The sequence below is a fragment of the Lissotriton vulgaris genome, chromosome 2_1 (assembly GCF_964263255.1).
Source record: "Lissotriton vulgaris chromosome 2_1, aLisVul1.2, whole genome shotgun sequence".
In the NCBI taxonomy this organism is placed as follows: domain Eukaryota; kingdom Metazoa; phylum Chordata; class Amphibia; order Caudata; family Salamandridae; genus Lissotriton; species Lissotriton vulgaris.
In genome coordinates, this window is record NC_141687.1 from 1,686,260,739 (window position 1) to 1,686,332,827 (window position 72,089).

The following is a 72,089-nucleotide window of genomic DNA, read 5'->3' on the forward strand; positions in this document are numbered from 1 at the left end:
GGAAAAGGCGCGCCCCGGCTACGCCGCTTCGGGCATACCAGCCGAGACACGCCCCCCGCCCAAAATGGTTTCCCGGGGGGATCCGGGCCCCCTACCATACGTTCGGGGGGACCGAGTGGTCGCCCCTTTCCACTCTGCCCCCTTTTAATTATATCCCCCTTTCTTTTTTCACCTCTTGTGTCCCGATTCTACCGAGACACAAGATGGCAGACTCTCCGGACTTTTTAGAATGTTGACAGACACCCGACAGCCAATCAGCTTTCCGCTCGCGCACTCCCGTAGCGCGCCGTGTGCGCTCCTCGGTACGCGCACCGGAGAGCGCCCGCAGCGCGCCTATTGATATATATGTGTTTTTGAAGTTAATTTTCATAAAAACCACTGGAGCAATGTTTACCAAACATAGCAAAGGCACATCTGCGTATCAGTCCCTGCAATTTTGCCAAGTTTGGCGTAATTCCGTTCAGCGGTTCGGGCTGTAGACTTGTCAGACCGTCCTATGGAAATTAACATGGAGAAAACATGTTTTGGGACCCCCTTTTTTCTCAGCCCCCACTTCACGAATCCCCCCGAAACTTTCAGGGAAGTAGCGGAGAGCAGCAAGACCATTTTAAGGAAAATTACAGGCAGACCCCTCAATCGGCGACAAAGTTATTCCCAATAGAATGTTCGGAGATTCCTATGGTAGCCAATCCTAACTATAACTACCTACTGGCGACCGCCAGTAGGTAATATATATATATATATATATATATATATATATATATATATATATATATATATATATATATATATATATATATATATATATATATATATATATATATATATATATATATATATATATATATATAGGCAGACTGTCGAGCCTCTGAGGAAAGTGCTAAAGGCACTGAAACGCGTCCGGCTATTCGACGACAAAAAGCTGGAATTACGCATTGGTGTGCTGTTGCTGTTCTCTACCAATAAATGGCTCACTGTTACCTGGTGTGGAGTGCTTCTATGCCTTGGGGGCAAACTTGGAGCTTTAATATTTACGCGGCAGCCCAGCCGCGATAGAGGCACCACCCTGCCAAAGTGGGGGCCACGAGCTTCACATGATACGGAGCCGCCAGGTGGGACATCGGGTATGGAATTATGGACAGAACAGCATGCTGAGGCTCATCTGAGGGTTTTGTATTTTTCCCGCCAGCAAGTAAATAAGGCGCCCATTCGGGAGTTTAAATTTGGACTACATGACCCATAAGGCCACGAAGCTTAATGAAGCAGCCCATTGGAGGGCGTGAACTGTGTACTTTAGGGAGGTGGTTCAGCTGTGCCTGCAAAGACTGTCGAGCCTCTGAGGAAAGTGCTAAAGGCACTGAAACGCGTAAGGCTATTCGACGACAAAAAGCTGAAATTACGCATTGGTGTGCTGTTGCTGTTCTCTACCAATAAATGGCTCACTGTTACCTGGTGTGGAGTGCTTCTATGCCTTGGGGGCAAACTTGGAGCTTTAATATATATATATATATATATATATATACATATTACCTACTGGCTATCGCCAGTAGGTATATATAGTTAGGATTAATTCCCTATGGGATTTCTGAAAATTCTATGTCTAATAACTTTGGCGTTTGTGGACGGAATCGGCTGAAATTTTCAGGAAAATGGCACATTTTGTTTCTGAGCAGCCCCTGAAAATTTGGTGGGGTTTCGTCAAGGGGGGGCTGAGAAAAAAGGGGGGTCCCAAAACGCGTTTTTTACATTGAGTTTTCCATAGGGCGGTTGGACTCACTTTTAGCTCGAACGGCTGAATGGATTTGCACGAAACTTGGCAAAATTGTAGGGACTGTTAGCCCGATGTGCCTTTGCTAGGTCTCAATATATGTGCTTCAGTGGATTTTGAGAAATTAACGTTTAAATCAAGATATATATCTGTAACAGCGCTCCGGGCAGCGATCCGGTCCGCTTACTTTTCGCGTTTCGGAACTTTGCGCGCAGAAAGCTGATTGGCTCTCCGGTGTCTGTCAACATTCTAAACAGTCCGGAGCGGCCGCCTTCTTGTCTCTCGGTAGGATCGAGAGAGAAGAAGAGGTGAAAAACGAAAGGGGAATTTAATGAAAGGGGGCAAGGTATCCCCCTCTTGACCCCCTAGGAATGTTGTTGGGGTTATTAAAGGGTCCCGTGGGGAAAAGAAAAAAAAAATGATTTTTCACGGTAGAAGCGCTTCACGGGCCGCGAACTGGGCCGCAAACTGGTAGCGAAACGGGAATTCGCCATTTTGTGCTTCGTTAATTAAATTACTAGGTATAAGGGGGTGCGGGAGACGTATCCTAATCCCCTATGTTTCCTGAGGGTGGCTGAGGAGGCTGATATATGTTGATACATCTCTTCCAGCGGCTGTGCGTGAGCTTTTTTTTTTTTTGCTGCGTGACAGTCCGGAGCGGCCGCCATCTTGTCTCTCGGTAGGATCGAGAGAGAAGAAGAGGTGAAAAACTAAGGGGGAATTTAATGAAAGGGGGCAAGGTATCCCCCTCTTGACCCCCTAGGAATGTTGTTGGGGTTATTAAAGGGTCCCGTGGGGAAAAGAAAAAAAAAATGATTTTTCACGGTAGAAGCGCTTCACGGGCCGCGAACTGGGCCGCAAACTGGTAGCGAAACGGGAATTCGCCATTTTGTGCTTCGTTAATTAAATTACTAGGTATAAGGGGGTGCGGGAGACGTATCCTAATCCCCTATGTTTCCTGAGGGTGGCTGAGGAGGCTGATATATGTTGATACATCTCTTCCAGCGGCTGCGCCATCTTGCCTTTTTTCCAATGCCACAATTTTGTCGTGCACGGCAGCCATTTTAGATGCCAGGCTGGTCCCAGGCTATCACCTACCCCTGCGGATGTAGTTTATGGCCCCAGCTGTAGAGAATTCAGACATGCCAACCCTCCCGATTCAGGCGTGTGACTACTGATTTCAGTGCTAGTCTCCCGCCTCCCGATTTCTGCAAGCAAAAACCCAGGGGCATATTACGAACAACTAGCGATAATTTTTGTCTCTAACTTGTTTAGAGACAAAAATTATCGCCGCACATCGGCGATTTTTATCGCAGATAAACCTTGCTATTATCGCAGAAAAGTCAGCGATATTCATGTATTATCGAGCAAATGCTCTTAGCCATGTTATCCACCTCCCATTGGATAACATGGCTAAGAACTGCTCAGGGCAGGTGTTAGATTTTGGAGATATTCGCGCTTAGCGCGAATATCTCCAAAAGTTGGTAATAGAAGATAGCGATGTTAGGGACTGTTTCCAGTCGCTAACATCTTGGCACGCCACTTTGCATGTCATTAGTGATAAGTATCACTGACATGCAAAGCGGGGCCAGAGATGGTCGCTATCTCCTTTTAGCTGTCACTAACTGGTGTTAGCGACAGCTTGGTAATAGGGAGATAATTTTATCTCCGCTTTCATGGCTTTTAAAGCCAAAAAAGCGGAGATAAACCCCCTTGATAATATGCCCCACGATTCCTTGGGGGTTTCAGCTGACAGGGCTTGGTATTGTGTTACATGGTAATTTTTCCAGGAAACGTCAGAGGGTCGATGCAGGGGTTCTAGAAGAGGTGATAAACCATTTAAGCCTCATGAACAAGCGCATGGTCTTTTAAAGATTTGTGAAGTACTCGGGGCGGCGGTGTGTGTGTGCCCTCTTTCAGGAGCGGGCGGGGGGGCACTGCCAGCAACTTGCCAGGTCAGGTAGTGTTCAACACGTGCATCACCCTTTCTCTGCCTGCTATTGCGCTCCATGCTTCGGAAAGGTAAGAAAAAGAACGTGCATTTGAGTTTGAAATGTCCGATCCTGCAGCAGCACACTTCCAAAGCCCACACATGACAATAACCCGATTCAAGGCCCCATTCACCCGTTTTTAAAAAAATAGATAACACTCCAACAAAGTAAGATTATAAAACTTTATTAACTATTAACTATAACGAACGGAACAAAAACTAAAAACATTTAAACATTTTTCAACACAAAAAGCAACAATGGTTAGAAGCTGTCTTTTGTGCGAATAGTCCCAAGGCAGCACAACGTGCAGAGTTCTGGACGGCACCCAGGTGATGTCGCCTGGGTGCCGCACTGGTTTTGGGATCCTACAATGCAGCACAGAAAAACAGCGTGGGGCGTCCCGGGTGGTGCGGGGGGAGGCCTCGTCAGTAGCGGTCTGTTGTGCGAATAGTCCCAAGGCAGCAGAACGCGTTGAGATGTTGATGGGACTGTGTCCAGTGTCACATGGCTGACACAACATGTACGACAGGCACCCAGGTGATGTCCAGTAAACTGCCGCACTGGTTTTGGTATCCTACAATGCTGCTCCGAAAATTGGCGTGCGGCGGCCCGGGGGTGGGGGAGGCGGCGTGAACGGGCCTCCCCAGGTGGCGGCCATCTAGCTGAGTTGCGCCCGCTCTTGCGGCTACAGCGTCTCGCTCACCATGTTGTTGAGTTGCTCCCACTCTTACAGTGCAGCGATAGGCGGCTGCCACATGGCTCTTAAAATGGTGGACGGCTCCTCGGTTTTGGGCCTGGTCCACTGAAATGGCCCTGGGACACCTTGGAACTCGGACGCTTGCCTGCTAGGGCTTGGGCTCCATTCTCGAAAAGCGTCCCCTCAGCCGTGAAGATTCTACAAAAGTCTTGGGGGCCCCCGACTCCCACAGGCTTCCGGTGGGGAGCGGCTGCCATGATTGCTCGCGGAATGACCACGACGGAGCCACGAGATGGTGGTGCTCTCATGCTGACGCCAGCTTCAGTCTGAATGATCCAGAAACAAGGTGGGGCTTTCATCGTTTGGGAAAAAAAAATGTTCTAAACCAATGAAAAGTGTTATTTTTAGGTCATATGACCAAGCCTTCCATCTTTAAGAAACCAAAAGTAAAATGAACCAATGAAAAGTTTTATAAACAAGTCACATGACCTGTTATGCGGCATAGGGCTACAAAAAGCGTAGAAAATCCGTTGGCACGTGAGGCGGCGTCAGTAGCGGACCGATGTGCGAATAGGCCGAAGGCAGCACAACGGGCCGAGATCCGGATGGTACCGAGGTGGTGTCCAGCAAATTGCCGCACTGGTGTGGCCATCCTACAATGCTGCGCCGAAAGACGGCGTGTCCAGCTGAGTTGGGGTCACTGTTGCGGTACAGTGACTCGAACGCGCCGAGATCCGGATGGCACCGAGGTGGTGTCCAGCAAATTGCCGCACTGGTGTGGCCATCCTACAATGCTGCGCCGAAAGACGGCGTGTCCAGCTGAATTGCGGTCACTGTTGCGGTACAGTGACTCGAACGCGCCGAGATCCGGATGGCACCGAGGTGGTGTCCAGCAAATTGCCGCACTGGTGTGGCCATCCTACAATGCTGCGCCGAAAGACGGCGTGTCCAGCTGAGTTGCGGTCACTGTTGCGGTACAGTGAGTCGAACGCGCCGAGATCTGGATGGCCCCAATGTTGTGTCCAGCAAGTTGCCGCACTGGTGTGGCCATCCTACAATGCTGCGCCGAAAGTCGGCGTGGGGTGCCCCGTTGGCTTATGAGGTGATGTCAGTAGTGGACCGATGTGTGAATAGGTCGGAACCAGCACAAGGCGCCAAGATCCGAATGGCAAGTCCTGGATGTTGAGTGCCTCAGTTGAGAGTTCTGAGCAGTGCTTGTAAGACTGTCTGAAGCTTATTTGCACCTGCTGCAGCTTCACTATTGCCCTGGTGTGGCCAAAGGTCGCACATGACATGGGCGGCCGGCTCCCGAGGTCCGGCGGAACTTTTTTCCTTTTCCTTTCTGCTTCTTTTCCTACAATCCGTTTCATCTGAAGACACGACCAGGTCCCTAAATGTGTGCAGGGGGACGCTATTGATTGAATGAAAATGGTGGCTTGACACAAAGCTGACTCAAGCGTTACTGTTGATGCTATACAGACAAAAATTGGTTTTCAGTTTGTACATTCTTCAGGTTTTTTTTGTAGAAAAATGGCTTCAGATTTTCCACATACTACTCTTCAACATTCTTCCTAAATGTAACAATGTGAAACTCACTAGGAGAACGGCTGTTTCTGTTTCCTTTCAAAATGCTGCCAACAATATTTTCTGAATGGAAGACACCATCTTGTAGCATAAAGGGCCGAAAGGGGTTCTGGTCTGGCCGATGGTTGGTGGAGACATTTTGACTATATCTTGGACCTGCCCGGCCTCGCCCAAAATGGCGCCGGTATAAATGGGACTCGTAACTCCTTGCCCGCAAATGTATATCTAGAAAATGTTATTGTAAGTGGCCCTGTCCTATTTTAATTACAAAATGTATGTCCACCGATTCCGCAACTGTTAGACACCTTAGTTCTTGCAACCTAATGGCCCGCTCGTTACGTTCCTCTACAGTGTAAATGTCTCCTCATCATATACGATTTCAGTTTGCTCCGTGGCCGGCCCACGTGGTTATAGGCCCATATTTGTATACTGACATTTTCACAATAAAGGTTTTTAAAACAAAACACGGTAGTAGTATTTACATTGGTAAAGTTTTTACTTTTAGTCACTGTTTTCGAATCAGTAAAAGGCAAGTGAAATAAAGCAGTCCAATTACATGACGGATAAAAGGTATAATATGTAGGAACGCAGTAAAGATAAATGGTCAAGGGCAGTTGTGTTTTTCATGTCTGCAACATAAAGTGATCGATAAGAATCTGATAATCAGGCGTATCGGCGACTAAGACAGCAGGCCGAATCTCTTTTACTCAACGGCTCCGTCATGGAAGGAAGAAACGCCCTTTTTCTCGAAAAAGGAATATATTTTACTTGCAAGACAGTTGTAAATTTTCCGGGAAAGTACATTAGCCTGGAATATTATAACATATGTTTGAAAAAAAAATATTGTTCGAAAACAATAAAAAGCGTAATTTTTAGGTCATATGACCAAGCTTTTCATCATTAAATTAACAAAAGTAAAATGAACCAATGAAAAGTTTTATTAACAAGTCACATGACCTGTTATGCTTACGTTACGCGCTGCGCGCCGCGCCTCGGATCACTTCCGGGTGCGCTAACGCGGCGTGTCATATAACGCATTACGCGACAACGTAGGTCAAGAATATAGTCAAAATGTCTCCACCAACCAGCGTTCAGAACACAACCCCTTTCAGCAGTCCAAAAAGTTCTGTTAAATGACAACAGAGGGGACAGGCAACAAGAACCATCAGTCAAAGAGGGGAGGGCAAGTTCTTCTCTTCCGGGTCATGTTGGGGCGCTACCGGAACTGATCGAATTGGTAGTCTACAGTGTTTCTGGATGTTTCAGACTAAAGCTGGCGTCAGCATGAGACCACTACCATCTCGTAGCTCCGTCGTGGCCATTCCACGAGCAATCATGGCAGCCGCTCCCCACCAGAAGCCTGCGGGAGTCGGAGGCCCCCAAGACTTTTGTAGAATCTTCACGGCTGAGGGGACGCTTTTCGAGAATGGGACCCAAGCCCTATCAGGGAAGCGTCCGAGTTCCAAGGTGTCCCAGGGCCATTTTAGTGGACCAGGCCCAAAACCGAAGAGCCGGCCGCCATTTTGAGAGTCCTGTGGCAGCCGCCTATCGCTGCATCGCAAGAGCGGGAGCAACTCAACTACATGATGAGCGAGACGCTGTAGTCGCAAGAGCGGGCGGTAAACAGCTGAATGGCGGAAGAGGCACAGTGTAGCAAAAGCGGGCGGAATGGCAACTAAAACGGTAAAGGGGCGCCCCACTACAGCTTGTCTTCAGGTCAAACGGATTGTGGGACAAGGTCCAGAATTGAAGAGTCATCAAAAGGCAAAAAGTTCCGCCGGGAGCCGGCCGCCTATGTCGGGGGCGATCTCAGGCTACACCAGTGCTATAAGACTTGGGGAGGGTGTCGGAGCCAAGCGTCTTCTCCGAGTCCATGGCCATCACACCGCCCCTCAGGGGCCTCCGTCAAGCTGTTTAGGAAGCTAACATATCACATTGTTTTCTAATGCAGTCAGGTCCACAAACGACACTCACTTACTTTGAGAATAGTGAAGCTGCAGTAGGTGGAAATAAGCTTCAGACAGTGTTACAAGCACTGCTCAGAACTCTTAACTATGGCACCCAACATCCAGAACTTATGCTATTTGAGAATGGCAGTGACATCGAAGCATCTCAGGGACCAAAACCATTAACGTACTTTCACGTATGAAAATCTTACTTGGGGAGGGGGCAGGAGCGAAGCGCCCCCTCCCAGTCAGCGCCACCACACCGTATGTTGAAAATTTGAAGCCATCGTTCTACAAAGTCAACCAAACTTGGATTGAAAAATCTAGAAAAATGTACAAACTGAAAACCAGTTTTGGTCTGCATAGCATCAGTAGCAACGCTTGAGTCAGCTTTGTGTCAAGCCGCCATTTTGATTCAACAAAGCACAGGCATTGAAAAAGGCTCAAATTCAGAACTCTAAACTATGGCACCCAACATCCAGGAGCTTGCCATCCGGATCTTGGAGCCTTGTGCTGCTTTCGATCTATTCACACATCGGTCCACTACTGACATCATCTTATAAACCAACGTTATGTAAATAGTTTTTTAATAAAATGTTTTACCCTGTTTCTTTGCTGGTGTGTTGTCTATATTTTTAATATTTGCATAGGGTTTGTCGTTATTTTGTGCGGGATGGGTGATGGAGCCGAGCTGTCTTGCAGCCCTCATGGTGTGGAGCTCAGTTCATCTCACTATTTTCGTATTTCTCATGAAGGGTTGTTCCTAATATTTCTATTTTAGCGAGGTCAAAAAGAGATCCAATTAGTGGCCTACTGATTTTGCTCGATTACTTTTATTTTTTTTACACGATTTTTCACTATCTGCAAAGACTAAACAGAGTATTGCGACTTTGTGCTTGTTTGTAAATAGAGAATGATCCAAAGAGAACCAATTCTAAAACAGTAAATGCTTGGACAACAATCAATCAAATGGAGAGACAAGCAGGCACGACGGATTACAACGGGGGCAAAGGCTTGCGTTAACTACCGTTCACTATCTGCAAAGAGAGAGTACTACTAAGACAAAAGAGGGGAGGGGGGGTGCAGCGTTCAAAGCACATCAGCGTGCATAAATACGAAAATGTTTTTATCTATCACGTACTTGACATTTTAAAGCTTTTCATATTTGCTATTAAAAAACCAATGAAATTCACAGAAAAAACCATAGGTTATAGTGGATATATAGTTAGGAATTTGCATTTACAAAACCTTGAAAATTCAATGAAAAAACCATTGGTTTTAGGCCATATATAGTTAGGGATTTGCATTTACAAAACCTTATTTTACTCGCATAAAACCATTGAAATTCCATATATAGTTATAAGCGCTAACTATATATCGCGCACCCGCAATCCACTGCTGATGATGTCACATATTACATCATTCATGACATGGTTAGTGACATCACTGATGACATCACTGATGACATCTCAAATGACATCACTGATGACATCACTGAAAACATCTCATTTGACATGACTGATAACATCACTGATGATATCATTCATGTGATAATACGATGAACCTCTTCAGACTCTAATATAACCTTAGATACAATCAGTGTAAACAGACACTCACAGACTGTCACTCATCCATGGAGTTACTCACACACCTAGTCAGTCATGCAAAAAATCAATCACACCTCCATTTCCTCAACTATACAGTTATACAAACTTTACTTATTCAAACATATACTAACACATATTTACTCTATTATACAATCCCTGATACAAGTTCACAATGATCCATACAGCCACTCACACATTCACTGGCTCTTATGCACAGTTATTTATATATGTCAACTCTCACATGTACTGTGTTTTACATATGTACTTACTTTGACATGTAGCACTGAGATATCCATTCACTCACCAATGCACTCATGCACACAGTCAACCGCCCATACAGCTGTTTCCACATGCACTTTTGAAACCATACATCTAGTGAATCAACTGCTCACACATCTATGCACAGAGTCATACACCTCCCAGCCACCTACACACACACTCAGTATCCCATACAAATACTTGGGCAACCAATCAATAACCCATATAGTTACTCATATAGCTACTTATCAACACATGCAACAGTTTACAGAACAACAGACATAATGATGCACAAATTAAGACAGTTTAGTCACTAACCCATGCACTCAGTGAGACACATTTAATCACTCACTCATACAGTCAGTCATGCACCTACTAAATCCTTCATCCAGACACTTATATATCCACTCATTCTTCAATATGTAAGAGATATTTTAACTTTACAGAAACATACAGTCACTGCATGTTGTCATCAGTGATGTCATCAGTGATGTCATTTGAGATGTCATCAGTGATGTCATCAGTGATGTCACTAACCATGTCATGAATGATGTAATATGTGACATCATCAGCAGTGGATTGCGGGTGCGCGATATATAGTTAGCGCTTATAACTATATATGGAATTTCAATGGTTTTATGCGAGTAAAATAAGGTTTTGTAAATGCAAATCCCTAACTATATATGGCCTAAAACCAATGGTTTTTTCATTGAATATATATATATATATATATATATATATATATATATATATATATATATATATATATATATATATATATATATATATATATATATATATATTCACTGAAAAAACCATAGGTTTCACACACGTTATAGTTAGGAATTAGCATTTTAAAAAACCCATGTATTCACTAAGATACAATTAATCAGTCAGTAATACAATCAATTTTAAAAAAAGTCATCCATTTAGAGACTTACTTGCCCATTTATTCTTCCATCAACCTTTAGATATACATATATAAAAAATATTTATTTTTCAGAAAGACACACATCCACTGGATGATGTCATCAGTGATGACACTCAGTGATGTCATTTGAGATGTCATGAGTGATGTCATGAGTGATTTCACTGTCCATGTCATGAGTGATGGAGTATGTGACGTCATCAGCAGTGCATTGCGGGGGCGCGAGTTATAGTTTGCTGAACTAATTATAACGGGGGAATTTCAAAGGTTTTGTATGAGTAAAATGACCAGCTAACTATAACTGGTGCGAAACCTATGGTTTTTTCAGTGAATTTCAAAGGTTTTTAAAATGATAATTCCTAACTATAACGTGTGTGAAACCTATCTTTTTTCAGTGAATTTGCAAGGTGTTTTAAATGCTAATTCCTAACTATGACATGGCTGAAACCTATGTTTCTTTCAGTGAATTTCAAAGGTTTTTTAAATGGTAATTCCTAACTATAACGTGACTGAAACCTATGGTTTTATTCAGTGAATTTCAATGGTTTTGTAAATGATAATTTTTAAATGTAATAATTGTTATGTTTTTTATACTGATTTACTACATTATTATAAATTATTTATTTTTAGATATATTATTTTTTAAATTACATTACATATTTTTAATATAAATTGAAAAAAAAAAGTTTTAACACCTCTCTGCAACGCAGCCATCTGGTGTGTTTGCAGAGGGGGAACTAATTCCCCTTGCATACTGGGGGTTGCTCGGGGCCAACTAGCCCACCTGGAACCTCCAGTATGCGCCAGGGGGCTGCATTGCAGTGAGGATGAGGCCACAACCTTTTTTACACCTTCTTGCAATGCAGCCCCGGGCGCGTTTGCAGAGGGGGAACTAATTTCCCTTGCATACTGGGGGTCCCTGTGTGCCAACTAGCCCACCTGGAACCTCCAGTATGCGTCAGTGGGCTGCATTGCAGAGATGTGTAATGAGGCCCCACCCTTTTTTACACTTCTCTGCAACGCAGCCCCTGGGCGTGTTTGCAGAGGGGGAACTAATTCCCCTTGCATACTGGGGGTCCCTGTTGGCCAACTAGCCCACCTGGAACCTCCAGTTTGCACCAGTGGGCTGCATTGCAGAGAGGTGTGATGAGGTCACACCCTTTTTTACACTTCTCTGCAAAGCAGCCCCGGGTGCGTTTACAGAGGGGGAACTAATTCCCCTTGCATACTAGGGGTCCCTGGGGGCCAACTGGCCCACCAGGAGCCTCCAGTATGCGCCAGGGGGCTGCGTTGCTTTGCCCCGGGGCGACGGTCACTGGGGCAGTGTGGGGGGGATTGGGCACCCCCACACTTCTTTATCACTATGCCCCTGCGATTTGGTCCCCCTGAGGGGTAACTTGAAAAAAAACATACCAGGTTTAAAAAAAAAGAAATTTGGGCCTTGTGGGTCCTTTGGGACCACCTGGCCAGGCCTAGGAGGTCAGGGTGTTTCTACCCTACCCCCTTTTTGTGTTCTACACGTTTGTTTTTCTGCTTTCTTGTGCCTCGATCTACTGAGCACAAGATGGCTGCCAACAATTTCTGTTTTGGAGTGTTGACAGACATTGGCAGCCAATCGGCATGCAGCTCGCGCACGCGAAGGTCCATGCACGTACGTGTACGTTGCGCGCTTATAGATATATATATTTTTTCTTTTGATTTTCTCAGGAACTACTGGAGGTATTTACACCATTTAAGCAAAAGGGTAATCTGCGAACCGAACTCTACCTCTCTGACAAATTTGGTGTAATTCGGTTCAGCCGTTCGGGCTGTAGCCATGTCTAATAGTCCTATGAAAAATAACATGGGGAAAACACATTTTGGGACCCCCCTTTTTTCTCAGCCCCCACTTGATGAATCCCCCCAAAACTTGCAGGGAAGGTGCGGAGCGGAGCGGGCCATCTTCTTTGAGAAATTCGCGAAGATTCATCAACCAGCGCCAAAGTTATTCCCAAAAGAATGTTGCGGATTTCCTATGGAAACTACGTCCTAACTATAACTACCGTAGGTAATATATACATAATTTCATTGTATGGTTATCAAACAAAAAAAGATATTATTCAAACAGCAGCACTCCCGCCCAAGTGGGCATAACTAAAGTATGTACACGCGATTCCTCTTAAGAATTATTGGATTCAGAGGAAATTATGTATGCTTATAAACTTGCAATGAATGCTTTTGAATCATCAAAGTAATGTTAATTCATTCTCCCATGTAACAGATTTGCTAAGGAATATGGTGTTAATATACTATGAAGGACGACTACTATGAGCTTATGAAATTGACTAGCTTAAAATGTCTGCCACATACCTTCTTGTGGTTAAAAAAAAATATATATATATATATATATATATATATATATATATATATATATATATATATATATATATATATCACGCTCCTTGCTTGTTCCAGTTATTGAAAGGCACACGAACACACACAAGGCTTCAAGCATAAGCCTTTAATCACTGGTACAGAAGCGTCTGGCTGCCCACCTTTCACAGTCAGAGTCCCACTGCCTGACGCGTTTCGAAATAACTTCTTCCTCAGAGGCTTGTGTGGAAAATGAAAAGAGCACCAGCTGGTTCAAACACTCCCTTTTTCTTCTGCATGATAGCACGCCCCCTGATTGGGCTGTTCTGAATGAATCCTGCGCTGTGCATTGAGGGAAATGTAGTGCCATGTTATTAAGGTGCTCTGTGCAAAAATGTTCTGTTGGCTAAAAGACCTTCAGATAGGTCCCGGCAGCTGGCGCTTCCTTATCCAAGGTGAAGTGCCCCACATGTGAGGACCGGCTGATGACAACCCCCGTGGCCCCCAGGTTCTCGGGGTGGTGCACTTTCGACGGCCCAGCAGCCGCCTATAAATCACGCTCCTTGCTTGTTCCAGTTATTGAAAGGCACACGAACACACACAAGGCTTCAAGCATAAGCCTTTAATCACTGGTACAGAAGCGTCTGGCTGCCCACCTTTCACAGTCAGAGTCCCACTGCCTGACGCGTTTCGAAATAACTTCTTCCTCAGAGGCTTGTGTGGAAAATGAAAAGAGCACCAGCTGGTTCAAACACTCCCTTTTTCTTCTGCATGATAGCACGCCCCCTGATTGGGCTGTTCTGAATGAATCCTGCGCTGTGCATTGAGGGAAATGTAGTGCCATGTTATTAAGGTGCTCTGTGCAAAAATGTTCTGTTGGCTAAAAGACCTTCAGATAGGTCCCGGCAGCTGGCGCTTCCTTATCCAAGGTGAAGTGCCCCACATGTGAGGACCGGCTGATGACAACCCCCGTGGCCCCCAGGTTCTCGGGGTGGTGCACTTTCGACGGCCCAGCAGCCGCCTATAAATCACGCTCCTTGCTTGTTCCAGTTATTGAAAGGCACACGAACACACACAAGGCTTCAAGCATAAGCCTTTAATCACTGGTACAGAAGCGTCTGGCTGCCCACCTTTCACAGTCAGAGTCCCACTGCCTGACGCGTTTCGAAATAACTTCTTCCTCAGAGGCTTGTGTGGAAAATGAAAAGAGCACCAGCTGGTTCAAACACTCCCTTTTTCTTCTGCATGATAGCACGCCCCCTGATTGGGCTGTTCTGAATGAATCCTGCGCTGTGCATTGAGGGAAATGTAGTGCCATGTTATTAAGGTGCTCTGTGCAAAAATGTTCTGTTGGCTAAAAGACCTTCAGATAGGTCCCGGCAGCTGGCGCTTCCTTATCCAAGGTGAAGTGCCCCACATGTGAGGACCGGCTGATGACAACCCCCGTGGCCCCCAGGTTCTCGGGGTGGTGCACTTTCGACGGCCCAGCAGCCGCCTATAAATCACGCTCCTTGCTTGTTCCAGTTATTGAAAGGCACACGAACACACACAAGGCTTCAAGCATAAGCCTTTAATCACTGGTACAGAAGCGTCTGGCTGCCCACCTTTCACAGTCAGAGTCCCACTGCCTGACGCGTTTCGAAATAACTTCTTCCTCAGAGGCTTGTGTGGAAAATGAAAAGAGCACCAGCTGGTTCAAACACTCCCTTTTTCTTCTGCATGATAGCACGCCCCCTGATTGGGCTGTTCTGAATGAATCCTGCGCTGTGCATTGAGGGAAATGTAGTGCCATGTTATTAAGGTGCTCTGTGCAAAAATGTTCTGTTGGCTAAAAGACCTTCAGATAGGTCCCGGCAGCTGGCGCTTCCTTATCCAAGGTGAAGTGCCCCACATGTGAGGACCGGCTGATGACAACCCCCGTGGCCCCCAGGTTCTCGGGGTGGTGCACTTTCGACGGCCCAGCAGCCGCCTATAAATCACGCTCCTTGCTTGTTCCAGTTATTGAAAGGCACACGAACACACACAAGGCTTCAAGCATAAGCCTTTAATCACTGGTACAGAAGCGTCTGGCTGCCCACCTTTCACAGTCAGAGTCCCACTGCCTGACGCGTTTCGAAATAACTTCTTCCTCAGAGGCTTGTGTGGAAAATGAAAAGAGCACCAGCTGGTTCAAACACTCCCTTTTTCTTCTGCATGATAGCACGCCCCCTGATTGGGCTGTTCTGAATGAATCCTGCGCTGTGCATTGAGGGAAATGTAGTGCCATGTTATTAAGGTGCTCTGTGCAAAAATGTTCTGTTGGCTAAAAGACCTTCAGATAGGTCCCGGCAGCTGGCGCTTCCTTATCCAAGGTGAAGTGCCCCACATGTGAGGACCGGCTGATGACAACCCCCGTGGCCCCCAGGTTCTCGGGGTGGTGCACTTTCGACGGCCCAGCAGCCGCCTATAAATCACGCTCCTTGCTTGTTCCAGTTATTGAAAGGCACACGAACACACACAAGGCTTCAAGCATAAGCCTTTAATCACTGGTACAGAAGCGTCTGGCTGCCCACCTTTCACAGTCAGAGTCCCACTGCCTGACGCGTTTCGAAATAACTTCTTCCTCAGAGGCTTGTGTGGAAAATGAAAAGAGCACCAGCTGGTTCAAACACTCCCTTTTTCTTCTGCATGATAGCACGCCCCCTGATTGGGCTGTTCTGAATGAATCCTGCGCTGTGCATTGAGGGAAATGTAGTGCCATGTTATTAAGGTGCTCTGTGCAAAAATGTTCTGTTGGCTAAAAGACCTTCAGATAGGTCCCGGCAGCTGGCGCTTCCTTATCCAAGGTGAAGTGCCCCACATGTGAGGACCGGCTGATGACAACCCCCGTGGCCCCCAGGTTCTCGGGGTGGTGCACTTTCGACGGCCCAGCAGCCGCCTATAAATCACGCTCCTTGCTTGTTCCAGTTATTGAAAGGCACACGAACACACACAAGGCTTCAAGCATAAGCCTTTAATCACTGGTACAGAAGCGTCTGGCTGCCCACCTTTCACAGTCAGAGTCCCACTGCCTGACGCGTTTCGAAATAACTTCTTCCTCAGAGGCTTGTGTGGAAAATGAAAAGAGCACCAGCTGGTTCAAACACTCCCTTTTTCTTCTGCATGATAGCACGCCCCCTGATTGGGCTGTTCTGAATGAATCCTGCGCTGTGCATTGAGGGAAATGTAGTGCCATGTTATTAAGGTGCTCTGTGCAAAAATGTTCTGTTGGCTAAAAGACCTTCAGATAGGTCCCGGCAGCTGGCGCTTCCTTATCCAAGGTGAAGTGCCCCACATGTGAGGACCGGCTGATGACAACCCCCGTGGCCCCCAGGTTCTCGGGGTGGTGCACTTTCGACGGCCCAGCAGCCGCCTATAAATCACGCTCCTTGCTTGTTCCAGTTATTGAAAGGCACACGAACACACACAAGGCTTCAAGCATAAGCCTTTAATCACTGGTACAGAAGCGTCTGGCTGCCCACCTTTCACAGTCAGAGTCCCACTGCCTGACGCGTTTCGAAATAACTTCTTCCTCAGAGGCTTGTGTGGAAAATGAAAAGAGCACCAGCTGGTTCAAACACTCCCTTTTTCTTCTGCATGATAGCACGCCCCCTGATTGGGCTGTTCTGAATGAATCCTGCGCTGTGCATTGAGGGAAATGTAGTGCCATGTTATTAAGGTGCTCTGTGCAAAAATGTTCTGTTGGCTAAAAGACCTTCAGATAGGTCCCGGCAGCTGGCGCTTCCTTATCCAAGGTGAAGTGCCCCACATGTGAGGACCGGCTGATGACAACCCCCGTGGCCCCCAGGTTCTCGGGGTGGTGCACTTTCGACGGCCCAGCAGCCGCCTATAAATCACGCTCCTTGCTTGTTCCAGTTATTGAAAGGCACACGAACACACACAAGGCTTCAAGCATAAGCCTTTAATCACTGGTACAGAAGCGTCTGGCTGCCCACCTTTCACAGTCAGAGTCCCACTGCCTGACGCGTTTCGAAATAACTTCTTCCTCAGAGGCTTGTGTGGAAAATGAAAAGAGCACCAGCTGGTTCAAACACTCCCTTTTTCTTCTGCATGATAGCACGCCCCCTGATTGGGCTGTTCTGAATGAATCCTGCGCTGTGCATTGAGGGAAATGTAGTGCCATGTTATTAAGGTGCTCTGTGCAAAAATGTTCTGTTGGCTAAAAGACCTTCAGATAGGTCCCGGCAGCTGGTGCTTCCTTATCCAAGGTGAAGTGCCCCACATGTGAGGACCGGCTGATGACAACCCCCGTGGCCCCCAGGTTCTCGGGGTGGTGCACTTTCGACGGCCCAGCAGCCGCCTATAAATCACGCTCCTTGCTTGTTCCAGTTATTGAAAGGCACACGAACACACACAAGGCTTCAAGCATAAGCCTTTAATCACTGGTACAGAAGCGTCTGGCTGCCCACCTTTCACAGTCAGAGTCCCACTGCCTGACGCGTTTCGAAATAACTTCTTCCTCAGAGGCTTGTGTGGAAAATGAAAAGAGCACCAGCTGGTTCAAACACTCCCTTTTTCTTCTGCATGATAGCACGCCCCCTGATTGGGCTGTTCTGAATGAATCCTGCGCTGTGCATTGAGGGAAATGTAGTGCCATGTTATTAAGGTGCTCTGTGCAAAAATGTTCTGTTGGCTAAAAGACCTTCAGATAGGTCCCGGCAGCTGGCGCTTCCTTATCCAAGGTGAAGTGCCCCACATGTGAGGACCGGCTGATGACAACCCCCGTGGCCCCCAGGTTCTCGGGGTGGTGCACTTTCGACGGCCCAGCAGCCGCCTATAAATCACGCTCCTTGCTTGTTCCAGTTATTGAAAGGCACACGAACACACACAAGGCTTCAAGCATAAGCCTTTAATCACTGGTACAGAAGCGTCTGGCTGCCCACCTTTCACAGTCAGAGTCCCACTGCCTGACGCGTTTCGAAATAACTTCTTCCTCAGAGGCTTGTGTGGAAAATGAAAAGAGCACCAGCTGGTTCAAACACTCCCTTTTTCTTCTGCATGATAGCACGCCCCCTGATTGGGCTGTTCTGAATGAATCCTGCGCTGTGCATTGAGGGAAATGTAGTGCCATGTTATTAAGGTGCTCTGTGCAAAAATGTTCTGTTGGCTAAAAGACCTTCAGATAGGTCCCGGCAGCTGGCGCTTCCTTATCCAAGGTGAAGTGCCCCACATGTGAGGACCGGCTGATGACAACCCCCGTGGCCCCCAGGTTCTCGGGGTGGTGCACTTTCGACGGCCCAGCAGCCGCCTATAAATCACGCTCCTTGCTTGTTCCAGTTATTGAAAGGCACACGAACACACACAAGGCTTCAAGCATAAGCCTTTAATCACTGGTACAGAAGCGTCTGGCTGCCCACCTTTCACAGTCAGAGTCCCACTGCCTGACGCGTTTCGAAATAACTTCTTCCTCAGAGGCTTGTGTGGAAAATGAAAAGAGCACCAGCTGGTTCAAACACTCCCTTTTTCTTCTGCATGATAGCACGCCCCCTGATTGGGCTGTTCTGAATGAATCCTGCGCTGTGCATTGAGGGAAATGTAGTGCCATGTTATTAAGGTGCTCTGTGCAAAAATGTTCTGTTGGCTAAAAGACCTTCAGATAGGTCCCGGCAGCTGGCGCTTCCTTATCCAAGGTGAAGTGCCCCACATGTGAGGACCGGCTGATGACAACCCCCGTGGCCCCCAGGTTCTCGGGGTGGTGCACTTTCGACGGCCCAGCAGCCGCCTATAAATCACGCTCCTTGCTTGTTCCAGTTATTGAAAGGCACACGAACACACACAAGGCTTCAAGCATAAGCCTTTAATCACTGGTACAGAAGCGTCTGGCTGCCCACCTTTCACAGTCAGAGTCCCACTGCCTGACGCGTTTCGAAATAACTTCTTCCTCAGAGGCTTGTGTGGAAAATGAAAAGAGCACCAGCTGGTCAGGCAGTGGGACTCTGACTGTGAAAGGTGGGCAGCCAGACGCTTCTGTAACAGTGATTAAAGGCTTATGCTTGAAGCCTTGTGTGTGTTCGTGTGCCTTTCAATAACTGGAACAAGCAAGGAGCGTGATTTATAGGCGGCTGCTGGGCCGTCGAAAGTGCACCACCCCGAGAACCTGGGGGCCACGGGGGTTGTCATCAGCCGGTCCTCACATGTGGGGCACTTCACCTTGGATAAGGAAGCGCCAGCTGCCGGGACCTATCTGAAGGTCTTTTAGCCAACAGAACATTTTTGCACAGAGCACCTTAATAACATGGCACTACATTTCCCTCAATGCACAGCGCAGGATTCATTCAGAACAGCCCAATCAGGGGGCGTGCTATCATGCAGAAGAAAAAGGGAGTGTTTGAACCAGCTGGTGCTCTTTTCATTTTCCACACAAGCCTCTGAGGAAGAAGTTATTTCGAAACGCGTCAGGCAGTGGGACTCTGACTGTGAAAGGTGGGCAGCCAGACGCTTCTGTACCAGTGATTAAAGGCTTATGCTTGAAGCCTTGTGTGTGTTCGTGTGCCTTTCAATAACTGGAACAAGCAAGGAGCGTGATTTATAGGCGGCTGCTGGGCCGTCGAAAGTGCACCACCCCGAGAACCTGGGGGCCACGGGGGTTGTCATCAGCCGGTCCTCACATGTGGGGCACTTCACCTTGGATAAGGAAGCGCCAGCTGCCGGGACCTATCTGAAGGTCTTTTAGCCAACAGAACATTTTTGCACAGAGCACCTTAATAACATGGCACTACATTTCCCTCAATGCACAGCGCAGGATTCATTCAGAACAGCCCAATCAGGGGGCGTGCTATCATGCAGAAGAAAAAGGGAGTGTTTGAACCAGCTGGTGCTCTTTTCATTTTCCACACAAGCCTCTGAGGAAGAAGTTATTTCGAAACGCGTCAGGCAGTGGGACTCTGACTGTGAAAGGTGGGCAGCCAGACGCTTCTGTACCAGTGATTAAAGGCTTATGCTTGAAGCCTTGTGTGTGTTCGTGTGCCTTTCAATAACTGGAACAAGCAAGGAGCGTGATATATATATATATATATATATATATTGTCGCTCCAGGTTGTCCACCTCTTGAGTAGCACACGAGCAGCAGCTTTATTTATGTGTAGGTGAGGGCGGGGATCCGCTTGTAGACGCCGCTCCGTAATGGATCTGCCCGACGCGTTTCGAAGCTCCATCTGCTTCTCTTCAGGGGCTTTAACGGAAGCGGTGTGCGCACCCGTTACACTTCTCCAATTTGATATAACTCACCCGCCGATGGGAGGCTCCAATGAGACTTCTGGGAAGTGTAGTGCGGAAATCACACAATCAAGTCCTGTATGGACTCCACAAGTGGGCCCGTCCTCGATCCCATGTACGGCTGCTGCTTCACTGCCGTGACCCCCACGTTAACGGGGTGGTGCATACTCCGCGGCTGGACTGCCGCGTGTAAATTGTCGCTCCAGGTTGTCCACCTCTTGAGTAGCACACGAGCAGCAGCTTTATTTATGTGTAGGTGAGGGCGGGGATCCGCTTGTAGACGCCGCTCCGTAATGGATCTGCCCGACGCGTTTCGAAGCTCCATCTGCTTCTCTTCAGGGGCTTTAACGGAAGCGGTGTGCGCACCCGTTACACTTCTCCAATTTGATATAACTCACCCGCCGATGGGAGGCTCCAATGAGACTTCTGGGAAGTGTAGTGCGGAAATCACACAATCAAGTCCTGTATGGACTCCACAAGTGGGCCCGTCCTCGATCCCATGTACGGCTGCTGCTTCACTGCCGTGACCCCCACGTTAACGGGGTGGTGCATACTCCGCGGCTGGACTGCCGCGTGTAAATTGTCGCTCCAGGTTGTCCACCTCTTGAGTAGCACACGAGCAGCAGCTTTATTTATGTGTAGGTGAGGGCGGGGATCCGCTTGTAGACGCCGCTCCGTAATGGATCTGCCCGACGCGTTTCGAAGCTCCATCTGCTTCTCTTCAGGGGCTTTAACGGAAGCGGTGTGCGCACCCATTACACTTCTCCAATTTGATATAACTCACCCGCCGATGGGAGGCTCCAATGAGACTTCTGGGAAGTGTAGTGCGGAAATCACACAATCAAGTCCTGTATGGACTCCACAAGTGGGCCCGTCCTCGATCCCATGTACGGCTGCTGCTTCACTGCCGTGACCCCCACGTTAACGGGGTGGTGCATACTCCGCGGCTGGACTGCCGCGTGTAAATTGTCGCTCCAGGTTGTCCACCTCTTGAGTAGCACACGAGCAGCAGCTTTATTTATGTGTAGGTGAGGGCGGGGATCCGCTTGTAGACGCCGCTCCGTAATGGATCTGCCCGACGCGTTTCGAAGCTCCATCTGCTTCTCTTCAGGGGCTTTAATGGAAGCGGTGTGCGCACCCGTTACACTTCTCCAATTTGATATAACTCACCCGCCGATGGGAGGCTCCAATGAGACTTCTGGGAAGTGTAGTGCGGAAATCACACAATCAAGTCCTGTATGGACTCCACAAGTGGGCCCGTCCTCGATCCCATGTACGGCTGCTGCTTCACTGCCGTGACCCCCACGTTAACGGGGTGGTGCATACTCCGCGGCTGGACTGCCGCGTGTAAATTGTCGCTCCAGGTTGTCCACCTCTTGAGTAGCACACGAGCAGCAGCTTTATTTATGTGTAGGTGAGGGCGGGGATCCGCTTGTAGACGCCGCTCCGTAATGGATCTGCCCGACGCGTTTCGAAGCTCCATCTGCTTCTCTTCAGGGGCGAAACGCATCGGTAGGCAGTTGCCACGTTTGCCTAAATAAACATCTTGATAAAGCATCCAGAGGTATCCTGCGTTATTTCCTTTTGGAGAGGGAAATTTTGATGATTCGTATTTAGGGTGACCGGCACCCGCGCAGGATCGCAACCGAGTGAGCGCCAGGAGCAACCGGACTCTTGTGGTTAAAAAATATATATATATATATATATATATATATATATATAAAACATGTACCACGCCATATGCCATATATTGCTTGACATGCCCATGTGGGAAGAGATATATTGGCAGCACTACGCATCAGGTCAAAGTGCGAATATTAGAGCACATGCGTGCCATCAAGAATTTGGATAAGTCTTACCCAGTGGCGAGACATTTTGATAAAGTTCATGGACGCAACAGGGATCTGTTGCCCTACACATGTCTCAACAGTGTCCCCATGAGTGTGAGGGGGGGCGACCGGTTACAAAGACTCAGACGTCTTGAATCATGGTACATAATAGACTTACAGAGTAAGATGCCTAATGGTCTGAACATGCACGAAGAACTGGCAGTTCATTTGGGATAGTAACTTCAGATATGGACTTCGTAATATTCAGTAATTCAGAAGCGGATCACTATGAACTGTTTTGATAAGGTATATGTTGTGTAAAAATGTAATTTGATGTTGAGGAACTACATAATAGTAGATGGATAATGGATGAACTAGTCTCAGCTGGCGTAAATATTTGTTCTTAATATGTGGAGTATATGGATTGACAATTCTAGCCCATCCAGGGCAAGATTATGAGTAAACGTTTTTTACGTGAGAATACTGTTTACAATGGATGCCCATCCAGGGCTATATTGAATGAGGTTGAAATATAAAACAATTACATTCGAACTGCATATCAGCATGATGTATAATGACACTATGAAGATAATAGTTTGCATTGTATAAGTCATTTAATGGAGAATGCACGTTACAAGATGGCGACGCTCGAATATTAGTGTTAGTCCTATCTTGATGTCTATGTCCATGTACTCGGAAGCGTTTAAGTAAATGGAACGGCCAGAGCGCCAACTGTTAAACAATTGATGAAGGCTATACGCCGAAACGCGTCTTGTTGGAGTGCTGTTGGTTCTTGAATAAACATCTTTTGGAACCACCCCTACGAGTGCTGCTATCTATTTCAGGAGATTCCTGGAGGATGTTTGGAGCGTGATATATATATATATATATATATATATATATATATATATATATATATATATATATATATATATATATATATATATGTATATATGTATATCCAAGCAAAAACGCTGATTAGGGAATTTCTCCAACACAGCAACCACGGACTCGAAGAAGATTTAATAGCAGACAATATTTATTAATAAACAAACAGAATGGCTCACTAGCAACACTCTACGCGTTTCGGGACTTGCTGCCTTGTTCACGAGTGTTGAATTCGCGTTTGCCTAAACAATAAATACACATGTGACTAAACCAGTGATAGACAATGCAAACAGACTGTGAAAAAGAAAGACTTCCATGCTGTCAGGTCATTCGTAAGTGTTTGAACAAATGAAGATAAAGTGCTCGCCAAATAAACAATCTTTAGCTAACACATATGCTCTTTTGCAGTAATCATTTTGTAAAATTATGTTTGTAAAGGTACATTTCTCACAATACAATAAAGTTCAACAAGCTGTCTTCGTTGCACAATTCATCAACTCTTTTTTATGCACTCACACCTTATTAATAAAGAACCGAGGCAGTAACATAAACATCTTTTCAATTCACGGAGCTTCTAGTACACAACTTGTTATCGACTTGCCCAAAATATTGATATGCACGTGCTCGGTCACAGTGCATGGTCATATAATTATAACGGAAACGTTATCGATTTGGACAAAGCTACCGCACTCTTTATAAAGCCCCAGTGGGCATCAAAACAGCACTACACAATCAGCGTAGCGCTCCCTCCCTACTCGATGTGAGCGCAGATCAGCTCAATCTGGACAAAAGGTTAATAAACAGATTATGAAACCCCAGGGCCTGGTTGGATTTAAAACGGCTGCTTTCTGGTCATGAAGAGGGGCCCACCGCATCTAAAGCGGGTCCTGAAAAGGGCCGATTCGGCATTTGAACTGCAGGAAAGAAGATGAGGCTGGCACCATTGCAGGGTGATGCCAGCTTCTTCACGATGGCAGCAGGAGAGCAGGATAGGTGACAGCGGGCTCTCGCACCTACCCACTGGGGAAAGAACTTGTTTTATTAAGAAACTAGCAGCCCACCCCAGCGTTGTCTGGGGCAGAAGGGGGCTGGGGGCAGCATTTCATGCTTGTGTGCACTCCCGCCCCGGCCCCCGCCCTCACGGCATTGTCTGTGTCCCGTACAATGTCGTGGGGTCCGGGGCGGGAGTGCACACAAGCCTGAAATGCTGCCCCCAGACCCTAAGCCTTACCGCAGTTGTTCCGGGCCAAACTCCTGCACCGGCTCCCTCCCGTGTCCCTGAAATGCTGCCCCCAGACCCTGAGCCTTACCGCAGTTGTTCCGGACCAACCTCCCGCACCGGCTCCCTCCCGTCCCCTGTCCCAGAGACTTACCTGAGCCGCCGCTCCTCCCCGAGCTCCTCACTTCACCGTTGCTCCTCCTCGTCATCACGTACGTTGCGGCCAGCGCTATGTCGTGGCCATCAGGGTCGCGGCCGGTGCTACTTTCAGGGCACTACTTTTTTTTTAAGTTATATTTTTAAATTTACGTTTTTTTAAAATGTTCTATAGCCTATGTCCATCTGCACACCCTGAGGATTACAACAATGTATTGGGTGTGTGGATTGGCGCTGTGGTTCCCGAGTTTACCTTGCCAAAAGGTTTGTGTTCTCTCTTTATAATAGTAGTATAGATGTTAGCGCGCCCACTTGGGAGAATTGATTTGCGACGCGCTACAGCACCCAGAAGGCCGTTTTTTCGGCCACACTCACTGAGGCAGGTGCTGAAGAAATTGTGTGCTTTGCAGTAGCACCTTCATTTCTGCACAAACATTATGCCATTGAGGAAAGGACTGCTTTGGTTCCCGAAACGCGTCTGGCGAAAGGATTTTGTTTGATGTGAAAACCGATTGAGCATCTGCTTGCATACTGCCATTAAATTAGATGAGAAACATTTACCTTCTTGTGGCCTCATTTCGAAAAAGGAATCCTGCTTGGTTGGATTTAAAACGGCTGCTTTCTGGTCATGAAGAGGGGCCCACCGCAGCTAAAGCGGCTCCTGACAAGGGCCGATTCGGTGTTTGAACTGCAGGAAAGAAGATGAGGCTGGCGCCATTGCAGGGTGATGCCAGCTTCTTTACGATTGATCCCATGGTCATTCCCCGAGGTTGTTTTCCTCTGAGATTGATTCTCAGCCAGCCAACCACGCTAGGGATCGGCTACCTAGAAATTAACTTCTTCCGGGATCTGCAAGGAATTCGATATCTCTGACCCGGATTTATTCACAGCCAACTGAGTACGCTTGTGATCGGCCACCTTGAAGCCACTTTTACCCGGGATTGCCATGGGACACTTCTCAGACCGGGGCCAAGAAGTCCCTTTGCACTTTGAAATTAACCGTTCAAGCTACTTCTGCTAATCCTGAATCAGAAGCTGAACATACCTCTTGGCCATTGCTGTAAACCGGCGATTGATTCCCAGTTAAACGGCCCCCAGTACTGCCCACGACCCAGTCCTGATGAAGATCCTGTAGTAACCTAGATCGAAACGCCGTCGACCTTTCAGCGCAAACATAGGCGCGAGATACGAAGCGGTTGAACACATTGAGTACTTCCAAAATGAACTTCTAATCTATCTGGAACCGCCGTATATCAATGAATGCACTGTATATTTATTCACTAGTCATATATATAGATATATAGATATATAGATGTATATACTTACTACTGGCTCTCGTCAGTAGGTAGTTGTAGTTAGGACCTAGTTTCCTTAGCATTTTTTGACTGTCCTATTTCTTTGGTGTCATTTCAATAATCTTCTCAAAAGTTTCAAAAAAAGTGCCCCAGTGATTCTTGCTGCACTTGGAAAGTTTTTGGGTGTGTTTCCTATGTTAATTCCCATAGGACCCTTAGAGACGGCTACAGCTGAACTGAATAACACCAAATGTTGGTCCAGGGAAGTGTCTTTTTGTAATTTGGTATAAATCTGTTAACTAGTTGCAGAGTTCTTTAAAGAAATTTACAATTGTATACATAAGTATGCTATGATCCATGACCGCTCGTGGGCTGATATATGATTGGCTGCAAACACTTCAAACCAGGATGTTTTAGTAGCCATCTTGGGACTCAGCTTCAGTTGAGTCCCGATAAAACCATCAAAAAAAGAAAATGGGGCAGTGTAGGAATGCCCTGGCCCCTTAGGCCTCTTGGTGGGGTCTCTTAGGGACCCCACAGGGCCAAACAAATGTTTGTTTTCTTTAATTTTTGATGGGAGCCACAGATCCAATGCAGCTCCCTTCAAAAATGTTTTTAAAAAGAAGCTCCGGCTCCTGCATTTCTGTAGTAATTGACCTCTGGTTAGGCCAGGTCCCGTGGCATTTTCAAAATAAAAGAAGGGTGTGCACGGGAATCCATGATCAGTCTAATTAGCTCAGCGTCTTTAGTTTCATTTGATGGGTTTTACTTTTAGGGTTTCTTCTCTAATTTTTTGATTTGATTTCAACCAACATTTGTTTATTATAGCTTTATTTTAACCTCTTTGTTTGAATCTCCTTGATGTTACAGTACTATTAGTATTGATCATGGATTACTCAAGTGAATCAAAGAAAATCAAGGAAATACTGAGGGTAAATTGGAAAATACTCCAACTGGACTCCACGGTGGGCAAAATCATGGGCAAATATCCAAATGTAACATTCCAGCTAATCCACAGCCACTTCCAGAAGAAGATAAATACACCAAATCAGTGGCTAAAAACTAAAGGATTGATGAAATGTCACAATTGCAAAGTGTGCCAAATAGCAAAACAAATAACAGATATGAAAATGGCAAATAACTAAATTTGGCAAATCACAACATGTTTGGAGCACAATTTGTGAGCTGAATAAATTGATTCTTGAAGATGTCCGTGCAACAATCAATAAAGATAGAAGAAACGCAGTTGCGATACACATGGAACAACATCGCGGAGGGGACTGGAATCTTCTGAAATGTTTTGCGATGGAAACAGTAGGCTGGAGTGACAATGGTGGAAACAGGGAGAGAAAACTACGTCAAAGAAAATCACAACAGATTCTGAATTTGAGAACAATCACTTGATATGGATTGAACCCAAATGAAGAACCGTGTGCACACTTATAAAACATGAAATTTGATTCCCATTACCTGGGTGTGGTTTTTTTTAAGACCAAAATTACGATTTATGTTTTTTCACATGATAGACATGAACTGATCCTTTTAATCATGAAAAGAAAAAGAAAGACAGAAAGGTTATATTTGTGATCAAAAGTCATACTAATGAACCAATTGAGATAAGATAAAATCGTAAATAGATTGAATAAAACATAAAATAAGGTTAAGGATCTGGATAGACAAAATAAATATTTGTCTGTTTAATGTTTAGTTTCATTTACTGCACATGTTCACTCTGTTTTATTTTATTTTATCTTAATTTTCATTTGTCATCAACAAAAATTACGTGAAAAATGCAAATCTTTGTAAAGTATTGCTACATCTCCCAAAATGCTTTGCAATGCTATTGTTAAATAGGAAATGGCATGGAGGCGTGGCTTGGTGGGACAGCATGGCGGACGTGAGCTGAGCGCGCTCCGTCCAGCCACACCATAATCCTTAACCCCTCCCATGGTCATGACGAGCTCAGCTCGTCATGAGCCAGGGTTGCCGTGTGCTCATGATGAGCTGAGCTCATCATAACGCCTCCAACACTCGCACGCTGGGCTAATTTCCCTGCTGTGCGAGCGTTCCACGGAAACAGATGTGGCCGTCATGAGCACATGGCCACCGTGGCTCATGACCGCGGGGGAATGACCCCCCGTAGCCAAGTAGTTCATTTATTGTGCCTCTCCGGTGTTAGATGCGGTCCCTGATCTGTCTTGCCACGGTTGACTGCTGAGGGTGGCCCCCGGAGCCGGCTTTAAGAGCCGCAGCCGGTTCACAGGCATCTGTGGCACGCTTGCGAAGTGGTCCCATCCTGAGCTGCGGTGTCGCGTAGTTTCCTGCCACATTGCCTGGCCTCTGCAGCGGAGACGTGCGAAGCCAGGCTTGCCCCGAAATATTGGCGGCCCTCCGGTCACCCATGGAGGTACATATATATAGTCGGCAGCCTGATTGGGCCGCGGTGTGGTGTAGCGGAGGGGTCAGGAATGTGTGGCCGGCAGGCCGCCATCTTGGTGCCGCGAATTCCTCCTGGCGGCAGCCCATGGGGCTCCTTGTGGACAAGAGGAACCCGAGACCGCCAGAGTTTTTTCAGCTTGGGCTCCCAGTACATGAGTACAGCCGCACTGCCTGGGGTGGTGGCCCGGTGGTGGCCTGTGCCTCTTGCCTCATCATCTCTCTCCCCCTTTCCTTAGAGTATTAGTGCCCACTAGGGGTCCGGTTGTCTTGCCAGGCCACGCAGGGGGGAGCCTGCAGCCGTATGGTGCTCCTACATGAGCGACATTAATGGGAGGAAGACCCTGAGTAGTGGCCCACAGGTGGGTTCACGAGGTTGGAGCGATCCGCTGGGCTCCCTCGTTTGGCCCCCACAGACTATCTAGCCATTTCGGCGGGCTGTCGGCCGGACAGTGCGAGGGACCTAATTGGGGCAATTATTCGGCATGGCAGGTGGAGACTATCTTGGACTTTGGCGGCCGAGTTGGGTCGCAGTGGGGAGCACCCCTAAGTCCATAGTTGGGGCCCCAGCATTCCTTTTCTTTCCCACCTTGCCTCCCCCACCCTCCTCGATCCCTTCAGGGGTGGTGACAGCAGGGGTTTGGCAGTTGTGTTGGGCCGCTGGGTATGGGCCACATACCGGGGGTGCCTCTGGGGAGCTCCACTGGGCCGGGCAGACGAGGGGAAGCTTGTGGGGCGGCCTGCCTCTATCTAGACGCCATTAGGAGGGGACCCGACCTCCATTGGACCGACTGCATATCCGCCCCCTGGAGGTCTCTGAGCTGGGGCTGGGGATGGCAACTGGGCAACTATGACCAGAGACAAGCCAGGTGGCGACTCGACTAAACAGAGCACTATGGACAACTTCGCGGTTCAGGGGGCTCCAGTGGTGCTCTCCGGGGGTCTCAGAGTGCTGTACCTGACAATGCGGCCCTTATGGCCACTATTACTCAATCCAGAGACGCCATAGAAGCCAAGATAGGGACGGTCGGCCTGACATAATGCTCCTGCACCAGGACCTGAGGAATGTGGTTGCCCGCATCACAGAGACGGAGACGAGGATCTAGGGCAAGGAGGATGTGATTGCTACGCTGCAACAGCGAGTATCATCCTTTGAGACTACACAACGGGGCCTGGCATCGAGAGTGGAGGACGCGGAGGGAATGGTGCAACGCAATAACCTGCATTTTGTTGGTTTCCGGAAGACTGCGAAAAGAGGAATATGGAACGGTTTCTTACGGACTGGCTTTGGGGCTGGTTCCCCCCAGGGAAATTATCGGCTTGCTTTGTGGTGAAGCGTGCACATAGGGCCCTGATGCAGAAGCCCCCCCAGGGGCCTGTCTGAGGCCTGTAATTGCCAAGCTCCTCAATTAATAAATAAATAATCAACAGGGACACAATCCTGAAACAGGCCCGGGCTAGGTAACCGCTGCTGTTCGACAACTCACGCATCTTAATTTTTCCGGACTACACTAAGGTAGTACAGCAGCGGTGTCAGTCATTCCTAGCCTCTAAGGCCCGTCTCCGTGAACTCAAGCTCCCCTACACCTTGCTTTGTCCAGCAAGGCTGCGTGTGGTGTATCGGTCCCGCACCCACTTATTTGATACACTAGAGGAAGTGTTCCACTGGACAAATGAATCTGTGCGGCTACATCCTCACTCACCCCCGGGAAGGGAATCCGAATCCTCTTTGAGTGGGCCTCCCAGAATCAGCACAGGCCGAGGGGGAGAGGGGGAAGGTGCTCAAAGTCCAGGCGTCGCTCACAGTCTGCAAGTGCAGGGGCTTGGGAGGGGTCAGTTTCTTTGACACGTGTTTCGGCATACTGAACCCAGGATGACCATGCACTTTTCCGAACCTGAACGTTTCTTATAGACCGGCATGTGTAATGGCCTGTCTCTCCATGGGGCTCCACAGAAGAAGAGGAGGCCAGTAGACAATGGGCTGTGAATTGGAGATCCATTGGCGGGTGAGGGGTGGGACCTCCTGTTGGGGTCAGCCTGCTCTGCCTGCCGTGAAAGGAACTTCACTGTTTTGGAGGTACAGGGTGGGGGGTGTTGTTGGGTTTTGTTTGGAGGGTGGTGTGGGGTTGCTGAGCTGTCTACAAGTGTTCTGGACTCTGTTGTGTTATGTGCAAGATTATGGATGCTGCCATTGTACTGTATAGGACCTGCACGGCGTAGGAATGACGGTTAGCACACAGGAGGCCTCTGGTCTTATTAGAGTTCTTAGCTGGAATGTTAGAGGGGCACTCAACAAGATCAAACTGGGGCTATTCTGAAGTCGGCCAAGCGCACCCGCACAGATGTATTGTTGTTGCAGGAGACCCACCTCATGTGGACTAAAGCATTATGTTTCCAGCGCTTTGGATTTACACAGGTCTTTCATTCCGGATTCATGAGGGGTTCCAGAGGGGTTGCTATTTTAATACTCTTTAGAGTTGCATACACGTCACGATCTGGGGGGATATTCAGGGCAGGTATATATTTGTGCAGGGCACGGTGGGTGGTGAGATCTTGGTCCTGGGGAGTGTCTATACCCCCCGCCTCTTTCCTGGGGGCTGAAAGAAAAGATTATGACCTTGTGGGAAGATATACCTGAGGGCCTGGCAGTTGTTGGGGGTACTGGAACAATGTGATGGATGTGGGCAGGGACAGACAGAGGTCAGGGGGTCTATCTAATACCCGCTACCCAACTAAATTATACTCCTTAGTGATGAGTCCCGATTGGGTCGACCGATGGCGCAGGATGCATGGTAACACACAGGATTACACATATCTCTCGGCACTTCATGGTTCTTTTTTCCGCCTAGATTATCTGTTTATTCCACGGGCCTGTGACATCAGGGTGGTGGCTGTTGATATTCTCCCACGGGGACTTTCAGATCACTCGCCGGTGGCACTTACTATACGAGCTGGGGGGGCCTGTCCGACCTCCAGTTCGGCTTCCGTGAGGGACTGGGCACAATAGAGCAAGACCTTAATTTATTCCTACTAATTGAAAAATATGTCACGGCGAAGGGGGGGGGGGCATTTATATGGCATATGTGGATCTTTCAGCAGCTTTTGACTGCGTCATTCACAATAAGTTGTTGACTATCCTAGCTGCCATGGGAGTAGATAAGTCCCTGTTAACATTCCTGCGAGAACTGTATTCGAATGCTTCAGCCAGAGTTAGATTTGGAGTTGGAGGTGAATTAAAAAAGTCATTTAGAGTAGAGCGTGGTGTAAGGCAGGGTTGTGTCCTAGCCCCGTTTTTATTTAATCTTTACACCAATGGTCTGGAAAAAGCCATGGTCGCGGGTTCTAAGGACCTCCCCACCATAAATAAGCGCCCTATACCCATCCTACTCTTTGCGGATGACGCTGTCATTCTAGCGCGAAACCCCCTAGAGCTTCAGTATGCCCTTGTTAGGTACCACGACTTCATGGCTAACCTGGATCTGAAGATAAACATCAAAAAGACGTTTGTTATGTCCGCAGGCTCAAGGTTTAAGAACATCAAGTCCATTTATATTGAAAATCAAAAACTGGACTTTACAGCCACCTATCCCTATTTGGGAGTCGTTTTTGACAATAAATGCACTTGGAAGCCTGCCATTGAATCAAGGAAGCTTACTTTTAAAAGGACCACAGCAGCCTTTGTTAACTTTGCCAATAAATTAGGCAGGTGTCCCCCGGTCGAACTTTTTGAAATTTACAAGGCCAAATGTATTTCAAGTGCAATATATGGTGCCTGGATTTGGGGTTTTACCAAGCTTGAGGAGATCCAACGGGTGGAAAATAACTTTTTAAAATTCATTTTGGCTGTCCCAAAGGGCACTTCCAATTATACTTGCCACATGAAGTTGGGATTAACTTTCATAGCAGATCTGATAAGGATCCAACCCCTTCTTCTATGGCACCGCATATGAGCTCCCTTTGCAGGGAGCTCATTGAGGACTGTATTTCCTGAGATAAGAGACACCAAATTACCTGGTCAGAATATGTCAGGAAATTCCTCTGTGACCTTGGTATGCAACAATACTTCAACTCGCCCTCAACAACTGCAGTGATACCAAGGAAACGGTTTAAAAAGGCGTGTCTGACTCACCTAGAATCTTTACGATTATCCAGTGAGGTTTCCAAATCTACTGTACAACACTCACTGCAGATTCAGACAACAATGACGGTCCAGCCTTACTTAACCTTTGAGCTCTCAGGTTATGAAAGATTTTTCTAACAAGATTAAGATTCAATATTTTCCATCACTTAGTCACCTTCCCAAAGATTAATAACTGGGAAAAAAGACCCTCAACCTTGCCCCTGCGATTACTGCTCCCCCAAACTACGATCCATACGTTACTTTTTTGTAAGTTTTACCAGGATCTAAGGAAGCAGTGGCTAACTCCTATTTTAAAAATAATGGGCTTACGCAGGTGTCGTCCGGCATTCCTTGCGCTTTAATTTCTAGAAGTTGAACCTTTTGCTAAATCAGTAGTAAACTTCTTGAAATTGACTATTAAGCACAGGCAGAACTTAGAGCAACAGTGAACTGTATCTTATGTATTTGCAAAATAGATCAGTTCTATCCTTCTTTTAGATTCTACTGTATTTGTTATGCATTGTTTGTCACTTTTCGTAACCTATAAGCTTTTTACCTTGATTGTATTGGTTCATCCCGTGTTTACCCATTAGCAGCTTATACTCTACTGGTCATAGCTCCCATATAAAGAGTAAAAAGTGTTTACCTGTGGGATGAAGGGAACATTGGGAAACTCTTATACTGTTGATAGTGTACCATTTTTTTAAATCCAAATAGTTTTTTACTGCACTTTTTAGATGTAATATATATTGTGCTTTTATGGATGTTCTATGTACAACCGAATAAAGCTAATTACTTACTGTGGGCCATTCTGATGGCGTCTATCTGTCTGGAACCTCCTGAAGGAGGATTATAGGGAATGAATGGAGGATGCCATTGATCAATATCTGGGTAGTAATTTGGGTTCAGTCTCAGGGGTGGGACTCTTTGGGAGGCCTTGAAATCCACCATTCAGGGGGTTGATAATCATTTTGCGCTGCAGCCCGAAGACTGCGTAGAGAGGCCCTGGTCCATGCAGAAGCTACTATTCTCGAGTTCGAGATACGTTGGGGGGAAGCGGGGGGGCCGCTCCAGTTATTGCTAGCGCAACAGGAATACTCAAATATCCTCTTAGACGAGGCTCATCAGGCTTGGCTGGCTACTCGTAGTAAGATCTATTAATGGAGCAACAAATCTGGTAAATGTTATATCGATTGTGTCAGGGTTCGCTTCGCCCCCAGGCCCTCCCGGGCGTTGCGGGGTTAGATGGGCTCCCTTTGTCTGGCGGGTCGGCTATCGCATATAGTATTGCGCTCAATTATATGCCCCCATGGAATGCCTCTCACCGGAAGTCATTGATCGGTTCTTGGCCGATATCCCGCCGAAGGGGTTGCTAGATGAAGTTAGGAAAGAACTGAAAGGCCCGCTTACTGAAGAGGAATTGAGGCCCCACTACCGTAGGGTAGTGGAGGAGGCCAGGCACCGGGGGTGTCTGTCCAGTGATTGGAGACATGCAGAAATAGTGTTTTTTCATAAGCCTGATAGACCGCTAGAACACCACGCATCGTATTGCCCTATCTCCATCCTGAACGTGGAGGCCAAGATATTAGCTACGGCATAGGCGAACCACCTCCGCCCCATATAGCCCTACTTGTACATCCAGTGCAGGCTGGGTTCATGCCCCAGTGTGCAACCCATCATAATATTAGGTAGGCACATGTGGCTGTCGCGATGATACAGGGATTGGGGTAATGGGCAGCGCTCTTGCTGGCGGATATGGATAGGGCGTTCGATTCCTTGAATTGGGTCAATCTATTTGCACTCCTGCAGTGGCTGAACCTCGGACCGCGTTTCTTGTCCTACCTGACCCTGTTATACACTGACTTGAAGGCATCGTGTGAGTCGAGGGCTTCGTCTCCTCTGCATTGTCTATTGGACGGGCCACCAGGCAGGGGTATCCGCTGTCCCCATATCTTTTCGCTCTAGCAATGGAACCCTTGGCTGCTTGGGTGCGGATGGACGCTCAGGGGTCCAGTTTTGAATGGGCGCATGGACTCTCTGATCGCATCGCCCTGTATTCAAATTAAGTTTTATTTTTTCTTACCAACCTGGAATAAATGGGGCCCCGGTTGTTGTGTATCATGCAGATCTTTGGGAAAACATCCGGTCTTTATATGAACCCTCGGAAATCCACCCTGTGGGTATTGGGAGGTCGGGGCAAGCTCGGTCCTTGGGCATCGTCGGTACAGGTGGTATGTGGGGGCATGAAATATTTGGGGGTGTATTTGTCTGATTCCCCCACCACGGCTTGGGAGCAGAATTTTACACCTGTATGGGAGCATGTGCGTGAGGTTAGGAAGACTTAGTCCCACATGCCCCTGTCCATCTATGGCTGGTCAGCTATTTTTAAGATGGTATCGCTCCCGTGATTTTTGTATCAATTACAGAATAATCCCTACCCGATTCCCCCATGGTGGTTCCAGCAGGTGAATTCTGTCCTGGGACAGTGTCTTTGGAATGGCGGTATGGTGAGGGTGGCGATCCGGACATGCTTCCTATCCAAGTATTGTGAACGGCTGGAAAACTCCGATATTTGGTTTCCTATCCACGTATTCCAAGGGGCTGGAAACCTCTGATATTTGGTCTTGTTATGTAGCATCTCATCTACTTGTCTTAAACGAGTGGTGGTATGGGAACAGAGCGGACCCGGCATATGCCGTGGAGCGGCGCTTCATTGGTGACCGGTCCCTACATACTCTTCTTTGTTCTGCTCCGTTGAGGCGTCCCAATCCATCTGCCACGCTGATTGATTTTCAGCTTTGGAGGCAGGCATTGCAGGGGATGGGCTGGTGGAACAGATTGACTCAGGAGACCACATTATGGCACCCTGGCCGCTTTCCGCAATTGCTGAGCCTCTCCAGGTTTCGTGATTGGGATATCTGCTCTGGGGGACATTATGCGGGGCACAATTTTAAAATCCTTTCAGGACATCCAGAAGCATTCACACAACAAACAATGGGAGGAGGGTCTAAGGGCGAGTTTACCGACCAACCAGGTACATGCCCCAAAATACAATATTTTCACAACAAAAAGTGCCTGGGGGTCAAAAAGTTAGTCAAACAGAGTGGATCACAACACCAATACTACACAAAAGACACCAGTGAGGACATCATCCGTGTTAGTGAATGCAGGCCAAGTAGAGGCTCAAGAGCATATGGAGAAATAGTTCCCATCAGAAGCCACACTGTACCGCCCTCTTTGTCATCATTTGGGTTCTCCTTACCCAGGAGACAGAACGGCCGGTCAGATGTTACCGTGACCGATAGATGTGATAAGGGGTGGTGTATTGAGTACAAAAAATGAGGTGGCTACTGAAAAAGCAGTGTTAAGGTGGTAAGAGTGTTAAAGTGAGGGAAGGTCAAATAAAATTAGGTGAATCGGGTAGACAAACAACCTTTATTAGTGTCTCCCAATCCCTAAGGTTTAAAAAGCAAGTGTGAGTGTGGGTTTTAAATAATCACCGTACTTAATAGTGGTCGACATGTTTCTGCATTATATCGAACATAGTTTCAAAATGCATTCTTCAGGACCGTGTAAAAAAACACTGCTGCTTATAGTGATGAAAATTTAAAAATTAAGATCAATATCACCTGAGCTTCAGGTACATACTCAACCGTATACCATATATGGTGGTTGAGAGGCTTCACCCCACCTGGCTGCAGCGCAGGTATGAGGAGCACCGCTCTGTCCGTCGGTGTCTCCTGGCAGTCAACTGTACTGTCTGGGGGAACAGATTGACTCAGGAGACCACATTATGGCACCCTGGCCGCTTTCCGCAATTGCTGAGCCTCTCCAGGTTTCGTGATTTGGATATCTGCTCTGGGGGACATTATGCGGGGCACAATTTTAAAATCCTTTCAGGACATCCAGAAGCATTACCAGATGCCAAAGATGCAATTCTTTAAATATTTGCAATTTAGGCATGCTATCTTTCCCAGCTTGGAGGGCCTGGACTTGATGCCGGAGTTCAGCCCAGTAGAGGCTAAGGTATTTATGGGGGACCTCCTAGACCATAAGATCTCTAAACTCTATCAGTCCTGGTTACGCACTGCTCCCCCTCATTGCAGTGTTTGAGGGAGGCCTGGGAGGGAGATGTAGGTCAGATGGAGGAAGAGGACTGGACAGAAGCCTTGGCTTCCCTGCGAGGGCGGCTATTGCAAAGAGCCTGCAGTTGATTCGATTCAAATACATTCACCGGGTCTATTTTACCAGGGTTAGGCTCCAACGATTCAAGAGTGTCTCTGGGTGAACGGCTTTAGAAGAAATTCTTGCTTTTGTTCAAAAAGCGGAAATTTTGGATAGATGTGCTGAGCCACTCAAACAGAATGTTGTGGACACAGAAATTGTGGGTAGGATGAAATCTAATACTGAAACAAAGATGACCTCTAGTTTCCACAAAGACAAATATAGGGGGAAGCAGCAAGTCAAATGTTATCATTGTGGTAGCAGAGATCATGTAGCCTATAGCAGGAATTGTCCAGCTGTCAAAGTGAAATATAACAGTTGCAGAATTATTGGACATCTTGCAAATGTATGCATGAAGGATAATATGAGTGCTAAATGTGTGCGTAATGAGGACAAGAATAGTGATGGCTGTGATCCTGAGTGAGATTCTGCAATGGGTAACTTAGTGCTAAATGTTTGGAATAATCTTGTTCTGAACATTAGTGATGCTGCATGCAAAAACAAACCAGATTGTTGTATGACTATTGGTGGTGTTCAAATAACAATTTATGTTAAGTAAGTTTCACCATATGTCATCATTAACGAAGACATATGGAAAACCTTGTTTTTTTTAAAAGAGGTTAACAGGTTGATTGAACTGGATATATACCTGAAAGGGTATAGTGGTGAATGTTGGGATACAGATGATTTAAACGTTTCTTCAAAAACAGGCATGCCCAAGCTAAGTTGTACATGGCAAACAGGGGGCCACCAGTGTTAGGGTGGGTTGATCAATAGAAACTACACATTGAACTGGATCCCTCCGGCAGTGAAGATGCATTAGTAATTGATTAAGGCACGACCTTGGGTCAGAGAATGTTTAAAGAATTCTCAAATCTATTCAGTAGTACTTTGGGTAATCTCCAGGGGTTCGAACATAAAATCATTCTCACATAGAATGCCATTCCCAAAGTTCAGAAAGTCAGGAACATTCCCATTATGATTAGAAAAGAAGTGTCTAAGGGATTAGAAATAATGATTTCGGCACAAATTATTGAGCCTAATACAGATTCAAACTGGATTTTCCCACTGGTGGTAGTATGTCACAGCAATGGCAAAATCCGATTATGTGTGAATTTACGTTATTTGAATAGTGATATAATAGACGGATTTCATATGGCTTTCAGACACTGACCTTTGTTCTGCACACCATCAGATATTCTTTTCAATGATTCAATGAAATTTACATCCTTTATCATCCATTTTCATGCTTCCAATTCAAATGCATGCTGTTTGGGCAGGCGTTGGCTGCAGCAGTATTTCAACGTCTGATGTTCAATTAATTTTGCAAAGAGAAGGTTAGCACATTCTTTCAGGATGGCAATTACATTTTCAGAATGGATATAGCAAAACACGACTGCAGATTTAATAAGGTGTTGGACATTCTTGAGAAGAAGGGCTTGTCTGTTGAGATTTCAAGTATAAATTTGCAGAAAATAGTATAACCCATCTAGAACATGTGATACATGAACAGGGTAGGGAACCTAAGCCGACATTAGTTAGTGTGAATGCAACACAGCCTATGAACAAGAATGATGTTAGATCCTTTCTGGGCATGGTTGAATTTTATGGAAAATAGGTTCCTAATGTTGCAAAGAGAATGTACAGTATTAGTCAACTTCTTAAAAACAAGGTTGTATTAGAATGGTCTTCTAAATGCGAGAGTGATTTCAAAAACGTTAAGATCGTAATTGCTAAGGCTGCTCTCCTAAAAAGGTTTTGACCCTTGTGCCGAATATGTGGTCACTACTGATGCGAGCAACAACGGTTTGAGTGCAGTGTTAACACTGATTGATTTTTAGGGAAAAGATCAGGTTATTGCTTATGCATCAAGGTGCTTGACTCATTCTGAGGAGAAATATTCATCAAAGATAAAGAAGCCTTGCCTTGCACATGGGCATTGGAACATTTTCAATGTTTTGTTTGGGGTAAACCGTTTACTGTGATCACCACCCTTAGTAAAATGTTGATGGCTGAGTGTACTGTGACCACTTCTGCCAGAATTGCTAGAATGTCTATGTGTAGGCACATTATGTCTACAAAATTGTTTACATTCATTGGAAGAAGAATATTGTTGTTGATTCCCTTTCTAGAATGCTAATCTATTTGGAAGAATGTAAGGATGAAAAATTGAATGGTTTACAAGTGGAATTAGGGCATGCCAGGGGGTTGTTGACCATTAAGAGGAAAGAGGGATGTATGACGTTACTCCGCATACTTTTACTCCGCATACCGTTACAACGCGACTTTTACAACGGATACCACTACAACGCATAGCGCTTTGAGGTGCTGGATAGTGGTAAGTATAATTTACTATTCTAACTCCAGTCCCCGTGGACCCTAGGGAAGGTGTTGGATAGTAAATTATACTTATTCCCTATCCTAGAGCGCCCCCCAGCGCAATGCGTTGTAATGGTATGCGGAGTAAAAGTCGCGTTGTAATGGTAGTGCGGAGTAAAAGATGCGTTGTAACGGGTGTATACCAGGAAAGAGTTGACTTTAGAATATGACAATAATGCTGTGCCTCCAGAAGTAATGTAATTTGCTCAGAATGGATGGTCTAAAAAAGATAGTCTAATAAGTCTTGTAATCCTTTTTGGGAGGTGAAATCAGAATTATCTGTGGGGAATGGATTCTTACTGAGAGGTGACCGAATTGCACCGCCTGATATGTTACGTGGTGTAATCATGAAATTATGCCATTGAGGTCCTTTTGGAACAAGCAGAATGAAGGCTGTCGTAAATAAATTGTTTGGTGACCAGGAACAGACACAGAGGTTGAAATGTTTGTGAGGAATTGTCGGAATTGCTCAATGGCGGACAAATCCTTACGCACTTTACGTCTGCCAATGAGTGAAAATTTGATTCCTTTGTTTCCCTGAGAATGTGTGGCAATTGATATAATCATAGTGTAGTTGTATTTGTTCACTAAATTGCCAGTGGTGAAAGTGTTGAATGTAGCTGTTACTGATTCAGTGGTGGAATGTTTTTAGATCAGACTTTGATGTCAGAGGGTATTCCAGCTTCCTTAGTTGGCAACAACAGTGTGCAGTTTACCTCCTGCAAAGCTAAAGCTTATTTTGAGAAATTAAGAATAAAACACAGAACTACATTGAGTGGAAATGGCACAGTGGAAAGGTTCAGTTCTGTGATTAACGATATTTTTCAATCCGCAATGAATTCTGCGGAGGATTGGGTTATTTAGTTGTTTATAGTGGTCGGGGCTTACCTCATCACTATTTTATTTTATTTTATTTATTTTATGTATTTGTATGGCGCTCAGCTACCCAACAAGGGTTTCCCGGCGCCTATGATATATGGATGGTCAAGGAAAATACTGGATTAATAGTTTAACACAATTGTTTCTGAAACAACCAGGTTTTTACGTGTTTCCGGAATTTTGTGTGGCTGTCCTCTTTCCGGATATGAAGGGGGAGTGAGTTCCATAGTATCGGTCCTCTAACAGAAAAGGATTTCCCACCAGATCTTTGTAGTTTGAATCGGGGGACGACAAAATTCGAAGCCGTTTGAGAGCGAAGACTTCTTTTTGGCAGGTAGGGAGAGGCTAAGGCTTGTAGGTAGGAGGGTGCCGTTTTGTTTTGGATTTTAAACATGTAGCTCAATGTTTTGAAGTTTATCCGATGTTCAACCCTGAGCCAGTGCAATTCGTTCAGGTGTTTTGAAATGCTTTCGGACTTTTTAATCCTACACAGGAGTCTTGCAGCAGCATTTTGAATTAGTTGGAGTCGCTTAATTACTGCTAAATTGGAACCAAGGTAGAGGACATTTCCGTAGTCAATACGTGAAGTTATTAAAGCGTTGACCACGGTTTTTTGCGTGTCTAGGGACAGCATCCAGATGTTTTTTTTTCAGCCACTTGATTATGGTGAAACAGAGTCCCGCGACTTTGTTTGCCTGCTGTTTCATAGACAGGGTATTGTCCAGGATGACCCCTAGGTTTCTTACCTGGGAAGCTGGCGGGGGAATGTTGCCCAGCTCAGGCGGCCAGTGGAAAGGGGTCCAGAGCTCCTTATTTCTTCCCAGTAGAAGAACCTCTGTTTTGTCTCCGTTGAGTTTCAACTGGTTGGTGGTCATCCAGTTGAAAATCTCTTGGAGGCCATATTTCAGTAGGGAGGGGGCTAACGGGTTTGCTTCGGATAGAGAAAAGATAATTTGAGAGTCGTCAGCGTAGGTCATCAAGGTCAGGCCTACGTGGTCGGCCAGGTCTGCCAGTGGTCTGAGGTAAAGATTAAAAAACTGTGGGCTTAGGATGGAGCCTTGTGGAACTCCATGTGGCAGGGGGAAGATGTCTGAACTAGCGATGTTGGATTTGATCTGGAAAGTTCTTCCGGATAGAAAGGACTTGATCCATTTTAGGGCATCGTTGCGAATGCCATTTTTCTCTAGGGTAGACAGAAGGGTTTTGTGTGATATGGTGTCAAACGCCGCACTCAAATCTAGAAGAATGAGTGCGACTGTTTGACCTCCATCCAGGAGTTGGCGAATTTTTTCTGTCACACCTAGCAGAGCGGTCTCCGTGGAGTAGCCTGCTCTGAAGCCTGACTGGGAGGGGTGAAGAAGATTGTTGTCTTCGGAAAAAGAGGTGAGGGCGGAGTGAATGTGCCTTTCCATGAGCTTGGAAAAGGCAGGGAGCAGAGAGATAGGTCGATAATTGGAGAGAACTGTGGGGTCGGATGACGGTTTCTTCAGTAGTGGGGTCACCACTGCGTGCTTCCAGCAGGATGGGACAGTGGAGGTTTGAAGGGAAGCATTTAGGATAGCTGTTATGGCAGTCAGGGGTGTCACTAGTACTGACAACACTGGTTTGGCTCTGTTTATTATAATGAGAGGATGGAAACCAAGTTCTAAATACAATCCTGATTTGAAATTTTGTACTGGAGTAGAATAATGGTCATTGGATGATGTTCTTGATAGACTGTTGCATACGCATGACAAGAGTAGGACTTATTGCCCAACCTGTCCATATCAAGGTAGAGGAATGGATGCAATTAGGAAACCCTAACAAACTGTGGAAAGGCAAAAGTCATTTTTATGAGCCTGAAGATGTAGTGGAGCTACTTCAAAATGCAGTTCGGCTGAAGGATGGTAAAGCATAGAATCTCAGCTAAGTTGTTTTAGCATTTGAAGGAATGTGGGGCCTGCTGTGCCTGCTGCTGTGAGGGAGAAGCTGGAACCTGGGATCGCCACGCACCTATGGGGAGACTACAGTTCCCATTATCCCCCTGCTGGATTCACACGCTCAAAAGCGCAACACTGACCCACTGCAAGCTTAGCCGTCTGCTGTACCTGCTTTTGTGAGGATGAAGCTGTGCCCTAGGATCACCATGTACCACTGGGGAGTACAGCTCCCATCAACCCCTTGCCTGATTCAGAAGCTCATATTTACAACAAGGGGTGGTGAGGAACAGAGTCTCTGAATTAAGCAGAAAGCTCTCACCCAGTCAAGAGATCAGGGCTAGATCCAACACCGTTTTTTAGCTCACTGCACCATCCCAGTTTCAGAACCTGGCTATATGCAATTAGTCTGTTCCTGTCCCAGTGCATGATGGGAACAGGGCAAACCAAACTACAAAAGCCAATTCTTACACTGGGAAGGAAACAAGCTCCCGGGGACCGGTTTCTGGCATTACAGCCGTCTTCGGCCCGGTTTGCTTGAATCCTGATGGTGCCATGAGCAAGGGTCTCACATCTGAGAATACCCTTCCACGCTTAGGGTGGACAAAAATATTTACAACAAGGGGTGGTGAGGGACAGAGTCTCTGAATTAAGCAGAAAGCTCTCACCCAGTCAAGAGATCAGCGCTAGATCCAACACCGTTTTTTAGCTCACTGCACCATCCCAGTTTCAGAACCTGGCTGTATGCAAATTAGTCTGTTCCTGTCCCAGTGCATGATGGGAACAGGGCAAACCAAACTACAAAAGCCAATTCTTACACTGGGAAGGAAACAAGCTCCCGGGGACCGGTTTCTGGCATTACAGCCGTCTTCGGCCCGGTTTGCTTGAATCCTGATGGTGCAATGAGCAAGGGTCTCACATCTGAGAATACCCTTCCACGCTTAGGGTGGACAAAAATATTTACAACAAGGGGTGGTGAGGGACAGAGTCTCTGAATTAAGCAGAAAGCTCTCACCCAGTCAAGAGATCAGGGCTAGATCCAACACCGTTTTTTAGCTCACTGCACCATCCCAGTTTCAAAACCTGGCTGTATGCAAATTAGTCTGTTCCTGTCCCAGTGCATGATGGGAACAGGGCAAACCAAACTACAAAAGCCAATTCTTACACTGGGAAAGAAACAAGCTCCTGGGGACCGGTTTCTGGCATTACAGCCATCTTCAGCCCGGTTTGCTTGAATCCTGATGGTGCAATGAGCAAGGGTCTCACATCTGAGAATACCCTTCCACGCTTAGGGTGGACACAAATATTTACAACAAGGGGTGGTGAGGGACAGAGTCTCTGAATTAACCCCTTCAGCGCTGATGACAAAGCCAGCTCGTCTTGAGTGTTACCTGCCCTGCGCTTATGACGAGCTGGCTTTGTCATGAACAATGGGATATGACAAGAAGCAGCGCACAGCGGGAAAACCCCTAGCAGCCAAGGTGTTAAGCAGAAAGCTCTCACCCAGTCAAGCGATCAGGGCTAGATCCAACACCGTTTTTTAGCTCACTGCACCATCCCAGTTTCAGAACCTGGCTGTATGCAAATTAGTCTGTTCCTGTCCCAGTGCATGATGGGAACAGGGCAAACCAAACTACAAAAGCCAATTCTTACACTGGGAAGGAAACAAGCTCCCGGGGACCGGTTTCTGGCATTACAGCCGTCTTCGGCCCGGTTTGCTTGAATCCTGATGGTGCAATGAGCAAGGGTCTCACATCTGAGAATACCCTTCCACGCTTAGGGTGGACAAAAATATTTACAACAAGGGGTGGTGAGGGACAGAGTCTCTGAATTAAGCAGAAAGCTCTCACCCAGTCAAGAGATCAGGGCTAGATCCAACACCGTTTTTTAGCTCACTGCACCATCCCAGTTTCAGAACCTGGCTGTATGCAAATTAGTCTGTTCCTGTCCCAGTGCATGATGGGAACAGGGCAAACCAAACTACAAAAGACAATTCTTACACTGGGAAGGAAACAAGCTCCCGGGGACCGGTTTCTGGCATTACAGCCGTCTTCGGCCCGGTTTGCTTGAATCCTGATGGTGCAATGAGCAAGGGTCTCACATCTGAGAATACCCTTCCACGCTTAGGGTGGACAAAAATATTTACAACAAGGGGTGGTGAGGGACAGAGTCTCTGAATTAAGCAGAAAGCTCTCACCCAGTCAAGAGATCAGGGCTAGATCCAACACCGTTTTTTAGCTCACTGCACCATCCCAGTTTCAGAACCTGGCTGTATGCAAATTAGTCTGTTCCTGTCCCAGTGCATGACGGGAACAGGGCAAACCAAACTACAAAAGCCAATTCTTACACTGGGAAGGAAACAAGCTCCCGGGGACCGGTTTCTGGCATTACAGCCGTCTTCGGCCCGGTTTGCTTGAATCCTGATGGTGCAATGAGCAAGGGTCTCACATCTGAGAATACCCTTCCACGCTTAGGGTGGACAAAATATTTACAACAAGGGGTGGTGAGGGACAGAGTCTCTGAATTAAGCAGAAAGCTCTCACCCAGTCAAGAGAGCAGGGCTAGATCCAACACCGTTTTTTAGCTCACTGCACCATCCCAGTTTCAGAACCTGGCTGTATGCAAATTAGTCTGTTCCTGTCCCAGTGCATGATGGGAACAGGGCAAACTAAACTACAAAAGCCAATTCTTACACTGGGAAGGAAACAAGCTCCCGGGGACCGGTTTCTGGCATTACAGCCGTCTTCGGCCCGGTTTGCTTGAATCCTGATGGTGCAATGAGCAAGGGTCTCACATCTGAGAATACCCTTCCACGCTTAGGGTGGACAAAAATATTTACAACAAGGGGTGGTGAGGGACAGAGTCTCTGAATTAAGCAGAAAGCTCTCACCCAGTCAAGAGATCAGGGCTAGATCCAACACCGTTTTTTAGCTCACTGCACCATCCCAGTTTCAGAACCTGGCTGTATGCAAATTAGTCTGTTCCTGTCCCAGTGCATGATGGGAACAGGGCAAACCAAACTACAAAAGCCAATTCTTACACTGGGAAGGAAACAAGCTCCCGGGGACCGGTTTCTGGCATTACAGCCGTCTTCAGCCCGGTTTGCTTGAATCCTGATGGTGCAATGAGCAAGGGTCTCACATCTGAGAATACCCTTCCACGCTTAGGGTGGACAAAAATGTTTACAACAAGGGGTGGTGAGGGACAGAGTCTCTGAATTAAGCAGAAAGCTCTCACCCAGTCAAGAGATCAGGGCTAGATCCAACACCGTTTTTTAGCTCACTGCACCATCCCAGTTTCAGAACCTGGCTGTGTGCAAATTAGTCTGTTCCTGTCCCAGTGCATGATGGGAACAGGGCAAACCAAACTACAAAAGCCAATTCTTACACTGGGAAGGAAACAAGCTCCTGGGGACCGGTTTCTGGCATTACAGCCGTCTTCGGCCCGGTTTGCTTGAATCCTGATGGTGCAATGAGCAAGGGTCTCACATCTGAGAATACCCTTCCACGCTTAGGGTGGACAAAAATATTTACAACAAGGGGTGGTGAGGGACAGAGTCTCTGAATTAAGCAGAAAGCTCTCACGCAGTCAAGAGATCAGGGCTAGATCCAACACCGTTTTTTAGCTCACTGCACCATCCCAGTTTCAGAACCTGGCTGTATGCAAATTAGTCTGTTCCTGTCCCAGTGCATGATGGGAACAGGGCAAACCAAACTACAAAAGCCAATTCTTACACTGGGAAGGAAACAAGCTCCCGGGGACCGGTTTCTGGCATTACAGCCGTCTTCGGCCCGGTTTGCTTGAATCCTGATGGTGCAATGAGCAAGGGTCTCACATCTGAGAATACCCTTCCACGCTTAGGGTGGACAAAAATATTTACAACAAGGGGTGGTGAGGGACAGAGTCTCTGAATTAAGCAGAAAGCTCTCACGCAGTCAAGAGATCAGGGCTAGATCCAACACCGTTTTTTAGCTCACTGCACCATCCCAGTTTCAGAACCTGGCTGTATGCAAATTAGTCTGTTCCTGTCCCAGTGCATGATGGGAACAGGGCAAACCAAACTACAAAAGCCAATTCTTACACTGGGAAGGAAACAAGCTCCCGGGGACCGGTTTCTGGCATTACAGCCGTCTTCGGCCCGGTTTGCTTGAATCCTGATGGTGCAATGAGCAAGGGTCTCACATCTGAGAATACCCTTCCACGCTTAGGGTGGACAAAAATATTTACAACAAGGGGTGGTGAGGGACAGAGTCTCTGAATTAAGCAGAAAGCTCTCACCCAGTCAAGAGATCAGGGCTAGATCCAACACCGTTTTTTAGCTCACTGTACCATCCCAGTTTCAGAACCTGGCTGTATGCAAATTAGTCTGTTCCTGTCCCAGTGCATGATGGGAACAGGGCAAACCAAACTACAAAAGCCAATTCTGCACCATCAGGATTCAAGCAAGCCGGGCCGAAGAAGGCTGAAATGCCAGAAACCGGTCCCCGGTAGCTTGTCTCCTTTCTGGTGAAGAATTGGCTTGGTAGTTTAGTCTGCCCTGTTCCCATGATGCACTGGGCCAGGGACAGACTGATTTGCATATAGCCAGGTTCTGAGCTGGGATGGTGCAGTGAGATAAATAACGGTGATGGATCAAGCCCTGATCTTTGGACTGGGTAAGAGTGGTCTGCTTAATTCAGACACTCTGTTCATCACCACCCCCTTTTCTGAATCGTTTTTGGCCACTATAGGTGTGGCAGGGTATACTCAGACATGAGTCCCTTTCTCACTGCACCATCAGGATTCAAGCAAGCTGGGCCGAAGAAGGCTGAAATGCCAGAAACCGGTCCCCGGTAGCTTGTCTCCTTTCTGGTGAAGAATTGGCTTGGTAGTTTAGTCTGCCCTGTTCCCATGATGCACTGGGCCAGGGACAGACTGATTTGCATATAGCCAGGTTCTGAGCTGGGATGGTGCAGTGAGATAAATAACGGTGATGGATCAAGCCCTGATCTTTGGACTGGGTAAGAGTGGTCTGCTTAATTCAGACACTCTGTTCATCACCACCCCCTTTTCTGAATCGTTTTTGGCCACTATAGGTGTGGCAGGGTATACTTAGACATGAATCCCTTTCTCACTGCACCATCAGGATTCAAGCAAGCCGGGCCGAAGAAGGCTGAAATGCCAGAAACCGGTCCCCGGTAGCTTGTCTCCTTTCTGGTGAAGAATTGGCTTGGTAGTTTAGTCTGCCCTGTTCCTATGATGCACTGGTCCAGGGACAGACTGATTTGCATATAGACAGGTTCTGAGCTGGGATGGTGCAGTGAGATAAATAACGGTGATGGATCAAGCCCTGATCTTTGGACTGGGTAAGAGTGGTCTGCTTAATTCAGACACTCTGTTCATCACCACCCCCTTTTCTGAATCGTTTTTGGCCACTATAGGTGTGGCAGGGTATACTCAGACATGAGTCCCTTTCTCACTGCACCATCAGGATTCAAGCAAGCCGGGCCGAAGAAGGCTGAAATGCCAGAAACCGGTCCCCGGTAGCTTGTCTCCTTTCTGGTGAAGAATTGGCTTGGTAGTTTAGTCTGCCCTGTTCCCATGATGCACTGGGCCAGGGACAGACTGATTTGCTTATAGCCAGGTTCTGAGCTGGGATGGTGCAGTGAGATAAATAACGGTGATGGATCAAGCCCTGATCTTTGGACTGGGTAAGAGTGGTCTGCTTAATTCAGACACTCTGTTCCTCACCACCCCCTTTTCTGAATCGTTTTTGGCCACTATAGGTGTGGCAGGGTATACTCAGACATGAGTCCCTTTCTCACTGCACCATCAGGATTCAAGCAAGCCGGGCCGAAGAAGGCTGAAATGCCAGAAACCGGTCCCCGGTAGCTTGTCTCCTTTCTGGTGAAGAATTGACTTGGTAGTTTAGTCTGCCCTGTTCCCATGATGCACTGGGCCAGGGACAGACTGATTTGCATATAGCCAGGTTCTGAGCTGGGATGGTGCAGTGAGATAAATAACGGTGATGGATCAAGCCCTGATCTTTGGACTGGGTAAGAGTGGTCTGCTTAATTCAGACACTCTGTTCATCACCACCCCCTTTTCTGAATCGTTTTTGGCCACTATAGGTGTGGCAGCGTATACTCAGACATGAGTCCCTTTCTCACTGCACCATCAGGATTCAAGCAAGCCGGGCCGAAGAAGGCTGAAATGCCAGAAACCGGTCCCCGGTAGCTTGTCTCCTTTCTGGTGAAGAATTGGCTTGGTAGTTTAGTCTGCCCTGTTCCCATGATGCACTGGGCCAGGGACAGACTGATTTGCATATAGCCAGGTTCTGAGCTGGGATGGTGCAGTGAGATAAATAACGGTGATGGATCAAGCCCTGATCGTTGGACTGGGTAAGAGTGGTCTGCTTAATTCAGACACTCTGTTCATCACCACCCCCTTTTCTGAATCGTTTTCGGCCACTATAGGTGTGGCAGGGTATACTCAGACATGAGTCCCTTTCTCACTGCACCATCAGGATTCAAGCAAGCCGGGCCGAAGAATGCTGAAATGCCAGAAACCGGGCCCGGTAGCTTGTCTCTTTTCTGGTGAAGAATTGGCTTGGTAGTTTAGTCTGCCCTGTTCCCATGATGCACTGGGCCAGGGACAGACTGATTTGCATATAGCCAGGTTCTGAGCTGGGATGGTGCAGTGAGATAAATAACGGTGATGGATCAAGCCCTGATCTTTGGACTGGGTAAGAGTGGTCTGCTTAATTCAGACACTCTGTTCATCACCACCCCCTTTTCTGAATCGTTTTTGGCCACTATAGGTGTGGCAGGGTATAATCAGACATGAGTCCCTTTCTCACTGCACCATCAGGATTCAAGCAAGCCGGGCCGAAGAAGGCTGAAATGCCAGAAACCGGTCCCCGGTAGCTTGTCTCCTTTCTGGTGAAGAATTGGCTTGGTAGTTTAGTCTGCCCTGTTCCCATGATGCACTGGGCCAGGGACAGACTGATTTGCATATAGCCAGGTTCTGAGCTGGGATGGTGCAGTGAGATAAATAACGGTGATGGATCAAGCCCTGATCTTTGGACTGGGTAAGAGTGGTCTGCTTAATTCAGACACTCTGTTCATCACCACCCCCTTTTCTGAATCGTTTTTGGCCACTATAGGTGTGGCAGGGTATACTCAGACATGAGTCCCTTTCTCACTGCACCATCAGGATTCAAGCAAGCCGGGCCGAAGAAGGCTGAAATGCCAGAAACCGGTCCCCGGTAGCTTGTCTCCTTTCTGGTGAAGAATTGGCTTGGTAGTTTAGTCTGCCCTGTTCCCATGATGCACTGGGCCAGGGACAGACTGATTTGCATATAGCCAGGTTCTGAGCTGGGATGGTGCAGTGAGATAAATAATGGTGATGGATCAAGCCCTAATCTTTGGACTGGGTAAGAGTGGTCTGCTTAATTCAGACACTCTGTTCATCACCACCCCCTTTTCTGAATCGTTTTTGGCCACTATAGGTGTGGCAGGGTATACTCAGACATGAGTCCCTTTCTCACTGCACCATCAGGATTCAAGCAAGCCGGGCAGAAGAAGGCTGAAATGCCAGAAACCGGTCCCCGGTAGCTTGTCTCCTTTCTGGTGAAGAATTGGCTTGGTAGTTTAGTCTGCCCTGTTCCCATGATGCACTGGGCCAGGGACAGACTGATTTGCATATAGCCAGGTTCTGAGCTGGGATGGTGCAGTGAGATAAATAATGGTGATGGATCAAGCCCTGATCTTTGGACTGGGTAAGAGTGGTCTGCTTAATTCAGACACTCTGTTCATCACCACCCCCTTTTCTGAATCGTTTTTGGCCACTATAGGTGTGGCAGGGTATACTCAGACATGAGTCCCTTTCTCACTGCACCATCAGGATTCAAGCAAGCCGGGCCGAAGAAGGCTGAAATGCCAGAAACCGGTCCCCGGTAGCTTGTCTCCTTTCTGGTGAAGAATTGGCTTGGTAGTTTAGTCTGCCCTGTTCCCATGATGCACTGGGCCAGGGACAGACTGATTTGCATATAGCCAGGTTCTGAGCTGGGATGGTGCAGTGAGATAAATAACGGTGATGGATCAAGCCCTGATCTTTGGACTGGGTAAGAGTGGTCTGCTTAATTCAGACACTCTGTTCATCACCACCCCCTTTTCTGAACCGTGATTCTGAAGCTCAACAGCACAACGTTGAATGGCGATGTGGGACGCAAGCATGGGTGATGGCCAGACCGCGCCCATCATCGCCCGGAAGAGGCAAGGCTGGCCCCCCTCTCTAGGCCATGCACTTTGGGAAGAGACCCCAAACTCGACCACATCAGCAGTTGATCATTAACAATGGCTAAGTGAAAGGCGACAATCAAACAGTAGGGGTGGAGATAGCCAACACCTTCATCTCATTTCTGTCAAAGGCAGCCAACATTCTGTCACAAGAGATTGAGCTGACGGAGTGCCGCCTTTCATTGGTAAGGATTTACTAATACCCCTCCCGGAGAATAGGCCTAAGTTGGCTGGGAGGGAGGAATCATATACACTCTTTAGTTATCCTTCTTCAAGTTTATATGTTGAGTCACCTCCACTATCAGATTCAAAAGTAGAGCCAATGGTCAAGAGGAAAAGAGGTGGTGGGAAACCAAGCTTGTAGGCTTCAAGAATGCCCAAAATTACTGAAGGGCCAAATACTATGGACCCAATCCTGTTAATAAAGATACTTTGCTGAGGAATAATGAGGACTTATGTGTAAGACTAGAAAATATAGTCTCTTTGTTGCTCCAGCCATTACTGCATAGACTGACGAGGATTGAAGAAAGCCTATCTACCCTCAGTAATGGTGGGTTTCCTTGAGAAGGGGTTTTGAATCTAGTACCTTATCCCGTCCCAGTGAGAGTTCCTCAATCACAAGGGTTAGCAGAGGGGGGTAACCGCGTCCACTCTACCCAATTTTTCCTGCCTGCAGATGGCTCCAGATCGTTCCAACCAAATCCCTCATCCCTCATCAAACTCACTAACTAACCTGGTATTTGTAAAGCATGAACCTGATAAGGGTTTCAAGATACTAGGAGCCATCAGGGAGATTAAGTGAGCTATTGCCCAGAGTCACATAATGCTGAGCTGATCTGCCTATGGCGCTGGGGATCGAACCGTGAGTCCAGCGCTGTGGAGTCAGCCACCCTGGCCACTCTGCCACACCTCTGCCACCCTCTTCGCCCTTTGTATGCCCAGCAAAAACAGCTTCTAGGGACAAAGTAACGAAGATATCAAGATCACATGCTAACTTAAGTTATAATGAAAATGAGGGGGAAAGAGTGAGGGTGTGGCCCGACGATAGCTATGGAAACTGCAGAGCAAAGCAGGAAGCGGTATCAATCATTACACCTCTCCCCAGCCGCCTCACTGTATGTCTCACTTTTAGCTAACTTCCCGGAGCTGAGAGAGGGACAGAGGGAAGTGACAGAACATCTTATGGCCAAAGCTCTTCACTGGTTGACAACCCATGCAAGAAGCCATGTAAGAAGGGACGGTGCTCTGGATAGACATTATCATGGCAAGGGGCTGGGTTGGCTCCTCCGCAAAAGAGCTAATGGGAGATTGTGTAATAGTTCATTTTAGCAATGCACATGGGACCAGGAATTTGCGTAGGGAGTTCCCCAGCGCTCCTTTATCTGGCACTCAGTTTTTTGTGCTCTCATTGGATATTTTTTATAGATCCACTTTCCCATTGTTTTTTGTAACCATGGGAGGCCCTGCTGGTATGCCCTGTCCTACTCCCTTTGCCACAACAGGCCCTGTCAGACTTGCTAGAACAGGGTTATGGGTAGAGAAACGCTTCGCCCCCTTGGCAGGCACAGAGTCCTGTGATTTGACTATTACCTGGTGAGTTAAATTGTAATTTGGCTAAATATAATGAGTCAATAAACCAAAAAGGAGCAATGCCTCGAAAGGTTTCCCCAGGGGGTGGCTACTCAGGTGTAAAACTAGCAACCTTCAATGTTGCGGGCCTTGGCCTAAAGCTGGTTAACATAGAGTGGATATCCATTTGCTGAACCAAGACATATTATGTTTACAGGAGATTGACACTAGACCTAAATTTTGTGGATGGGTAACGATCATTCCAAACAGAAGCAATTCCGTCTCTGTCAGGAAGAGCTAGAGGTGGTTTACTGACTCTAATATCGAATGCATTTCCCATTAAGGTCAAAAAGTTTAAGAGCCCATGACCCTACTTTCACATTTTGCTATTTGAAGGTGAAAGAGACTGGGACTGGCTATTGATAAGCTTTTGTAATAATAATTTTTGTGGGAACATGGCAGCTGTGGTGGTCTCATTGGAAAAAGAGATTAATAAAATGAGTGGAGCACTGTCAAAAAACACACTAATATTTTGTGGGTAAGTGATTTTAATGACAGCAGTACAAATACCCGCGCTAGCTCTGCTGAATTGAGGATACCTATGTGTATATTTTTAAATCGATCTTTTTAAAAACTTACTGTTTTACTTCTGCTTGCCTGACGTTCTCCCCGGTCCACCGCAGCAATCTTGTGCTGTTTGTGTGGAGGGAGGCATTTTAGATCCATTTCCTCTTGTGCACTTCATAGCGGCCATAGTGGCAGGGTGGCGCTCTAGTGCTCAACAATACACAGACCTATAAAAAGCACTATGAGATCTACGCGCAGGGGACGCTCGCAGTGGGCGCGTCGATGGCGCGCGCAAGCCCGTCTGCACCCATCCGCGGCTGGCCGGGGCGAGGGGCTATGGATTATGGTCAAAATTTGATCTATTCTGCTAGTGAGTTAACTCCACTGAGACCTTCTATCCCTCAATGCCCCTCCTTGACCCCCAATACTTTTCGTCGCATCTCTATCAATGGCATCTCTCGGACTTCATCACCCCATCGATCTATGGAACCTAGTGCCGTCCCATCCACTACCCCCTATTATCTCACAAAACCCTTAATGGATCTCCGCTGTATATATCTGAACACCCAATCTTTGGTAAAGCACCAACTTGATATTTTTTTACTTCTTGTCACTGAAAAACCTGATATAGTGTTGATCACGGAAACTTGGCTGACTCAGGACTCGCTGCCTGATATCCTGGCAGCACTCCCCTCAGATTATTACATTTTAGCTACTAACCGCCCCCTGGTAAAACGGGCGATGGGGTGGCAGCCATCATCCATAAAAAGCATAAGTTTGTGGCTCCCCCCCCCCCTTGTCCTGACGGAGACTGAGAATTTAGTTATCAAACTGGATACCGATTGTGGGGCTCTGGCAATGGTACTGGTATACCGTCCCCCTCAAGTTATGGCCACCTTCCTAATCTCACTGGGAGAACAATTGGCCCCCCTTGTTGTGAATTTCTCTAAAACCCTCCTGGTCGGAGATCTAAACTATTGGTTTGATAACGACGCAGGTGGACCCCAAGCGGGTGAACTTCAGGAACTACTCCTAAATCTAAATTTGACACAACACATTCACTCTGCCACTCATGAAAAAGGTCATAGTCTTGATCAAATATGGTCTTCCAACCTCTTACTCTCGCTGCCTGTTATCACACCTTGTATATGGTCGGATCATCATTTAATCCGACTTACTATTACCATTAAGGGCTACATTAAACCTCTACCCTTGGCAGGAGGAGTTACCAGAAAATGGAAAGTCATAAGCTCTCTCGTCCTTACAGACACCTTGATGTCTACGTTACCTACAACTTGCAAGGATGTAGATATCATGGAAGGAAAAATTACGGACTGGTTACTAGCAGTCACTGACATTCATGCACCCCTAGTGAAATTCACTCGTACACGTGGTGGGGATGCTCATACATGGTTCACCTCTGACCTAAACAAATTAAAACTTGATTTACGCTAGAAGGAAAGGAAATGGAGAGCTAAATATACCTCGCAAGATAAGGAGGAGTTTGTCACAGCCCGTAGAAACTATCTAAAAACTATTTTAAAAAGTAAAGCTGACTACTTCTCCACTAAAATATTACATTCTCAAAATAAATCAAAGGACATTTTTAATATAGTAAACGACCTATGTAACAGTGAGAGAGCTGCCCCCATCCAGGCCCCCACTCAGGAACTCTGTAATTCACTTAATAAGTTCTTCATAGATAGAGTCTCCACTATAAAGAGGAGCATCCATGGTCCACATAGTGTGGAACCTATGGATGACATCTATAATAATCCTCAAATCCTTGATGTCCTCCCCCCTATTGACTCAAAAACTCTATCGGAGCTTCTTGTCCGGGTTAAAACCGGATCACCAAATGACATCTGTCCACCACATATCTTGAAAGAAATCTGTCTGGCCCTACCAACGACCATCCTTCCATTCTTGAACGATTCTCTCTCACAAGGCAAGGTCCCTTGCAATTTCAAAAACGCTACGTTTGTCTCACTTATAAAAAACCTGGGGCAGACCCCTCAGATCTGGCCAACTATAGGCCTATCTCCCTCCTCCCTTTCCTGTCTAAATTACTTGAGGCCCACGTGTCTAGATGTCTCTCAAACTTTATTGGACTTTCAGATTGTCTAGAACCGAACCAAGCTGGTTTCCATCCGTCACACTCTACGGAGTCTGTGATTCTCGCGGTCCAGGATACCTTAAGAATTAATGCAGACAAGGGCATCCATCAGGATTTGATACTCCTTGATTTGTCGGCCGCGTTCGACACGGTCGACTATAACATACTGTTGAACCGTATCGAGCAGGCCGGCCTCAGGGGTCCCACTCTCAGATGGATAGCGTCCTTTATCACCAATCGGACGCAATCAGTGAGACTTGGAACATTTACAGCCCCAAGAATATCTTCCTTCTGCGGGGTACCGCAGGGTTCATCGCTCTCACCACTTTTATTCAATCTTTACCTCCGACCCTTGTTACATTCTCTAAAGGACCGTAAAATTACCATCTTTAATTATGCTGATGACCTGCAGTTGATAATCCCCTTGAATTCCCCGGACTTTGTTGTTGAGTTTCAGGCAACAATGTTACATATACAGCGTTGGATGGGCTTAAACCATCTCAAACTCAACCCGGGAAAGACTGAATTAGTATTGCCCGGGAAGAGTGAGCTTAGCTGGGGACGTCACTTCTGGCCTACCGATATGGGCTCTCCTCCTATGGCGTCCAACTTGGTCAAAGGCTTGGGGGTGTTTCTTAGTGCTAACCCTTCATTTAAAGGACAGGTGGGAGCTGTGGTATCCTCTAGCTTCTTCCAACTAAGAAAAATTTGGAAAATTGCACATCTACTGGTCCACTTGGCACTTGTGCAAGTGGTAATAGCCCTTCTACTCTCTCGACTGGATTTTTCGAATGTCCTGTACCTTGGCCTTCCAGGTGGCTAGACTGATTTGGAAACAACCTAAATGGCAATCAGCAAGGCCCGGCATGGAGAAACTACACTGGCTGCCTATGGCCCAAAGGATTGCCTTTAAGACAGGATGCACTGCTTTTAAAGCCCTACATGGCAATGGTCCTAAATTCATAAGAAATATGATAGTCAACTATAAGCCCCAGTGCGACCTACGGTCTGCCCATCTCAGCCTTCGCCACCACCCCTCCGTTTAACAAAAAGAGGCAAGGAGGCAGCAGATTCTGCTATCTAGCGGCCACTTTCTGGAATTCTCTCCCTCTGTCTCTTAGGAGTTGTGACAATCTCTTGGGCTTCAGAAAGCTCTTGAAAACATGGCTCTTCAAGCAGTCCTATCTTTAGGTATTGTACTTCTGTCTCCTTGAAATAGCGCCAATAAACCTATGGGTGTACGTGCGCTTTAAAAATAATTATTAACATAACATAACAATGAACATCCCTGCAAATAATCAATGGACATTGTTTGCGGTTTAGTGGACATGGAGGGTGATGTAATCCACCTCTTTACGCATCACAAATATGGCAACTGTTTAGCATAAATGATATCCACTAGGAAATAGTTATTAAGGTAGACCCACACACAGGAGGCTTTGCGTAGAGTCTACAATTGACTTTGCCTTAGCTTCTGAACCCCTGCAAGGAAAAATTACCCAAACTGACTCTAAATTTTTCATCTTCAGTGACCATGCAATCCTTTTTTTACTCATGACTTGGGAGCACGTCAGTACACCGGCAACAGTAAAGGTATCAAAGCCAATTCTGGCCAGAAAGAATGGGTACCAATTAAAATAGGACAAGATTAACAAGGTGAAAGTAATTTCACAGATTTTACCTAATAAGCTGGAGACATTATTTAGGTGCATGGATCCTGATGTATGCCCTGAATCCTTGTTATCACTCTTTCTGGAATTACTTGGGGAAATTAAGCTTGCCCTGACTCACTTTAAATCTTCCAATGAGGCCCCTGCATACCAATGGTTTGATAAGGCTTGTTAAGAGATCTGCAAAGGGCTCTCAGAGTGTCACCTAGTGATCAAGCCCAGATAAAGGCACTGCGTAAACTTGGATCAAACTGCAATTACTAAGAACAGCAGGAAACTCTGGAAAGTGATAAATGCACCCTTCCTTAAAAACATCGAAGAGACAACGTTGGATATCCACGCAAGCGAAAATATTTGGATAGCTCACTTTGAACAGATTTTTGGGGCAGTGGATAAATACCCTGCTGACCCAGTTGTAACAGTGGTAGCTCCAAAAGAGTACTTGGTATTCAATTTGGACGAAGTAAGAAATGGGTTGGCTAAGTGCAGCAGTGCTAAGGCCCCAGGCCCTGATGGGGTCCTTTTTGATTTCTTTCTAGAGCCCCAAGATCTGTGGGCCCAATGTTGACTAATTTCTTCAATGTCTTAGCCAAGTCTGGCCTGTTAGCCTCCTGGAGAAGCAATATAATTGTCCCAATTTATAAAAAGAGAGAAAAAGTGAAATCTCAAAACTACAGACCTATCTTCCTTCTGGATAGCACATCAAAGCTGATGGGCCGTTTATTGTTAAACAGACTCGAAGATTGGGCCAGAGAGAAAAACATCCTGATTCCAGTGCTGTATGGCTTCCAAAGGGGGAGAGGGACAATAGACCAGTGCCTGAATTTGAGCCTGATTATCACAAAATACACTACAGCTAAGAGAGTACAGATTTTATAGCCTTGATGGACTTAATGTCCGCATTTTATTATGTGAGCCACCCTACATCATGGCTAATAATAGAAGTGGCATGCATGGAAGTAGTAATAATCCATTTTATTTGATGGCTTACAGGACGTTGGAGAACATGGCGGCCGCAGGCTAGTGCGGTGCGCGCGTTGATCATCTGAGCTCCTGTGACATGGGGAAGCACTCCTCTCCGCTTTGGGTGATGATCGGGCACTTTTGAGTTCCCGCTGTTTTTTGCTTTGTTCTCCCTACCTGACTCGGCGCGACGACCTAAAACCGCCGGTCTGACTGCCACCGGTTTGGGATAGCGGAGCAAGGTCGGAGGCTGCCGGGCAGAATCCCCTCACCAGACCAGGTCCGCTCCGGAGGTATTGGAGGTATTGCTGCCCTGCCCCCCGTCCCCGTCTCACGGCGCCCGCTGACTGAAGCCGCTGGAGCTAGAACGGGAGAGCGGAGTCGGAGTAGTGGAAAGCGTGCAGAAAGGGATTGCCGCCTTTGTCAGCCGGTACACCTCACCTCGGATGTGTTTAACCCTGCCCTCCGGCAGCTCTCCGCCCCCTCAGAGTTCGTGGAGCAGAGCAGCCGTGGAGCTTCGCCGGGGTCGCTCGGCGCGAGGTCTGCTTAGAGGCAGACTTGAATGTGTGGGCTCCGGAGGCACAGTGGTTCAGCTGCTACAGAAGCAGTCTGAGCCCATTAGCAAGTCCCAGGTGAGAGCTGGTGCTGGATTAGCAACATACAACACTTGTGACAATAGGGCGCCGTGGGTGGGGGTGTCTTTGCAATTGGAGGGATCAGGGAAATCAAGTCTTGGCAGTAGCAAGGGCACCTCATTAGGAGTGGCAAGTAACCTCAATGCTGTAGTTAGTAATCTAAAAGAAATTAAAAAGGGTCAGCCAGTCTTTACTACAGCTACCAGAATCCCCCTGTTTAGAGACAGTGTCTCATACAACAACAGCAGCAATTGAGTCCTCTGCCCCCGTTTCAGCCCTGCCCTCGTCCCTGTTGTCAGCAACCCCGTAAGCGAGCCTCCCCCTTTTAGTCTTTCAGCTGTACCAAAAGAGAAAGGGAAAAAGAAAATCAGTCAGAAACCCAAGTCGACAGCTACAAGAATGAAAGCCAAAGGGAGGGGAAACAAAAGAATCAGTAAAAACAGCCAAGAAGGGGCTAAGACTCTAGTTTCAACTAATAGCGCGGTGAAAATCACCCCCTCTTTACGCTCTTTTTTTAAAGTCCTACCTCAAGTTCTGGATCTAAGCCCAGTTAATAATCAGGGAGAGAGCCCTGACACACCTCTGGGTATTGATATCCCCTCAGTGAATTCACCCCCACTAACGGAAATGGCTGACCCATCACCGTCCGCCCCATCACAGTCGGTGGAGGTAAACACTCCATGTAATGATGAAGGTGAGGCCCTAAACAGGACACCAACAGGTCCCTCTAAGACTTCAGGGGAGAGAGATGAGGAAGGGGGGGCTGGTATCATAACTCACACTGCGACCGAGTCGGCATTGGCAGCTTTGGCAGCTTCAATCGCTTCAATGAGAGAAGAAATTCGTAGCGATTTTTTGGTCTCCAAAGCAAACCAAAACGACATCCGCTCATCTTGTGAAGCTTTGGAAAGGAAAGTAGATGGCTTGGGTGAAAGAACGGAGGCATTGGAGAACACAGTGGGAGCGGTAAAAGCTAATCTTGAAGCAGCTGTGTTAAAAATTCACAACCTACGCAAGGAGGGAGATGCAATGAAAGAAAGAATGGAAACCTTAGAGAATTTCTCACGCAGAAACAACCTGCGTCTTCTCAAAATACCGGAGGGGAAAGAAGGCGGGGACATTAAGAGTTTCGTTGTAAATCTTTTGAAGGAAGCTTTGGGTCTCGAGAGACAGTTGAAGTGTTGGAGAAAGACATCCAAAGGATCCATCGTGACCCGTTCCGTCTTAACGCAGGCAGGTCTAAACCTCGGAAAATCCTTGTCAACTTCTTGACTTATACCTTAAAAGAGAAAATTCTTAACACTGCGCTTAAACTTAAAACTACAAAATGCTCTGAATTTCCTTTCGAGATCCGCTCTGATCTATCCAAGGCTACACTTGATAGGCAGTGGGAGTTGGGACAGAAGATGGATAGTTTTAGAACGGCTGGTGCAACAGTCCAAATGAGATTCCCGGCCTACTTACGCATCATGTATAATAACAAGATGTATAATGTCAGAACACCATTCGAGGCAGAAGAGCTCCTGGAGTCCATTCAGAACCACTCGCAGGGCAAATGTTGAATGACTAGGCCCCCCCCCCTCGTCTCAGTGTACTTGTTCTTACTCAATAGGCTGAACAATGTAATAATCTAAGTAGGAGCCTTATGAGCTTTTGGGGAGAGGGAGGGGGAAGAATGAAGAATAGAGGAAAAAAAAAAAAATACATATATAAATAAAAATAAAAAGAGGAGAAAAAAAAAAAAGGGATACAATAAAAAAAATATATATATAGGGGAAAGAAAGGAAAAAAAAATATATAAATAAATAAATTTGCACTATTTTATAAATAACCCTTTTCTGTAGATAAACAAATGAACAAATGAATAAATCTACACTATCTGGAGAAAGCGAGTAATAAATCAACAGGGGGAAGGCGGGATGGTGATGGTGATGGTGATGATGAATGTGCACGATAGTATAATGTTTTTTCACTGATATTCTTAAGGAGTGCAACTCCGTGTTGAGAGGAGAGCTCAGATCAGCGCAAACCGGCCCATCAACTGGCCGGAGTAAGTATGGATGGGTTCTCCAAAGGGGTGGGAGAGGGGGGGGGCACAAAAGCATAAAAATTCAAAAATATCCTCAGAAGCCTGGCCCTTTAAAACAGATTTTTCTTTTTTACAGTCCAACCGCCTTAGATACAATAACTAAAAGAAACAAAGCAATAAATACTAAACCGGGTGGAATGAAAGTGAGCAATGGGAAAGAGAAATGACATCGATATCTTTTTTATCTTGGAACGTGAATGGTCTGCGCGTGCAGGGGAGAAGAGAACGCATTTTTCAATATTTGCGTGACTCCCCGGCGCAGATCATCATTATCCAAGAATCACATCTCTTAAAAAACGAGGCAGACGCAATTTTAAAAAAGCATAAATGGATTGATGTATTCTTAAGTACTGACCATAATGCAAATATAAGAGGAATTCTCTTAATCTGCAAAAAACCAGCTAATGTGCGGATTCTTGAATTCAGAGAGGACAAATCTGGAAGATGGCTCATAGTTAACCTCTCTATACATGGGCAGAAATACAATTTAGTCGGATATTATGGTCCTAACTCTGATGACCCATCTTTTCTGGAAACAATAAGGAACGATTTAATAACCACTTCTGACCCCATAATTTGGACAGGGGACTTTAATGTTATTTTGAATCCAAAACTTGATAAAACCATTAATAGTAGCAGGTATAGTTGTCAACCCCCTTCAAAATCTAGAGGGACTCTAAAGGGGATTATGGAGGACCTGGGTCTGGCAGATTTATGGAGAGAAAGAGCCGGCACTAAACCAGGGGTATCTTATCGGAATCTAAAATATAAACACACTTCACGAATAGATTTTGCCCTGTTTAGCTACTGTCTCCAAAACTCTATAGCCAGTATAAAGTATATACCCTCTCACTTATCTGACCATTCAGCTCTCTCTTTCACCTTAATACTTCAAACTCACAAAAAACATCCCTCTTGGGCATTTGATCGAACTATTCTATTGGTCCCGGAGGAAGTGACATACCTCAACTCCGAAGCTAGGATGTTTTTAGATAGCAATTTACACTCAACCTCCCTTGCCTTAGTATGGGAAACTCTTAAGGCATACCTGAGAGGCTGCATCACCAACAGAGCTTCCTTTATGAGGAAAAACTATCTATCCAAAATCAAAAACCTAGAACAGGAGCTAGAGATAATTGAACAAAGGCTTAGGGGCACAACTGGCTCACTACAAGATCAAAAAAATATGTCAGACCTCAAAAGTCAGATAGAAGATATCCTACAAGAAAGGGTCTCAAAGAAATGGTAGGCGAGCAAATTGTCCAATTTTGAATTCGGAGAAACCGCAGGTAAGATTTTAGCCTGGAGGGTCAAAGCAGACCAAGCAAAAAACCACATAAGAGGGATCATGGCAGCGGGGGAAAATCAGCTCAGGTCATCAGATGTAGGAATTAGTACTGCCTTTACGCAGTTTTTTGCCGAAATATATAGGGATGATATTATAGATGACCAACAGGCAAGGAAGTCATGGCTGGATAAGATATCTCTTCCACAGTTATCGCAAGTGCAAAGTGAGGCATTGGAATTGGACATCTCAGAGACAGAGGTTAAAAAGGCCGTAACCGCACTAAAACATGGAAAAGCTACAGGTCCTGACGGACTCCCCGGAGAACTGTATAGAGCCTTGGCCGATACAATTGTCCCTACTCTGACGGCCCTTTTCAACGGTATTCTGAGGGACGGTAACGACCCACCTCAATCATGGAGCGAGGCAACTATAGTCTTGATCTTAAAACCTGGAAAAGACCCAACACTATGTGGGTCTTACCGCCCTATATCATTGTTAAATAATGACTACAAAATATACGCCTCTATTTTAGCAGCTAGATTGGGATCAGTAATGGGGGAAATAATTCATCAAGATCAAAAGGGATTTATTAAAGGGCGTCAGCTTTCTGACCTAACATATGATCTAGTGGGGGCAATCGATATCGCCTCAGCTTTTTCTATCCCACTGGCAACCCTCACCCTAGACGCAGCTAAAGCTTTCGACAGGGTAAACTGGCCCTATTTAAACGACGTTTTAAAGAAGGTCAATTTAGGGGAGAAACTCTGTCGAACAATAAAACTTATATATAAATCGCCAACAGCACGGCTTCTAATAAATGGCAAGCTGTCTGAATCGTTCAAGATCTCTAGAGGCACAAGACAGGGCTGCCCACTTTCCCCCCTCCTCTTTAACCTATACATAGAACCGTTTGCGGAGGTTCTCAGACGAGAAGACTCTATTCCATCTTTTAGGTTCGGGGAGTGGGAAAAGCTGGTAGCCTTGTACGCAGATGACATCTTGGTCTTTACCTCAGATCCAGAGATCGCTCTACCAGTAGTTATCGAGAGAGCCGAAGATTTCGGCCGTATCTCGGGCTATGAGATAAACGCCTCCAAAACAGACATTATGGCATGGAACATACCTGACCTACGGCTAAATACATCAAACTCAATGAGATATTTGGGAATTCGGATAGTGCAAGATATCGCACAAATTGCCCAAGTTAATCTTGAGAGAATTCTTAAGGAAATTAAAAAATCTTTAAAATCTTGGTCTAATCTCCCACTAACTATCCTAGGTAGAGTAAGTTTGCTAAAGATGTCAATTCTTCCCAAGTTCACCTTCTTATTTAACACGATCCCCCTTGCATTTGATAAACCAGCGCTAGAGAAATGCCAGAGAGAGCTTAACTCCTTCGTTTGGGGATACAAGTCAGCTAGAATATCCTGGAAAAAGCTGAGGAGGAGGAGGGAAAAGGGGGGCCTATCCCTACCCGATCTACAATACTATGCGTGGGCATTCCAACTATCCCATTCGAGAATGCTCTTAAAAGTGCCATCCAATACATCAATAGGCCTCATGTTCATGGCAATGCTGATTGGTGCTGGCTTACCAACTAACGGCTACATGTTCAAGTTTGGAGAACAGAAATACTTCAAGAAAGTTAAATTAAAAACTCTTATGTCCCAAGCGAAGCTATGGTCACATATAAGGAGGAACCTGGGCTTGTCATACTACTCCAACCTTGCGCCCATCTGGGATTCCCCAGGGCTCCCTTCCTGCTGGGATGATCGGCTTACTATTCCGTTGAGAGTAGGAGGGATACTAACATGGGGTGATGTGTTGACAGTAAGCATGAGCGGATTTTGCGGATTGGCAATCCGCGAATTTTGCGGATTTGCGGATTCGCAATCCGCAAAATCCGCGAATTCCCGCGAATTTGCGGATTTTTTTTTTTTTTGTGTTCGCCCGTGTTTCTGCCAGTTCGCGAGGGTTTTTACAATTTCGCAATTTGCGAACTTACCTGTCGGGTCGCAAGTTTTGCGAACTTGTTGTTTCTACGTGTCCAGCCTGTTTGGGACACTCTTCTTCATCACTGCCACTCTCTGTCACCACTGCCACTCTCTGACTACTCATGCCACCCTCTGGCCCACCCATGCCACCCTCTGTTTCATCACCACACCCTCTGGTTGTCCAGTGTACATTATTTTCGGCAAAGCAAAGCACACCTTCCCTGCCTCAAGTGACCTGAATTAATTTGGGGCTGATTAATGTGTCACAGAATATTTTTTTAGCTGGCACCTGCTTCCTTAGTGCGCCCTGATTAGTGATCTTTTGCACTTGCTAAGTGCTTTCATTGTTGCAAAATTAGTTACAACACCTGCCCTGCCCCAACTGACAATAATGAATTAGGGGCTGATTAATGGATTTTAACTTCCAGCCTGGCTCCTGCTTGTCTCCCTTAGCTGTAATTCAGGACCTTTGTGGCATATGTGTAACTATTCTGAGGTTCAGAGCAGGGTCACATAATAGTTTCAACTGGCAACTGAACTCTGGAGGGGCCCCTCAGGAAGCACTACAGGAAATGGCTACTAATGATGTGCCTGAACTTTTGAACCTGGTAAGTAGTTACTTTCAGTTTTGCTAAGATCGTATTTCGCCAATTTTGCACTTATTCGCGGGGCGCGAACTCACGCGAACAGTGCGAGCAGTGCGAGCAAAATCCGCTGCTCGCGGATTTGCGGATTTTGCGGGAAATTCGCAAATCTCGCGGATTGCGGATTTCCCGAAAATCCGCAAAATCCGCGAGCGGAACGGATTTTCCGCCCATGCTTAGTTGACAGGTGACTCTCTGAGGCCCTGGGAGGTTTTGCGGGAGCAGCGGGGGATAGAGCTCTCGAGGTTTAAGTATCTACAATTAGATAGTTGGGCTAAGGCAACAAATAGATCTGGGGCACCATTAGGGAAGCATAGTACCACCGAAGAGAAATTGGTAGCGCAACCTGCAGGGGGTAAAGAGGTCTCGAAATGGTACTGGTGCCTGCTAGAAGAGATAGACGGAGATTTCACCCTCCCGGAACAACTATGGGGCTCAGATCTGGGGGCCCAGAGCATCGAAACCTGGCAGAATTCCTGTACCCTATTATATAAATGTGTCAAACCCGCATGGCTAAGACGCAATCATTTTTTTACAATTCATCGTGCATATTTTACACCGCTAAAACTTTCTAAATTTATCCCAGGGAAGAAGTGCAATAAATGTGGCCATATCGCAGCCTCAGACGTCCACATGTTCAAAGAATGCCCCAACATATTACAATTTTGGAATGAAGTTAAAGCAACTCTGGACTCCATCCTTAATATTTCGATCTCCATCACACTTTCCTTGATTATATTTGGATGGGACAACAATATAAAGGGCCACGCTAGGACATTTCTGTTCTTTGCCATACTGCTTGCAAGAAGAGAGATATGCAAGGTTTGGACTGAAAATTCAGCACCAACCCACGCAAGCTGGCTGTCGTCTCTCTACGCAACCTCTAAAACTGACTTGAGGAGATCAGGCGGCGAGCGTAGCCGTATCTTTTGGGATGTTCTGGTTCGTTGGAGACAATAACCGGGGTTTTTTTTTTTTTTTTTCCCCCGGTCCTATGATTATGCCTTGAAACTCCAAGAACTAGGCCCCCCCCAGTCGGCTCAGAATGGCTAGTTCAACTGAATAAAACTTCAAGTTTGGAGTCTTTTTCCACGATACTCTTCTGGCCATCTATTGCCGAATTCCACCTAATAGAGCATAGGATGCAGAGGAAACTCTGCACCTGGATAGAGTGGTTGGCAGTTGGAGGCTAAATAAGAGGTGGCCAGGCAAATGAGGATTAAAAAAAAAAAAAAAAAATTATCCATTTTATTTCACAGTTGTATTCTCAAGCCATAGCATGTATGCGTTACGGTAAAAATGGAGAATCCATGTGATCCTTCCACATCACAAGGGCCATTAGGCAAGGTTGCGTCCTTGCCCCTTTTCTATTTTTGATATACACTAATGGGGCTGAGGCTGCACTTGAAGTTTGGGGCCCATCAGGAGAGGGGGAGGGGAAAGACCGACCAGAGACAATATAAGGTGTGATAAAGGCCGCTTTATTGGGAAACAGGTGCATCCTGAAAACATACCACATCCTTGGCCTTTGCCGTACAAACCTAGGCCTAACTAAATATACACATACCTGACCAAAACCCCCACCCCCACCCGTAAACAGTTCCCCGCCAACAACATAAACATAAGTACCAAGTACCCAAACGCCTGCCTCAACTGTTTAAACACCTGCCATATGTACACTCCCTCCCCCTCTATCCAGGGAAACTCATTCCTCCTATCCTACCCGCCCCCATTAACTAGGAAAAAGCGCCATTCTAGTAACAACTTTCCAGCACCTGCTCCCAGCGACATCAAATCCAGCCAACCTAAACCAAAGAAAGCATCTGCTCCCAAGAAAACCCCTTCAACCACCAGAAAACCCTCCGGACCCATGAACAGACCCCCCCTTTCCACCCCTCCCACAACCTGTCTTAAAGGGAGGGCGTGCGGGACAACAATTTTTCCACTACTCGGCTGATGGGTCACTGTCCCACAAAATGGTGCACAGTGACCCAAGATGGCCTTTCTTATAATCCCCAGCCAGCCCAAAAAGAGCCCAAGGCAGCCCAAATCACCCTAACCAGCCCAAACTCCGCTTCCTGTCCCCCAGCCTAATCCTTCCCCCACCCTCCCTCCCGGGGCCCCAAATTCCCCGGGGGGGCGGGCCTCCCTCCGGTCGGCCACCCCTGCAAAGCCCCATTGGGGCCCATCGGGAGACAGGGAGGGGAAAGACCGACCGGAGACAATATAAGGTGTGATAAAGGTCGCTTTATTGGGAAACAGGTGCATCCTGGAAACATACCACATCCTTGGCCTTTGCCGTACAAAACTAGGACTACCTAAATATACACATACCTGACCAAACCCCCCACCCCCACCCTTAAACAGTTCCCCCGCCAACAACATAAACATAAGTACCAAGTACCCAAACGCCTGCCTCAACTGTTTAAACACCTGCCATATGTACACTCCCTCCCCCTCTATCCAGGGAAACTCATTCCTCCTATCCTACCCCCCTCTTTAACTAGGAAAAAGCACCACTCGAAAGCCCCATACGGCTTTCAACCCCCCCCTGGGGCCCCTGCACCTTTGGATACCTGCGCACCCCCACGGCCCGATCTACTGCCTCCTTCAGCTGCACAATATAGAGCTCCATCCCATATCTTGATAAATGCACTCCATTTTCCATGAAAAAATATATCGCCCCATATCTCAGCTCCAGGTGTTTCCTTCTCACAAAAGGCCCGCATCTCCCTGTTAATTTTCCTCCGAGTCCTGTCAATGGCCCCTGGCCTCTCCGCCCCTCTCTAGCACCTTCTGGGAATGAATTCGGACCAAATGACATAACACCCCGCCCACTTTCTTTTCCAGCAAATCCCTCTTAATTTGTTTCACCAGTGCCAGTCCCTTACACTGCACCAAATCATTTTCACCCAAATGGATGACTACCACATCCGGACAGACCCCCCCCGCACAACATTGTTCAAAACCGGCACCAACTTGTGCCAACGCATGCCCCCTTTTCCCCTCCAATGACACCTAAACAACTGTTCGTCCAATTCCAAATTGAGGTTCCTGTGTTTCTCCCATTCGGCCCTCTCCGCTCTTTTAACAAAGGAATGGCCCACCACGTATATGCTCATCGCTGTCGCAGTAGGCCCCACCACCGCACCTCCAAAGAGACATATGTAAGCAACGGGCCCAACATGTTAAGTCTACTCCACACCAACCCCCCGCACCCTGACGTATGTCTTATAGCAATCCGATTTCCAGCGTCCCAGCCTCTTAATCTCCTTCCCCCAACCCTTTCGCGCCGCCTATGTCGCCGCCCCAATGCGAAAGGAATGCGTCCCGAATTCCCTCGGGTCCTCACCCATAGACTGTAGGGCATGCCGCAGGACCCACAGCAGCCTTCACCCGACCGCCTTCTCTCCGGCCAAAGACCTCCGCCCCATCCTGCACCTGCCCGTCTGCCAGCCTTCTCCCCCATTCTGCCGGACACACCGCCTCCGATCCCCCTGGACCCAACACCACCCAAGTACCCTCCCCGCGCTGATCCGTCTTTGACCGTCGCAGCCGCACCGCAACCTCCCGGCCATGCAACTCCACCTCCCCCCATGTCAAACCCGGACGTCTTTCAGCCCCACCAACTCCGACACCCGGAAAGCTCCAAAAAACATCCACGACACCAGCATGGAAAACAACACCGTCTCCGTCTGATCCCTGCACACTCCCGGTAAATGTCGCACTAAGCCCTCCAACATTGCCTCCGCAATTGGCCGTCTCTGCCGCACCCGTGCCCCCTTCTCCCTCTCCCAACCCACCAGAAGACGCCCCCCCAAACTCTCCCGCCGAAGGTGCATAACCCCACCAGAGCTTGCCCATGAAAGCCACCCCCGCCAATTTCATCAAACCAAGCATGAACCGCACCATCTGCTCCTCCCGACGCCACTTGTCCCGCTGCCTTACCGCTCCAAAACGTAGAAACTCCAGCCAAGCCTGCTCATAAGTCCTCCACGTGGACGCTGCCAGGGACGCCTTCACCAACTGAACGACCTGCGCTCTCCCACCAACCAAAGCTCCTCCAGCACCTGTGTCTTGACCGCAGCTGCGTCCGTGGCTAGCCCATGGAACCTCTTCCACTGTGAACGAGACAAAGCATCCGCAATGTCATTGTCCACTCCCAGAACATGTTGAACCTGGAACAAAATGTCATGTTCCAAACACTTCAAGACGAAAACGCGCATTAACTTCAGTACCTGAGGCTCCCTTGCGGACTGCCGATTCACCACCTGCACCACCGACATATTTTCCACCTTGAACAAAACACGTTTGTGCGTCAAATCCTGCGCCCAAAATGTCACTGCCACCACCAAAGGGAACAGCTCCAGGAACACAATGCTCCTGCCCCCGCCTGCCACTGATCCGGCCATTGCTCCGCGCACCATCTGCCTGCCCAGTACAGGCCGAAACCTCCGACTCCCGCCGCGTCCGATGGCATCGTAACGTCCCACTCCCAGTCCTCCGGGGGCGCCATGGGCACTCCATTGAAACGCCCCAGAAAAGCCAGCCAAGTGCTCAGGTCTGCTCTCGAGCCCGCCGATAGGCGTACGTGGTGATGCGGCAACGGCAACCCAGACAAAGCCAACCCCAGTAGCCGACAAAAGGTCCGCCCCGCCCGCACCACTCGGCACGCAAAGTTTAAATGTCCCAGCAACACCTGCACTTCTCGCACCGTCACCTTCCGCCTGGCCAACATGCCCTTCACCAGGTCCATCATCACCACTCGCTTTTCCTCCGGCAGGCGTGCTTCCATGGCCGCTGAGTCGAGCTCTATCCCGTGGAATGACAGCACCGTGCTGGGACCTTGAGTCTTCTCTGGCGCCAAAGGAACCCCCAGGTAACCCATCAGGTCTGTAAAACTGTCCAGTCGCTGCTGGCAGTCCGTCAAACCGGGCCGACCCACCAGGAAGAAGTCATCCAGGTAATGCGTCATCGCCTCAGAGCCTGTGCGCCAGGAAAAAGCCCACTGCAAGAAGGAGCTGAATGTCTCAAACAATGCACACGACACGGAGCACCCCATGGAAAGCGCTCAATCGACGAAAATGAAGCCGGCAAACTGGATCCCCACTGATGATCCGCCGGATGTACCGGCAATAACCGAAACGCCGATTTCACATCGCATTTTGCCATGAGTGCACCCCGACCTGCCGTCGTTACCTCGCGACGTCCACGGACGAGTACGACACCAACGCCAACTCCGCTGAGATATAGTCGTTCACTGATGTGCCCTCCGGCCATGATAGATGCTGAATTAGCCGAAATTGACCCGGCTCCTTTTTTGGGACCACCCCAATGGGGGAAATGATCAAGTCCGGCAATGGCGGCTCCTGAAAAGGCCCCACCATCCTCCCTTCCTTTACCTCCTTGAAAAGCTTCTCCTGGAAGATACCTCTGTACGCTTTCACGGACTTCAGGTTCTCCGCCCACCGAGCGATCCCGGGACCCTCGGAGCCCAACCGAAAACCCTCCCTGAAACCCCAACGCAGCACGGCTGCATCGTCCGCCCGCGGATAAGCCGCCAAAAGAGGTTCGAGTCTGTCTAGCCTAACCGGTGTACGAGCCTTTTCCCAGGGCACTCCCCCCCTCTGCTGCCCCCTCTCACCCCACCTGGCACTGCCGCCGGCTGTTGACCGTGTGCGGGGCCTCCCCCGAGCCCCCAGCAGCGCACCACCGGGTGTCGTCTCGCGCACTTGGAGCATTCGTGCCAAAAACAGCACACCTGCCTGAGACAGGAACCCCTGTTGAAGTCCCAGCAGGCCCCGACGCTGTGTGTACTCCCGGCGTCCGCCGACCCCACCCCCCCACGGGTGGGGCGGGCTGTAAAGGGGGGTGGCGTGTAGAAGGTGGGGCCAAACTTTGCCCCACTCATCGTCTGCTGATACAAGTCCGCATCCAACTCTCCCCACTTAGCCTCCGGATCCGACGCCATGCGCGCCCGAATCTCTTTGTCGTAATGCGACCACGCATAACCTCCGTACGTCCCTTGCGCCCGCCGCACCACGTCCATATATTTGAACAGAGCGACCGACCTGTCGGGGTACTTTTCGCAGTACACACTGGAGTATATCAGGAAGGCGGCCAACCAATTCTCGATGGTAAACGGCACCTTAGGTCGCCTGGCTAACTCCTGCTCCTCCTCCTTTGAACCCTCTTTGGCCATCAATTTCCTGTGAAGCAGCTTCAAAATCTCCACATACTCCCCATTCCAGATCTTCTCCTTAGTTGCCAGTGACAGATGCACCCCCAGCGGCTTCGCTACCCCCATATAAGGCAGCTTCCTGACCGGCACCTCACAACTCTCCTTCGCCCCGCGCTGGACGCCGCCGACCCTCCGGACTTCGCCGCCTCTCCCGTTCCCGTGCTCACTGACGCCGCGTCGCCTGCCACCTCTGTACACACCCCCGCATCCATCACATACCTGCCCTTCACCAACCTCACTACATCCCCCCTCAGCATCCGTTCCCACAAACACCTGGCATCCACCATCCGCACCCCCAGACGCCTGGCCTCTATGAGGCCCACCCAAGCTACTCCCCAACTGTGCACCGGCCTTACCTGGCATCAAGGCTGGCGTCCGCACCGGATCCCGCCCCTAACCAGTTCCGCTGGGGGGGTTCGGTACTCGCGGCACCGTCTGCCGGGGCGTACCCGTAAAACACTGCCAACAGCCTTACTCGTTTCCCCCTCCCCCTCCCGAAGCTCCCCTTCCTCCTCCGACTCCATCTCTCCACCTCCATCTCCATCCCCCACCGCCCTGCCTGGACCCCTCCTGTGTGCACTCTGCTCAATCCTGCCTTGTCCCTGCACGCCTTCATCAGCGCCCCCAGATCCACGCTCCCCCTCCTCCCACACTCCGCTTGGTAATCTGTGTAGCCTGCCACATTTTCACTCCATCCCCGTCCCCCGGCGGCCGGCTCGGCCCATCGGGATGGGGGCATTGGAGACCTATGGCCCTGCCATCCAATTTCATCACGTGCATGGTCCCTCGTTGGAGCGCGACTGCCCGTACTAGGCAGAGCCGGCCCATCCTCTCCGCGGGTTGGAGCCGCATGCTGCTCACCCGAGCCCCTTGCCAACTGCTCCTGCCAAGAAAAAAGCGGGGAAGTCCAGCATGCCGAGGAAAATTCACCCCCTTTGCCCCCCCAAACTCCTGGCACGCCCCTCCCCCATGCCGCAAAATACCCTCCCCACCGTGCCGGTCTTCCCCCCTACCCCCCTCCCCCACCCCCAACCCCAAACCCCCGCGCCTCCCTGGCCTCCCCTCGCGCCCACCCTCAAACCCCCACAAGTCCTGCAACCCCGCGACTCACCCCCGCTACCCCCGCCACCCTCCCTCTCTCGTGACTCCACTCTCCGAAACACCCCTTCCCTCCCCCCTCCCCCACCCCCCATCCACCCCCAACCCCCGTGGCATCTCCTCCCCCCTGCCCTGCCCCCCTCCCACTCCTGCCGTACCCCCCCCTGCCCGGCACCCCCCTCACCCCCACGGCGACACCGGCCAGCTAGGACCCACCATGTCCCCTTCCCCCTCCGACGATGACCCCCAATCCAGTACGCTCTCCCCCCCTCCCGCCCCCTCCTCCTCCTTCGATTCTTCAATCAGCAACGGCGAGCCCCCTTCTCCACCCCGTTGACCCCCTGGTCCCCCCTCCCTGTCCGCACGCTGGGCCGACCCCACCCACCCCTCCACTTCCAACATCCTGGAATAATAGGCAACCCTGCATTACCCCTTCCCCCCCCCGCCGGGCACCCCCCTTCCTGTTCTACCGGCCCCTGTCCCCCTTCTCCCCCTGCTGACCCCCCCAGCCTGGCACTCCTCCTCGTCTTCTGGACACCCCCCCCAACCCCCTTCCCCTTGGCAGTCCCCTTCTCCCCCACTGCGCCTCCTGCTGGCGTCTCGCCCGCCTCCCCAACGCTGCCCGCCCCTCCCTGCCCCCGCCCCCTCCACAAACTGCAGCGGCGCCTTCTTCCCACCACCGCGCTTCTTCCCCGATCCCCCTCCCCGCTTCGGCACCCCAGCCACCCGCTGGCCGCCACCGCGCGCCGCTCCTTCTTCTCGCCCCCGCCTCCTCCTCCCTCCTCGCACAAGAGCGCGGCGGCTCGCAAGCCGCCACCGCCACCACGGCGCCATCGGCAGCGCGCCGCAGGGGCCTTACCCGCACATCTCCGCGGATCAAATCCATCCTGCCCGCTTCCCCCAAGAGGCGTAGAGCCTCTCTCACACGGGGGTCCGCCATCGCCTCCGCCGCCATGCCGCAACCAGTGGACGCCTCTCCAACCGTCTGCACCGCCACACCAGGTCCTATAAACTCCAGACGCTCACTACTACCGCCCCAATCTCTTACCCTGCCACAAAGACTCCACCAATAACCTGGCTAACCACAATCAACTAACAATTATGCACAACAATTTTTCTGCTACTCGGCTGCTGGGTCACAGTCCCATGAAATGGTGCACAGTGACCCAAGATGGCCGTTCTTATAATCCCCAGCCCAAAAAGAGCCCAA